This window comes from Paroedura picta, chromosome 1, assembly GCF_049243985.1.
Source record: "Paroedura picta isolate Pp20150507F chromosome 1, Ppicta_v3.0, whole genome shotgun sequence".
Lineage (NCBI taxonomy): Eukaryota > Metazoa > Chordata > Lepidosauria > Squamata > Gekkonidae > Paroedura > Paroedura picta.
The window spans coordinates 179,279,028-179,350,840 of NC_135369.1; the positions used below are offsets into that span (position 1 = coordinate 179,279,028).

General features: G+C 46.2%; 1 protein-coding gene and 1 long non-coding RNA gene across 2 annotated transcripts; both read left to right on the forward strand.

Annotated features, from left to right (window-relative positions):
* The first annotated feature begins 12,813 nt into the window (after positions 1-12,813).
* On the forward strand, positions 12,814-15,349 carry LOC143821315 (uncharacterized). Its single transcript, XR_013225768.1, has 3 exons — positions 12,814-13,489; positions 14,586-14,643; positions 15,219-15,349. It is a non-coding gene; the product is annotated as an uncharacterized LOC143821315 (long non-coding RNA).
* Positions 15,350-23,152: 7,803 nt separating this feature from the next.
* COPS8 (COP9 signalosome subunit 8) lies at positions 23,153-35,202 on the forward strand. Its single transcript, XM_077313670.1, has 8 exons — positions 23,153-23,320; positions 23,540-23,610; positions 24,938-24,986; positions 27,368-27,500; positions 30,198-30,305; positions 31,696-31,758; positions 33,553-33,594; positions 35,080-35,202. Exons 1-8 carry the CDS (start codon positions 23,237-23,239, stop codon positions 35,157-35,159), a joined length of 630 nt encoding a protein of 209 aa, XP_077169785.1. The 5' UTR covers positions 23,153-23,236; the 3' UTR covers positions 35,160-35,202.
* The last annotated feature ends 36,611 nt before the right edge of the window (positions 35,203-71,813 follow it).

The window sequence follows — 71,813 nt, forward strand, 5'->3', positions numbered from 1 at the left end:
TAAAGGTAAAGGTAAAGGTATCCCCTGTGCAAGCACCGAGTCATGTCTGACCCTTGGGGTGACGCCCTCCAGCGTTTTCATGGCAGACTCAATACGGGGTGGTTTGCCAGTGCCTTCCCCAGTCATTGTCGTTTACCCCCCCAGCAAGCTGGGTACTCATTTTACCGACCTCGGAAGGATGGAAGGCTGAGTCGACCTTGAGCCGGCTGCTGGGATTGAACTCCCAGCCTCATGGGCACAGCTTCAGACTGCATGTCTGCTGTCTTACCACTCTGCGCCATAAGAGGCTCTTGGAAGGGCACCTACAAGCCATCTATTCCAGCCTCCTGCTCAGCGCAGGATCGGCCTAAAGCAACCTTTCTCAACTTTTTTACTATTGAGAAACCCCTGAAGCGTTCTTCAGGGTTCGAGAAACCCCAGAAGTGGTTGAATCATGCGGAATATGGGTCCCTCCCCTCCCCACCGCTTCCGGGCCCATTATTGGCCATTTTGGAAGGGGTAGTGGTGATTCAACATGACTATATATGGTCATATCACCCAATAAATGTTTAACACACACACACACACATAAATATATAAAATTAACTCCCACCCATTTGGGAAACCCTTCCAGGGCCTTCAAGAAATGGCCACCCAGCCCACATGTGTGTGTGTGTGTTTAACTAGGGTGATAGCATCAGAAAGTGTGACTGTGTGCAGACATTCATGGGTGTGTTTAACTGTGGGGTAGCAAAAGAAAATCTGTATGCAGATGTAAGTACATGTGCTTAAAAAGCATTTGTGCTTAACTGCGGGGGGTGAAATGGGGTGTGCCCAAGTCCTTGTGCTTATGTGTGCATGCATGAGATGTGTGCACATGTATGTTTAACTTGGGAGTTACCTGGAGAGGGTCTGTGTGTGCATGGGTATGTGCACGTATGAATGCATGCATGTGTTTAACTGTAAGTCCACAGGAGAGGTTGGGTCTGTGTATGTGAGTTCATGTGTGTGTTTAACTGGGGTAAGGTGACCAGATTGGTAAAGCGGGACACCATTGACCAGGAGAGTTCTTGATTAAAAATTTGGTCTATATGGAGCAACAAAAATTTTCATAGAACGCAAAAATAGTATTGTAATATATATTTTTTTAATTTCAACATAAGTACAATTTGCCAGGTGCCCCCAGATGTCCCTCCAAAAGTGGGACAATCTGGTCACCTTAAACTGGGGGCTAGTGAGAGAAGGGTTGTGTGTGTGCATCTCTTTGTATGTGGGTAACTGCACCAATGTTTCTGGGCGCGTAGATGAGTGTGCACATGTAATTAAATGGGTGGCTAGTGGTAGAGGATATGTGCCCGTGTGTATTTGTGCACATATGAGCGCATGCAAGTATATTTGAAGATGGGAAGATGTCTTGGTGAGTTCGAATGTACTCTGGATAAAAGAAATATACGAAACAGAAAATATACCCAAGACTTCTGTTGGTCCTTATCTTGTGGCATGTTTCTTCCATCTGAAATTGGCATCAAGGCTCTATAGACATTTTCCACCAGAATCTGGGGAAGGCTTTTCCTGCAGAGAGTGCACTCATTTGGGAATCGATGGACTCTGGGGTTATTTCAACGACTGTTATTGTGCTTTCTCTTTGTGTTATACACACTATATATGAGAGTTTCCACTTATTGTTAGCCTTTCACAGCGGCCTGTTTATTTCTGGGCTGCATGTTCCTGTGACTGTGTGTCCTGTTAAATTGCGTTGATCACCCGAATGTTGGCAAAGCTCCACTGAAATAAATTATCCATGATGAGAATGGAGAGGTGAACTCCCCTTAGTTTATCCTGGCTTTTAAGCATCTAGGCCAGAGGTAGTCAAACTGCGGCCCTCCAGATGTCCATGGACTACAATTCCCAGGAGCCCCTGCCAGCATTCGCTGGCAGGGGCTCCTGGGAATTGTAGTCCATGGACATCTGGAGGGCCGCAGTTTGACTACCCCTGATCTAGAGGGTGTTCCAATCTCTGAAACATACAATTTTTAAGGCTAGTCTTACGCTGGGAGTTTTGGCTTGTGCAGGTGGCTTTAAGTGCTTTGAAAGAAGAAAAGTGGAATGAAAAACTCTTAAAAGTTATAAAATGAATTACTTTAAAATATACTGGGCAGAAGGGCAAATCCAGTCAATGTAGTAAACTCTCCAGGCCATGGGACTGCTTTTTGTAACTGGCAGCGAATACTGCAAACATCGTGAATTTTAAGGCTTCCATTTAGTAGAAGTTCAGAGAAAGGATTAACCCTGGCTATGTAGGGGCTCCAGAAGACTTTGGAGGCCAGAAAAGCATGAGGAAAAGGCCAGAAAATATATTTGTAGATGATCCATCTGTAGGTGGATCATCAAATTCACCTGAACATAACAGGCTGCAATGTCCTTTAAAAGAAAATAGCATGCATGCCAGATTATATACATCAAGTAGCCTTTCTCGACTTTTTTAATGTTGAGTAGGTCCTGAAACATTCTTCAGGCTTTGAGAAACCCCAGAAGTGGCGCAATCATGCAGAATACGGTTAGGAAGCAGAGCTGTGTACAGTAGTGATCCCCAACCTGTGGGCCGCAGACCACATGTGGTCTGTCGACTAATTGGAGGTGGGCCGGGAAGGACGCCTTCTCCCCCTCCCCCCCCGGCCCTTTACTTCATCCCCCCTGGCCCCTTACAACACACTTCGGGTGTCATTGTCTCCTATCACTCCCAGATGGGACTATCCCGTTGCAGAGAAACAAGCTCAGGGTTCCCATTGATTTGTCATTGTCATGAGTTAAAATTTCCATGGAAATAAAATGTTCCTTATGTTCATTGTTCTGGCGCGTCTGTATCTTATTTTGAAGGGATGTTTAAACATTACCATAGTGATCAGAGAGCGTTAGGGCAGTGGTTGAGAGTAGAGGAGTAAACTACCCCCCCACCGGGCCTCAGTAAAATTGTCAAGCGTTGAGTGGTCCCCGGTGATAAAAAGGTTGGGGACCACTGATGTCCAAGGCCCCTCCCCTTCCCAACTCCTCCAGGCCCATCATTGGCCAGTTTGGGGGGGGGGCAGGTTAAAATGACCATATATGGCCATAAAAAGGTAAAGGTAAAGGTATCCCCTGTGCAAGCACCGAGTCATGTCTGACCCTTGGGGTGACGCCCTCCAGCGTTTTCTTGGCAGACTCAATACGGGGTGGTTTGCCAGTGCCTTCCCCAGTCATTACCGTTTACTCCCCAGCAAGCTGGGTACTCATTTTACCGACCTCGGAAGGATGGAAGGCTGAGTCAACCTTGAGCCGGCTGCTGGGATCGAACTCCCAGCCTCATGGGCAAAGCTTTCAGACGGCTGCCTTACCACTCTGCACCACAAGAGGCTCTTTATATGGCCATATCACCCAATAAATGTTTAACAAGTTTGAAAAAATAGACAAAAAATTAACTCCCACCCATTCAAGAAACCCTTCCACTGAGTCAGAGCCGCTATGAAATGGCTATGGTGGAGGGGGGGGGGGGCTGAGACCAATCACGAAATATTGGAAGGTTCTTTGCTCTGGGCAATAGATGTCATGTCAAAAAAGTAAACTTTTGACAAGAAGCCCAGTGGAGTGTGCCGTGGTGCTTACAGGTGATGATGATGATGATGTCATCCATTCAGTCATGTCCGACCCTCGGCGATTCTATAAGAAAGTCTTTGCCACATGCCCCTGTCTCTGACCGCTTCTTTTAGTTGGTTCGTGGTCATCCCTGTGTCGGCTTTGATCGAGCCAGCGGATCCTTTGGTGACCACGTTTCCTTTTGCCGCTGACCATGCCGAGCCTTAATGCTTTTTCTAGCGTGTTTGATCACATGATGTGTCCAAAGTGAGTGAGCTTTACTCATAATATCTTCCCTTCTAATGGCATAGTTGTTTTGCTCCTCTCTAAAACCATCTTGTTGGTAACTTTGGCTGTCCATGGTATTCGCAGCATTCGTCTCCAACACCATAATTCAAAGGCATCTATTCTCCTCCTGTCTTCCTTCTTTAGGGTCCAGCTTTCGCATCCGTAGGTTGTTATAGAGACTACAACGGTGTGCTTATCACATTTTAATCACTACTGGAGATTTTGTACTGTGGTGTAGCTGTACCACACGGGCATATTTTTAGCTGCCACCAGCAAATTCTCACACTCCGCCTGCCCTTCGATAAGCCTCTGCTCCCCCGACACATGGGAAAGCAAAGCAGAACATGGCGAAACAAATCTGAACAACAACAAAAAAAAGGCAATAGCTGTTCAGGGGAGGAAGTGTAAAGGACAAAGTCCCTCGGATTCTAATTCGAGAAAGATGGAATAATACTGAAGCCACTTATAAAGAGTAATCCTCCTTCACGCCACTTCAGTGGATATTCATGTCCCTTTGTATTATTTCATCAGAATTTCATTATCACTTTTCAGAAAGAAAGGGTTGCCCCTCATGTAAATCCATGATGAGACGTAAGATGAGAGTTCAGCTGTATTCAGTGGGCGTTTCAGCCACTTTTGTACTGCCAAAGGGCCAGGAACCAATTTTTCTGTGAGTCAGTCTTATTTCCTAATTGCTTCTTCAGTTATGTGCTGTAGTTACCCCCCATCTTCTTCATTGCTGCTCTGCCTGCCAGCCCACCTGTTGCCCTCCATGCCAATCGGTTTCCTTGTCCATCTTCCCTCCATTTTTAACATTTTTAGGAATAGACCATCTTACTATCCCATACACTGCTCTGCAGAATGGTGTGGCAGAAAGAAAGAACCTCTCTCTCACTGAAATGTGCAAATGCATGCTCCTTGGAGCAATGCGACCCAAAAAGTATTGGGGAGAAGCAATCAATGCTGCTATCTACCTGCAAAACAGATTACCTACCAAAGGTGCTACTCGTACACCATAGGAACTATGGTATGAGCACAAGCCCAGTGTGAATCATCTAAAGCAGTGGTCCCCAACCTTTTTATCACAGGGGACCGGTCAATGCTTGACAATTTTACTGAGGCCCGGGGGGGGGGGGTAGTCTTTTGTCGAGGGACGTCGGAGCTGCCACCTGAGCCCCTGCTCTGCTTCCTTTCCTGCCGTCACCCCTGACTTTCCGCCACCCACTGGGGGGCATTGCCAGCAGCAGCCAAGGGAGAGCCCCAGCCATGGCGGCCGCTGGAGGGCACCAAAGGTGAGCCGGCGGCAGAGTGGCAGGGCAGCCCCTGAGGCAGCAGCAGGGGATGAGGATGAGGAGGAGCCACAGCCCGGTACCGACTGAATCATGGACCAGGACCGGTCTCCGGACCAGGGGTTGGGGACAGCTGATCTAAAGTCTGAAGAAAAGGGGCATTGGTAAACTGCGCCAAGAAAGAAGGATGAAACACAGCAACCAGAAACTGTGTTTCTAAGTATCATGGACAATACAGAAGACACAACTGTAGAACCTCAAGTGTCAGACGATCAACCAGATCAAACAAAGTACCAACAAAGAAATGTTCTGATCCAGGAAAGGCAGAAGATATACCTGAGCCTTCCACATGGGAAGACAGGAGACCCGCCAAAGAAGCAGAAAAATGGAGAAATGTTGCAGAAGAAGAGACTGAATCTCTGATCAAGAACCAAACTTGGACACTTACAGAACTACCTCCAGGGAAGAGGACAGTAGGATGCAAGTGTATCTTCAAACCCAAGCATGGTGCAGAAGGGGAAGTACAAAGATACAAAGCCAGATTGGTTGCTAAAGAATACTCTCAGAAGTACGGAGAAGACTACGATGAAACCTTTTCACCAGTGGTGAGGCATATTTCAATAAGAATGCTCTTAAGTGTAGCAGCAGCAAGGAAGATGCATGTGGAGCATCTGGACACAAAGACTGCTTTTCTTCATGGAGAAATGAAGTAAGATATCTACACGGAACAGCCACCAGTATTTGAACAATACCAAGACAAACACCTTGGGTGTAAACTGAAAAAGAGCATCTCTGGGCTCAAACAGGCTGCGAGAAGTTGGAATGAGAAACTTCATCAAATGCTAGCCAAGGAAGGGTTTGAGCAAGGCATAGCAGAACCATGCATCTACTCAAGGTATAGAGAAAACAAATGGACATATTCTGATTTATATAAATGATCTCCTTTTATATTATGAAGCCAAGAAGGACTGCGATGAAATAGTTCAACATCTGAATCAAGAAGTAGAAGTGAAAGAACTCGGAGACATCAAGTACTATCTTGGAATACAAATAGAACGAAAGGAAGACAGAAGCTATCTTCTCAATCGGAAACAGAAATTCCTAGAATTTCTGGACTACATGAATATGAAAGAACTTAAATCAGCACCAATTCCTATGAAAACAAACTACTCGGACCAGAGAGGAATTAGTGAACTTTTGCCTGATAACAAGCAGTACAGAGAAGCAATCGGAAGACTTCTGTACATAAGCACATTGACATGTCCAGATATTGCGGCAGCTGAGGGCTTATTATGCAGTATTGTGGAATCACTGAGCAAAAGAGACTGGAATGCAGTCAAACAACTTGCAAAGTACATGACTGGCACTGCTCATCTGAAACTGAAGTTACTGACAAGTGACAAGCCCAGATTGGTGGGATACATGGATGCAGACTGGGCAGGAAGACAGAAAGACAACAAGTGGATACTTAGGGGCTTTCCGCACTCTTTCAAAATCGCACAATGGTTGCCAATTGAAAACGCTACTGATTTGCCATTATGCACAACGTCGTTGACAATCTGCCACACACCTGAAACCGATCTGCAAAAAGCGCTTCATTGTAGCGCTTTCAGGGAAATCCCCAAAAGTGGATTCACCCTCCGGAAAGCGCTACACTCCTGCAACCAATCTGCAACACTAGCGGGAAAGTTCTGTGTGTTACCATTGTTGTGGTTTCTACAACGTCCCTCCCCCCTGGCTCTCTCCTCTGATCTTCCAGTGAAGCGATCGCCATTTTTTTTTCTCCGAGCGAGCGGAGATCAACACACCGGCGAGCCTCCGTTTAGAGGCTTCCCTGGCTGCAGTCCCTCCCCAGAGCTGTTTAGTCACTAAGCACAAACAACAGAGAAGCCCGTTTGCTGATGTATTTTCCCTTTATTTCTCACACTGTTTTCGGCTGATAATCGCGCCCGTGAGGGGGGGGGGTTCACTCGGGGGGAGCGTGGCAACGATGAAACGGCAGCTCAAACACACCTGCCAGCTGGATGGGTCTCTCAGTTGCAACGAATCAACGCAGATTCGTTGCAACGGCTTTTTTTTTTTTTTTTAAACCTTTCTTAAAGGGAAAGGGGCTGTTTGGGAGCATGATAACGGCCGCCCATTGGCTGCTTGACGGCCAGGGGCGGGACGAGCTTGGCAATAGCGCTTCCTTTCTAGTGATTTCTGCCGAGACCGGAAGCCTGTGGGAAACGATAGAAACGCAACTGGATTCCACTACAAAGGCAGGTATGCATAACGACGAATTCCACTATTTAAAATGGCGATTTTTTGTTCAGCAAACAATTTGCTACAAGGATCCCGATGCGGAAAGCCCCTTATTCTACTATGGCGGCAAAGTGATCACCTGGAGCAGCAGGAAGGAAGAAAGTGTAGCTATTTTCACAACTGAGGCTGAATATGTATCCGCAGCAGAAGCGTGCAGACAACTGAAATGATTACTGGAACTAATGCAAGACTTTGGATAGAGGATCCCAAACCAGTGCAACTGGTGCATGAAGCTTGCACTTTATGCAGGTCATATTCGAGAAGGTCAATTCGAGAACTGAACACACTGATAGATTTAAATGAGTAGCCGTGTTGGTCAGAAGTAGCACAATAAAATCAGAGTCCAGTAGCACCTTTAAGACCAACAAAGATTTATTCAAGGCGTGAGCTTTCGAGTGCAAGCTTAGTCTGACGAAGAGTACCATTGATGTACTCTTGATAGATAGCCTTCTTTAATGATAGATAGCCCTCTTTAAGTATTTGAAAGGTTGTCGGAGGAGGGCAGGATGCTGTTTCTGTTGGCTGCAGAGGAAAGGACATGCAGTAATGGGTTTAAACTACAAGTACAACGATCTAGGCTAGATATCAGGAAAATATTTTTCACAGTCAGAGTAGTTCAGCATTGGAATAGGCTGCCTAGGGAGGTGGTGGGCTCCCCCTCACTGGCAGTCTTCAAGCAAAGGTTGGATGCACACTTTTCTTGGATGCTTTAGGATGCTTTCGGCTGATCCTGTGTTGAACAGGGGGTTGGACTAGATGGCCTGTGTGGCCCCTTCCAACTCTATGATTCTATGATTCTATGATGTGACGCATCACCTAGTAAGAAACATGAAGGAAGATGGGCTTGTTGAGTTGGACTACTGTCCTACAGATAAAATGATTGCAGATACACTCACCAAGAGACTCCCTAGAGATAAGTTTCAAAGTCTACTTAAGAAAATGAACCTTGTGGACTTTTTACACTAGACCTTGAGAAGGGGTGTTGGAATAGGAAATGTCTGGTGTACAAAGAAGAAGAGAAGAAGACCCTCCAGGGGGCAGCAAGAAGAAGACTGTTAGAGAGGATAATGAGGCCACGACCTTCTCTTACTAAGGGGCAATTTCCTGCTTCTTCTCAGAAGCTACACATTCAGTCTCTCTCTGTCTCTCCTCTGCACTATCAAGTGTGTTAATTTCCTGATTAAACCTTTAAAGAGGTAAAGGAAAAGGTATCCCCTGTGCAAGCACTGGGTCATGTCTGACCCTTGGGGTGACGCCCTCTAGCATTTTCATGGCAGACTCAATACGGGGTGGTTTGCCAGTGCCTTCCCCAGTCATTACTGTTTACCCCCCAGCAAGCTGGGTACTCATTTTACTGACCTCGGAAGGATGGAAGGCTGAGTCAACCTTGAGCCGGCTGCTGGGATCGAACTCCCAGCCTCATGGGCAGACAGCTTCAGACAGCATGTCTGCTGCCTTACCACTCTGCGCCACAAGAGGCTCTTCGGGTAGAGAAAAGCGGCATATAAGAACCAACTCTTCTTCTTCTTCTTCTTCTTCTTCTTCTTCTTCTTCTTCTTCTTCTATATATATGTTCATATCGCCCAATAAATGATTAACAAATGTTTAAAAATATATTAAAAATTAATGAACTCCCACCCACTCAGGAAACCCTTCCAGGGCCATCAAGAAAACCCAGGGTTTCATTGGTTGAGAAAGCCTGCTTTAAAGAAATGAAACGCCTGGGGACTTCAATTGCCCTATAAGGAATGCACCCTGCTTTTAAAACTTTTTAAAATCTGGCATGCAGTTGTACAACCTCGGTGCCTTCCCTCCGCTAGCCTAGCAGCAGCCTCCCTCCTGGAACCTCCTTTCATCCGCCAATCGCCATTAGGCCCCAGTGTCATCTTGACTACTTAATTTCTGGAGCAAGCCTAGGGGTTTTCTTTAATGCTTCAGCCCATCCGGCACAGGGGAGCCCGTAACATTTCATCATAACTTATTTCTTGCACTGGAGGGGGGGAAATGTGAAGATAATTTATTTTTTTGGGATTCATACCAAATCCAATTAATTGTGCTCTATGGTGGACAAGGGATCCCAAAGCAATCAGGTCTGCTCAGCATTCCCCTCCCCTCCCCGATCCTCGGAGCATTTGCAGAAAACCTTGTGGCTCCAGTTAGAGCACAGGCAGCTTGCCTGGGAGAAGCTACAGCAGATCGGGCCGGCTTAGAGAAAATGAGCTTTGATTTTTCAGAAAGGAAATCATTTATAGGCCTTGCCTGAAAGGAGACAATTCGTGTAAAGCCTGATTCTCAGGAGTTATGAGCAGGGTGTGAGGAATCTTTTCCTTGGCTTCGTGTCAATCTGCTGTTTACTTTGCACATTGAATTACATCTCCCCGTTGTTGTCGGCGGTATTTAATGTTGATTTTCCAGCACGGTTTCTTTCCCTCAAGTAAGGGAAGCTTTCGAGGGGGTTGTGGGTCAGGAGAGATGTTTTTAATGTCCTGTGCCCCAAATCAGAGATCGTGGCCTGCAAGAGGAAGCCAAAATGAAGCTGTTATGATTTTTTAAAAATATGAAGGAGAAGGAGGAGGAGGAGGAGGAGAAGAAGGAGAAGGAGAAGGAGAAGGAGAAGGAGAAGGAGAAGGAGAAGGAGAAGAGGATGAAATGGAGGGAGAGGGAGAGGGAGAAAAAGTCATGCTGTTTTGTGTTGGCAGAGTTTGAACATGCAAAGAGGGGTGACGCACCAAGCTGCTTCAAGTGTTTTCGGTGCCTTATGAATTTGGAGCTCTACATTCAGGGCAGAGAAATGTGAGACGTTTACAGTGAAGCTATACCATGGTTCCAAATATGAACTGTATTTGCATACACAGCCATGGCCCACAATGTGGAAAATATATAACTCCGCAATGTTTGACTTTGGTTTAGGGCAGCCTTTCTCAACCTTCTTTCATTCTTGAGAAACCCCTGAAACATCCTTCAGGCTTCGAGAAACCCCAGAAGTGGCACGATCGTGCAGAATATGGTTGGGAAGCAGAGCTGTGGACACGCCCCTCCCCCAGGGTCCCTCCCCTTCCCACCCACCCCCCAGGCCTACCATTGGCCATTTTGGGAGGAGGTTTGGGTATAATTTGGCATAATTTGGATGTTGTGACACAGTTTGCTGCTCATTTACTTTCCCTTTATAGCTGGACTCATGATCCTTGTTCCATTGTCTGAGGAAGAGTGCCTGCACTTGAAAGCTCACGCCTTGAATAAATCTTCGTCGGTCACCTGAAAAATGTTTAGCCAATATAATATATATATAAAAATTAATTAACTTCCACCCATTCGGGAAACCCTTCCAGGACCGTCAAGAAACCCCAGGGCTTCAGGAAACCCTTGTTGAGAAAGCCCAGTATAGGATATCAATGTATACATAGCATAGGATATCAATGTATTTGTTGTTGTTTGTTAGGTGTGAAGTCGTGTCCGACCCATCACAACCCAATGGACAATGATCCTCCAGGCCTTCCTGTCCTCTACCATTCCCCAGAGTCCATTTAAGTTTGCACCAACTGCTTCAGTGACTCCATCCAGCCACCTCATTCTCTGTCGTCCCCTTCTTCTTTTGCCCTCGATCGCTCCCAGCATTAGGCTCTTCTCCAGGGAGTCCTTCCTTCTCATGAGGTGGCCAAAGTATATCAATATATACGTATTTTAAATGAAAAAGGGACATTCACTTTCCGCTGGTTTGGCTTCCATTGAAGCTTGGGACCCCAGTCAACCGCCTTGTATGCTTGAGCTGACCTAACCCTCCGTATCTCACAATCACACAGCAGTAGCGCTATTCTGTCACAGGCGCCCAACCTGCTCATGGCAAGCACAACCTTCCTTTCTCGCGCACCACCACTCTCTTACATTTGCACTCACAGTACACACCACTCCTCTCACAAACCTGTTCAATCACTGATTAGCTTTTAAAGCCAAGAATTATCACACTGCATCATTTGGATGTTATGACACAGTTTACTAATTTGCTACTAATTTACTTTCCCCTTCTATCTGTACTTTTACGATCCTTGTTCCATTTTGTCTGAGGAAGAGTGCCTGCACTCGAAAGCTCACGCCTTAAATAAATCTTTGTTGGTCTTAAAGGTGCCACTGGACTCAATTTTTGGACTCACAGACACACAAACCTACATCTCCCCCCCCACACACAGACACACCACCCTTCAGTTGTACATGCAGCTGAAGGCAACCATCGTCATCTCTTTGACAGTTAACCAGAGTTTTTCCTCGTCGCAAAATTCCTCACTGACAGAACAAATCGTCTCAATTTTGGGACAAACAGAATGTTCTGGATTAGGAAGACACCTTAACCAAGATTCCCCATCCCCAACTTGGTTGGGCCATAGTTGGCAGTTCAATACCACCATCTCCTGGAGGGAAGGGGGAAAGCACGCACAAGGAAGGTTTCTGGAAATTAGAAGAAATTTGTCAGGAATTCAGGGGTCCTTTTAGCTTTATTTGTTTATAATTTACATCCTGCCCCTCTTGGGCTCACTGTCTCAGGGCGGTTAACAGCAGAATTCAAAACTACATTATATTATATACTATAAATAAGGTAATAAAACAATATAATAAAGCAATACAAGCAATGAAATAACACAATGCAACAATGCGGTTACCCACTTGAAACAATAGAAGAATGTACAAAATTGTAAAATTGTAAATAAAATATGGATTCTCAGCGCTGATGATGGGGAAAAGTTTTGGCTGTCAAAATTTAAAAGATGAGGTGATGGGAGATTGGGGGGTGAAGAGAAGTTTGATTAGTTGTTTTGGAGTTTCCTGACTGGCCTCAACTCTAAGCCCAGGGGAAGGGCGCCATCTTGCAGGCCCTGTGGAATTTAGTAAGCTTAAGTCTAATATATATACTAGGTTTCAAAGCCCGCTCATAAGAACGGGCTTTGAAGGGGGGGGCGTGCTGGCAGCCCCTGTACCCCCCCAGGGACCTCCCTGCTGAGTCCCTGGCTTCCCTGCGGGCCTCGGAGCAGGGCCGCTGCATCCCTGACACGGCAGGCCTGCTCCGAGGCATGTAGGGAAGCCTCCCCCACCTGCCCCCTCCCTGCTAGGTCCCCACATGGGTCCCCCCTGCCCGTCTGCCCGCCCGGCTCCCTGCCGAGTCTCCGGCTTCCCTGCGGGCCTCGGAGCTGGCCTACTGCGTCCCCAAAGTTATGTCAGATGGCCACGCCTCCCTGCCACACCCCCAGAAGTTGCATGTCTTCATTGCCATGGCCTATTGTGACATCACAGTTCCAGCTCACCCAAGAAGACCTTGTTACCGTGGGGACGCTACTCAGTTCAGAGGATGGCAAGCTCAGGGACACTCAGTCAAGCTACTGGGAAGGCGGGGGGAGGAATGCTGTGAAGATGAGCTCCAGGACAAGAGATCCAAGATATTCACCCTGAGCTTCATCGGGGAAGAGTGGGATCTCAACCAATGGATCTGTGATGAACAATTTGATGTGCTGCCTGCATGGCTCATGGACCTTTTTGGCATCAAGAATCCGGCCCAGCGCAGTGCACATGTTGTTATGGGGCTAATTTCCACTTCTGGACCACATCAGCACTGGTTTGGGGCAGTCCTGGATAGGCACCAACATTGTCGGTTAGTGGAAATTAGCCCCACAACTGGACAAGCGCTGCACCGGGTCAGATTCCTGGTGCAGAAAAGTTCATGGTATGGTCTTCCTTCCAAGGAGCAGGGAAGGAAGCTAGAGAAGACCACCCTGCTGGCTGAAGTCCTGTTGTCCCTGAGTGCTCACTCTGTCCTGTTTCTCACTCTGCTTCTTTCCCAGGCATAGGCAAGCTCATGGATTCAGGTGGAAAGGGGATGCGGAGAAGAAGAGGCTAATCTTGTGGAGGGGAGAAGCACGGGAAGGCAAGTCCTCCTGCGAAAGTGGGGACTGGCGACTTGAAGCAAAGGGCCATGGCTGGAAGCTCCTGATGATGTTTGCAGATGGAAGCTAGCAGAACTCGGCTGGCGGAAGGAGGTAGATATGGTGGATGGAACCTGGGGGGTGTCTCTGTGTGCATGGGAATGTTGCATGGCTGCATGGTTTTTCACCATCAGCAAAGGGCGCCGGTGCGGGATGTGTGTGTGAATGGGGGTGTTCCATTGCAAAGTGGCCTTCCTCCATCAGCATAAGGCACCAGCGTGAATGGGGGTGTACATGGAGGTGTGTTGGAATAGGCAATGGACTGGTGTACGAAGAAGAAGAGAAGAAGACCCTGCAGGAGGCAGCAAGAAGACTATTAGATACGATAGTGAGGCCAGGGTGTAAACTGCACGGAGCTTTTATTCCAGCCCCAGATTGATTCAGTCCCTGCCCTCTACACAGAATGTGATTTCCGTTTGGATTTTGGGCGATTTTAATTTTCCTTCTGCAGCAAGAAGGATTGATCCAGAGTGACCCTACATTTATTGTGCAATATCTCAGAGTGTTGTTAATCCTCAATATCCAGATTGGGAAAGAAAGCTCCGTGGTAGAGAACCTCTGATAGGCTACACCTGGTCATGTGACACGCTTGCCTTAAAGGAGAAGCCCCTAATTTCTCTCAACTTCGGTCAGTCCTAGATTTTGTCTCCCTCCTCTGCCTTTTTCAATCCTCTCCCCCCCCCCCCTCCAAGAAAAGAAAGAGGCTCCCTGCTTGGCTCCTCTTTCCCCCCCCTTCAAGAAAAGAAAGAAAGAGACTTGACTCCCCCCCCCTTCTGAGCCTCCCTAACCACGTGCAGAACACTTTCCTGTTTCAATGGGGAAGGGGGGGGGGAGAGAGGAAGACCCGAGTTCAAAGTGATCTGAATTCAACAGGATTGACAATGGAATAAAGAAAGTAAGTGCAGACTCTGCCCAGGACCTTCTCTCCTGCTCATTGTCATTCCTTGTCTGTCTTGATTGTTACGCTTAGGGGCAATTTCCTGCTTCTTGGAAGCCACACATTCAGTCCCTATCTCTCAGCTAGACACGTAGTTAGCTGCTATCTCGATCTCTCCTCTGTACTATCAAGTATGTTAATTTCCTGAATAAACCATTACCTACTGTTTAATCAGGCTATGCAACCTCACTGCCTTGTTTACTCTGCTAACAGGGTGTTCCACTGCCGAGTGGCTTTCCGCCATCAGCATCGGGGACTGGCGTGAATGGAGGTATGACTGGGTCTTCCATGGTTTAGGGCAGGCTTTCTCACCCGGGGGTTCATGAAGCCCCGGGGTTTCTCAATGGCCCTGGAAGGGCTTTCCAAATGGATGGGAGTTAGTTAATTTTTTATAGATTAAAAAAAATGTAAAACATGTATTGGGTGATGGGACCACATATGGTCATGTCAATTGGTGCCCCCCAAAATGGCCAGTGATGGGTCTGGAGGGGATGGGATGGGGAGGGGTCCCGGGTAGGCATGTACACAGCTATGCTTCCCAACCATAATTTGTACTGTTGTGCAACTCCTGGGGTTTCTTGAAGCCTGAAGAATTTTTCAGGTGTTCCTCAGTGGCAAAAAGGTTGAGAAAGGCTGGTATAGAGGCTTTCTGCTGTCAGCAGGGCATGTATGGATGATGGATGAGTGATGATGGATGAATGGGAGCTAGCGGCCATTCACAAACAGATGCCCATGGATACTGCCAGATGGATGCTGGTTGGCAAACTGATGGGGCTGGAAGAATATGGAGGATGCTGCTGGAGGGGAGAGAGCACAATCCTTGCTTACCACGTGTTTGCCTTGCAGGGATGTGTCCGGCTGGTCTTTTGGAGAAGTTGGGCCATGAATAGGCTGCAGTGTTGCTGCTGGACTACCTTCTTCTTTTTCATCCTTCCTTCCTCTCTGGATCCCCTTTTGATTTCTTTGAAGAATGCAGTGGGGAGCGGGGGTGACAGACACACAGTAGCATTTTCTTGCCAGCTAAGATGGTCTCCAAAACGGGGCTTCCTAGACCCTCTTCCCTTTGAATGGCACTCCATCGAGGCTTGTGGGGATATGCCCCTCTGCCCCAAACGGGAACTTGTGTCTGGATGCCAGTTCTAAATTTGCCCAGCCGATATAATGACTTGGACTTTGGCGGTTTTGGTTTTCATGAAATTATACTACTGTATTTGCCGGCGTATAAGACGACTGGGCGTATAAGACGACCCCCCAACGTTTCCACTCAAAATACAGTACTATGGGCCACTATGGGCAACTATGTCTATCCCAACTGAAGTGCACCCGGCGTATAGGACGACCCCCCCACTTGGAGGCATGTTTTTCAGGGGGGGAAAGTAGTCTTATACGTCAGCAAATACTGTAATTATACTGTGGTAGTATATACGACTGAAAAGCAATTCCATGCAATAAACGTATAGTTTTGCACCTATTGACCATATTTCTGTTGATATATTTTTATTTTAAAGAACAGGATATAGAGAATAGGAAGAAAAGTTGAGAGAAGTTTCTGAACTTGTTCCAGGGGTCTTCTATTTACTAAACTTCTCAACTTTGGCATCATACTCAGGTCAACAGAAAAACAAGGAACCTATCCAAGGCAATATTCTTGCTCTGACAATATATATTCAATTTTAATACATTTTTATATACATAAAAGAATCAACCATAACAGTTTCTAGATAATTTCCGTTTTCAATATCTTCTGCGGTGGTTGTGTCCTGCATTATGAGATTACTAGGGGCAAAGCCCGTTGTCTCCAAGAATACAACGGGCGCTAGAGCTTGGCAGTGGGAAGAGGAAGGGGAGGAGCTGTCCAGTCTGTAAGGGCATGGGGTTGTCATGTGTGTTGTGTGGGAGGTTGTGGTGGCATGGTGGCAAATGAGGCCATGGGTGTGGAGATATGGGTGTCAAGAACCTGTGGTATGGAATGTTCGTTGATTGTGGGAGAGGACTGACCTTTGGGAATTTTGGCATAGTGGTTACAGATGAGCTTTCCAGAGCCATGTCCTCAGATATGTGAAGGGAAAATCAGACTGGAGACTCTTCTTAGGGGAAGATTACATGGCAACCAATTCCCCCCAGTTCTGCATCATTTCCCTTCTTGTGTGAATTAGGCCACATTCACCGAAATGCCCCTCTGCCCTAATACACACAGGTGTTCACCCTGTTCCTTCTGTCTCCCATATTTTCACTGTTGGTAAAATGTTATGTGCCCACATGCTTCTTTCATGGTTGTTCCTTAGAAGAACGGATTTTTGTACCCTATTGCTTAATACCCAAAGGAGTCTCAAAGCGGTTTACAAACACCTTTTCCATTTGTCTCTCCACAATAGTCAACCTGTGAGGTATGTAGGGTTGTGAGAGATCTGAGAGAACTGGGAATGGGCCGCAGTGACCCAGCAGGCCTCAGGTGTCTCAAAGCATTTTCTAATCGTCTTCCCCTTCTCTCCCCATAGCAGACTCCCCATGAGGGAGGTGGGCTAGCGAGCCTCACAGGGAAGCTGGCAACCCTAAGAGGAAGACTGTCTGTGCACAGCAGTCTTGACCTTAGTAAGGTTTTTAATACTGTTTTTTTATTTGCCAGGCCAAGGTTATTTGCCAGTTACTATTTCAGTGACGATGTGTCTCCAGACATTTACTTGTTCTCTATTTAGTTTCAGGCTGTAAATATTTATTTAGATCTTCCTGCACTTTCCAGACTCACAGGACTGATGCTGGTCTGCCTGTCTGTGCCCCAGAATACAAACAGTTGCTGATAAGGGCTGGCCATAACCCATAGGCCAGGAGGGACACTCCTGCACCACTCCCTACCAACTGCAGGCAAAAATGTCTCCTTTGAAGGCTGGACTCTGAGGCATTGTACGATTTTGAAGTCCCACCTCCAAACCTCCAGGAATATTTCCAACCCAGGGGTAGCCAACCTACAGGTGTGGCCTGCAGAGCTCCTGGAATTACAGCTCACCTGTAGAGTATAAAGATCAGCTCCCCAGGCAGAAAGGGCTACTTTGGACAGGGTTGTGGTAGAGAAGAAACATTTAAGGCTTCCCACACAGGTTGTTGTTGAATTGAAAGACTTGAGGCCTACTGCACAGGGTTGTTGTGCAGATGAAACAGGAGACAAAAGAGCCAGCTTCCTCTGCAGAATAACGCTGTGCAGTGGCCTCAAATCTGCAGAGAGTTGCAAAGAAGAAATACACATGGCTTGGCTGTGTCTAACCCCCGGCCAGAGCAGTATTTTAAGTGAGAAGGGGCTTTTCTGTAGCCTCCCTGTCAGGCAACTGTTTGGCAGAAGGGGAAAGTCCCCCCCCTCAAAAGGAAGGCCCTCAGTCTCCCCTGCATTGCTCTTGGAAAGGCCTCCTTCCCTCAGTCAGGACCTGTCAGAGGCTCCTTCGCAGCAGGCCTGAAGGGAGGGGGAGGGGGCGCACTCTGCAGCCTCCTGCCAGCTCTGTCAGGGTTCTGAGGCCATTTACAGTTGGACATGACAGTTAGGACAGCCTTGGGGTGAAAAGGGCTGGCGCAGCCTCTGTTCTCATCCCCCTTGGCAGCCCTACTGACCTCCTCTCCCTTTGGTGGTCAGGAGCAGATTGGCATCCAGACTGTGCTGGGTGAATGGAATTTTGGTCTGTCCTGGTGAGGGGCCAATAGGAAGGCACTTTGTGTGCCTCCCCATTGGCTGCTTGGCCCTGGATGGACACTTAGAGGGCCCAATCAGGAACCGCTTTGCGGCTCCTGATTGGGCCCTCTGAGTTTTTATCCTGGACAGGGCCCGCCCTAACTCCTCCCCAGGTGGCCTTACTCTTTTATTTAATAGGACCCTGTCCTATTTAAAGATTGTAACAATAGGGAAAGTTAGTGTGGAAAAATCCTACAGTATTGCCTTATATTAGTGTTTTAATGGTCACAGGATTGGAAAAGGTCAGTTTACATCCCAATCCCAAAGAAGGACAATGCCAAAGAATGTTCAAACTACTGCACCATTGCACTCATTTCTGATGCTAGCAAAGTTATGCTCAAAATCCTACAAGCTAGGCTCCAGCAATATGTGGACCGTGAACTTCCAGAAGTACAGGCAGGATTTCGAAGAGGCAGAGGAACTAGAGATCAAATTGCCAACATACGCTGGATCATGGAGAAACCTTTACTTCTGCTTCATTGACTATGCTAAAGCCTTTGATTGTGTGGAGCACAACAAATTGTGGCAAGTTCTTAAAGAGATGGGAATACCAGAGCATCTTATTTGTCTCTTGAGAAACCTATATGCAGGTCAAGAAGCAACAGTGAGAACAAGGCATGGAATCACTGATTGGTTCAAAATTGAGAAAGGAGTTTGGCAAGGCTGTATACTGTCGCCTTGCATATTTAACTTGTATGCGGAGCGGGAAATGCGGGATTAGAGGAGTCACAAATTGGGATCAAGATTGCAGGGAGAAATATCATATGCAGATGATACCACTCTAATGGCAGAAAGCGAAGAGGAACTAAAGAACCTGTTGATGCGGGTGAAGGAGGAGAGTGCAAAAGTTGGCTTGAAACTCAACATCAAGAAAACGAAGATCATGGCATCCAGCACTCTCAATTCCTGGCAAATAGATGAGGAAGAAATGGAGATAGTGACATTTTATTTTCCTGGGCTCAAAGATCACTGCAGATGGGGACTGCAGCAAAGAAATTAAAAGACGCTTGCTCCTGGGGAGGAAAGCTATGGCAAATCTAGACAGCATCCTAAAAAGCAGAGACATCACCCTGCCAGTGAAAGTGCATCTAGTCAAGGCTATGGTATTCCCAGTTGTCATGAATGGCTGTGAAAGTTGGACCATAAGGAAGGCCGAGCGTCAAAGAATTGAGGCTTTTGAACTCTGGTGCTGGAGAAGACTCTTGCGAGTCCCTTGGACTGCAAGGCGAACAAACTGGTCAGTCCTAGAGAAGATCAGCCCTGGCTGCTCCTTAGAAGGCCAGATCCTGAAGATGAAACTCAAATACTTTGGCTACCTCATGAGAAGGAAGGACTCCCTGGAAAAGAGCCTAATGCCGGGAGTGATTTAGGGCAAAAGAAGAAGGGGATGACAGAGAATGAGGTGGCTGGATGGAGTCACTGAAGCAGTAGGTGCAAACTTAAATGGACTCCGGGGAACGGTAGAGGACAGGAAGGCCTGGAGGATCATTGTCCATGGGGTCGCAATGGGTCAGACATGACTTTGCACCTAACAACAACAAGTGTTTTAATAACATCAATAGGCCATCAGCTCAAAGGTATCGGGGAATGTTAGTCAAAGACCGTCAATTTTTTCCAACCAGTCGGTTGTTTCAGGTGCATCTTCTTGCTTCCAGGTCTGGGCAATTCGAAGTCTTGCCACAGTCATGGATTAAAAAACAGTTCTTTGACTTCCACTGATAGATTAGCAGGGGGGGGGAGCTTAATAACACTGGAAACTTAATTTTCAACAACTTTTGTAACACAGTATATCCAAAACTCTCTGCCTTTTCCACAAATCTACCGCATATGATAAAATGAACCCATAGCTCCATGGCATCTCCTGCATTTCCCAACTTATTCACTTGACATGCGCCTAATCCTTTGGGGAGTTACATAACACCTGTAAAACATTTTATACCAGTTTTCCCACAGTGATTGACACTTTACAGGCTTAAGATGTTTACCCCAACATTATTCCCATTCTTCAAAAGATACAGTATGATTAAGTTTCTGAATCAACTTACCTGGACTTCTTTATCTGTTCCCCTTCAGGCTCAGATTTTAACTACGATTTATGTATTTGACCTTGACCCTATTTCTTTGATACATTTTGAGTGTGGTTTAAAAAAGGCGGGGAGGGAGAGAGCTTCTAGTGGAATCCTGAAATAATTGCTCACTCGGATTTTGCAAGGCAGACCATGTTTTAAAATTAATCCCTTCCAATCCACTGTTTTTCCCCCGGAGCATTAAGGATGGTAAGCCAAGGAAGTGTTTATGTTGGCACAGAGCAGGGATCGTCAAATTGAGGTTCTCCAGATATCCATAGATTGCAATTGCCATGCTAATTGTAGTCCATGGAGATCTGGAGAGCCACAGTTTGGTTGCCCGTGGCATAGAACCAGGGTAGGAAGTGACTTCCCTCTATGGAGTTTCTTCACACAACCAGACTCAAGACACGGTTCACAGGTTTTGCAGCAGACTGCACTTCAGGTTGTGCCACGAGACCTTAAAACCCAGTAATTGGAGAAGGGGGGGGGGAAGAGATGGTCTGAGCTGTGAGTAAAGAGAAGTCCCACCAGCTCAGACATCCCCTTTGTGAACATCCTTTAGAAGCAGAAGACGACTCATCCCAAAAGTGGAGGTTTCATTAAGTTATCACAGCTAATGGTTGATGGGCCAATGCTCCGTTCATGTATCTAATCTTTTAAATCCATCCATAACCACATCTTGAGTTTATCCACAGCTGATAAAACACAGGCAGCTTATAGAAATGGGGAAACAGCATGTAGTGCTCAGGACTGGCTGCTATGTAATCTGAACGAATATCTAATGAAGTGTATGGTGGGCTTGAGCCCCCAGCCCTGGCATCCAGATTGGGTGAAGCAAACATGGGGTGGAGGTTTGAAAAGGGAAGCTTGCTTGTTCAGTTTGGAGAGCTCTTTTGAAGCTCTTCTGAGAGTGCTTTTGGTGAGTGCATGAAGGATGCTGAAGGGGTTTGCATATGCTCCAGGGAGGGGGGCATCCTGCAACGGCCAGCGATCAGAGATATTTTTTGGATTTTAGATCCTTGTATTTATTTTGCTGAGGGCACCTCAATCCTATTGAGGCCCCAAGATATCCTTCACTGTGCAAGGAAGAATGCGACTTCAAATCTCCATTAATATTTCTGTCACCCTTACGGTTAGGCCAAGGACCCTTCTCAGAAACCTCTGCATAACAGAAATAGGTCAGCACTGGCTCTATGTGAGGCCAGTCTCATCCCAGAAAATTTCTGGCTATCACTGGAGTGATGCAATTGGTATACACAAAGGAAGGTCTGGGCCATTTACTCCTTCCCCTCCCTGGAGTAACAAGGACCAAGGAATCAACAATGACTGCAGGCAAATCTATCAGACCCATGAAACTTTGTATCAGGGAGCGTCATTCAAGGATCAGAAATCAGACCAAAGAAGCACCCTTGGTTGCCCACAATGCGGATGCTGGATGCGCGATGGAAGATTTTAAATTTGTAATTTAGGAGACAATTAATACTAGGGCTTATGAAAAAAACAACATCGAAGGGGTTTTATTTAATATAACTAAACTGGTGACTTGCCCCTTTGCTCCCAACCCTAATGGGTGAGGCAGCATTTATTCATTATTTAAATACATTATTTCCAACTGGCTTGAATAATGAGATGGACTTACGTTACGTATGGTTTGTCATGGGTTCCCTACTGAAAGAATATAATTCAACTAATCTGTTTGTGCAAAGGTATTTAGTATTGTCTCCTTAAAAGCATTTTCTATGTATAATTGAGTACATCAGTTGTGATACTCTATTAGATCATTTAAAATTGTTGTTTTCATATCATTTTTAGATATACATAAAGTCCTGGGAAAGACTATATAAATATAGTTAATGTCGGCTTTACCAGATGCCATTTGCCCTTGACTTTAATTTTGCTTTTGTATATCATCAAAAAGAGGATTTCCTATTAGAAGCTATTGATTACAGTAAAATAATTGAAGAGCCTATTTTTTTGGATTTTAATTGCTGCAAATGGTTTTTGACTGAACATTACCACCTGGAGGTTGGCAACCTCAGTAGTAAGTCAATAGACTAGATACAATAAACTGTACAATAGAGTTGGAAAGCAATCATATTCCTTCTTTAAAAGTGACCCCCTCGTTACGAGAGCTTTTAATCATTTTAAACATCATAACCTTTTATATTTAGATTTTGTTTAATTTGGCCATATAAATATGTTGTTTGTGTTGCTTTACATTTTATATAGGGAAGGGGGAGAAAGGGCAAGTGTGTGGGGGGGGGGAGGAGGGAGAACATCTCATATTGAAGATCCTGCCCTGGGCCCCAACTGCAGGGGGAGTGGCATCGAAAGACACCCCCTAAGGATGCAAGCCTCCAGATGGGACCAGGGAACCCCCTGGAATTACAGGTCACCTCCAGACTAAAGAGATCAGTTTCCCTGGAGAAAAGAGCTGCTTTAGAGGGTAGATATGTAGGGATGCCAACCTCCAGGTGGGACCTGGGGGGATCTCCTGGAATTACAGTTCATATCCAAGCACCAAAAGAGCTGCTTGGGAGGGTGGAGTAGGGATGCCATCCTCCAGGTGGGGCCTGGAGACCCCCTGGAATTACAGCTTATCTCCAGTCTAAGGAGATCATTTCCCCTGGAGAAAAGGGCTGCTTGGGAGGGTGGAGTAGGGATGCCAGCCTCCAGGTGGGGCCTGGAGATCCCCTCCAGTTTAAAGAGATCAGGTCCCCTGGACAAAAGGGCTGCTTGGGAGGGTGGGCTAAGGGTGCCAGCCTCCAGGTGGGGCCTGGAGATCCCCTCCAGTCTAAAGAGATCAGGCCCCCTGGACAAAAGGGCTGCTTGGGAGGGGGGGACTGCAAAGCATTAGACTCCATTGAGCTCCCTCCCCAAATCCCGCCCATTCCCAAGGTCTCCGGCCATTTCCCGACCCAGAGCTGGCAACTCCGCCCCCACTTCCTCCACCGGAGGCTTCCACAGCCTCTCTGGCAACCACCCTCTCTGTGCCCCTAAGCGCCGGAAGTGCGTCACTGGCGCGCCGGAAGCGGCGTCCGGGCCCCCTGCCTGTCCGGGGCGGCGAGAGCGCGGCGAAGATGCCGGTGGCGGTGATGGCGGCGGGGAGCAGCGCCCAGGCGCACCGGAAGCTGCTGGAGCAGTGCGAGACGCAGGAGCTGGAGGTGCCGGCAGGGGGAGGGCAGAAGGCGGAGGCGAGCAGACGCGTGATTTCCTCGTCTCGTGTGCACCGGCCCGACCCGCGTCTCTGCCGGCTCTCTCATGGGGGAGCCTGGCGCTGCACGCGAGGGTTGCGGGTGGGGGCCACGCGGGTGTCTGTCTGTCTGTCTGGGGGGGAATCGGGATCTCAAGCAGCCCCCCTCCCTTGTTCCCTTCTCCTCCAGGCTCCAGGAGGGATCGCCACGCCGCCCGTCTACGCCCAGCTCCTCGCCTTGTATCTTCTGCACAACGACATGTGAGTGAGTAAGGAGGGCTCTTTCGGAAGCACCTGAAAACAAGGCCCGCGGTTTGCCAGTTGAACTGGAGATGGCTCAAGTAATGGGTGTGACACGACATGACAAGATCGCCTTACAGCACTGTAAAGGTTGTCTGGGTGACTTGGTGGATGTGTAAAGGGGGTGAATTGGTGCCCTGAAGTATTTCACTGCGGAGTTGGTGTGCACCGACTACCATCCACCAAGTGTGCAATATTATCTAAGGCTCTCCCCCCCCCACGCCCCCCCCCCCAGCAATTCCATGTGAGACATCCTTATGCATGCACAAATTTCAGACATGCAATCTGTGAGATAGATTCTTAATGTTTTGGTTTGGCTTCTGGTTGCTGCATCCCACTTTTTTTTGGGGGGGGGGCCTGGGACATAATTTGAGGATCAGGCATTATATTCTCAGGACCTATCAAAGGTTAAAGCTACTATTCTTGTTTTTACTCATTGGCAGAAGCCAGTGCAAGGGTGGAGGGCTGTCTAAAATGTCCCCCTCTGCCTCCCAGAGTTATGAAGGCCCCTGAAGTTTTGTTGATTATCACATGGGTGTCTGTGTGGCATTGTCTCTTACATCTTTTTCTGTCCTGAGCCATCTCTATGGGATCTCTCAGTTCCATCCAAATCGACAATTTTTCCTTCCCTCATAGAATCTGGACTGCCTGTTGCTTAGCTACCTGAGCAAGTGAATATCCTGTGCTATCAGTCCTACTTACTAACCAGAACTGGAGGGGGAGCGGTTCACCACGATCTGTAATGCAACCTAGATTTCTTGAAGGGGTTGGCTCAGTTCACTGTCTGACAGCTTAAGTACACAAAGTCTGCCAACAATTGTGCTGGATTATGAAAATTACAGAATTATCTAATATTGGATAACAAATCGTTTTCTTATTTAGGCAGGACGTTTTCTTGATTCGGTTGTTGAACTGTACATCTATTGTAAAAGTATTGCACTTTTGTACGAATGAGTTTTGTTCCTCTTTAACCAGATGTGCTCCCACTGTATTTCTACCCTTCCAATAAGTACCGTATTTGCCAGCCTATAAGACGACTGGGCGTATAAGACGACCCCCCAACATTTCCACTCAAAATATAGAGTTTGTTACATTACATTACAGTACTATGGGCCACTATGGGCAGCTATGTCTATCCCAACTGAAGTGCACCCGGCGTATAGGACGACCCCCCCACTTGGAGGCATGTTTTTCAGGTAGTCTTATACACCAGCAAATACTGTAAGTGTTTGGTTTATAGGCTGTGCCTTTCTCAAAGCGTTTTACACGGCCATTTTCTTTTTATTAGGAATAATGCACGGTATCTCTGGAAAAGAATCCCTGCTGCTATTAAGTCTGTAAGTACAGTGTCGAAATGGGGGAGGGGGGGGGGATGCAGTCCTTGCATAAAGTTGATACCCAAAAGCTTCTTTCTTTTTAAAAGCTCTTGCTGGTGTCTGAGCAGGAATTCCCTTGCTATTGAGGTTATTTATGATATAATATTGGCTTGGACCTTACTGAAAATCATTGTCACTTGAAGGATCCAGAGCAGCTGTCTCCATTAATGGATTTTGTTTGGCAAGAAATTTCAAAGCATGTATTCAGAGTGTGACAAGCCAGAGTAGCAGATTAATGCAGGAGTCATACTAAATGTCCTTGATGTGGACTCGTTCAGTTGCTGATCCTCATGGAGGGTGTATCAATCATGAGGGTGGGTAAGGTGTAGGTCCATTGCTTGGCTTGGATTCTTGTGCGTCTGGTTAGCTGTATGTTTCTGGTGCCAGTTTAAGGTGTACTTCCCTTTAAAGCCCTGAACACCCTGGGCCCTGCATACCTTCAGGACTGCCTCTCCTGGCATAATCTTTTCTGTCTTGTCCAGTCACCATCTCAGAATTTATTGAGAGTCCCTGGACCATGAACAGCTCACCTTGTGTCCACAAGGACAAAAGCCTTCTTGGTAGAGGCCCCCATCCTGGGGAGCCAGCTGCCTGAAGAGGAGTGTGCCCTGCAAGACCTCCCTACTGGGCATGCCGGGCGACTCATTGCCAGGCAGTTGGTAAATTAGAAGAAGAAGAATTGGTTCTTATATGCTGCTTTTCTCTACCCGACGGAGTCTCAAAGTCACCTTCCCTTTCCTCTCCCCACAACAGACACCCTGTGAGGCTGAGAGAGCCCTGATATCACTGCTTGGTCAGAACAGCTTTATCAGTGCTGTGGTGAGCCCAAGGTCACCCTTCTGGTTGCATGTGGGGGAGTGCAGAATCGAACCCGGCTCTCCAGATTAGAAGTCCACACACCTAACCAGTACACCAAGCTGGCTCCAGTGGTGTTTGTACCATCCATGCATCCTGCTTTGCTTGATAGCAGATAGGTTTTAACTAGGATAGAGTATTAATTATTTTATATCTTTAGGTTTATTTATTGTATCTTCCGTACTGTTTCATTGGGTGTATTTTGTTAGCCACCTGGAGTCCCATATAGGGAACAGGGACAGGGTTATAAATTTGATAAAATGAATAGCAGTAGGAGAACACATCTCTAAAATCCACACATCTAGAAATTCATAATGGGTCACTTAGTGAACGCAGGAAGGACTCCTTGAAGTGATCCAGTAGGCCGAAGAGCCATGCATGATCTAAATCAATCAAACACTAGCAAAAAGGCTGGCAGCCTTGCAAACTGTAGCTGTCCAGATGCCAGCATGGCCAATTGGCAGGGGCTCATGGTAATTGTAGTCCCTTCAAGCCCCCCACCGAGTTTTTGCAATAAGAAGATCCAGGCTCAAAGTGTCAGGTTGCATTGGTTTATTGAAACACAATGAAAGAACAAAGTACCTAACCATTCTGATGCACAAAAGCCAAGTATATTTTGTGGATAAAGTCAATAAGCTTGATACATAAATCAAAGAGCCAGTTTGGTGTGGTGGTTAGGAGTGCAGACTTCTAATCTGGCGAGGCAGGTTTGAATCTGCGCTATCCCACATGCAGCCAGCTGGGTGACCTTGGGCTCGCCGCAGCACTGAGAAAACTACTCGGGTATTCAACCTTTGGTTCTCTGGATGTCTGTGGACTACAATTCCATGAGCCCCTGCCAGTGTTTGCTGGCAAGGGCTCATGGGAATTGTGGTCCATGAACATCTGGAGGACCACAGGTTGACTGCCCCTGCTGTAGATGATGCTGTATCAGTTTGTTTTTCAATTTTATCCTAAGTTTTAATATTGTTGCTAGATGTAAGCTGCCATGGGCCAGCTATGCTGGGAGTGATTGGATAAAAATTGAAAGAATAAATAAAACAATGAAATGAAATGAAATGGCATATGGTTATTTGCAGCACATATATTTAACTCTGAGAGAAAATGTTGATTGGTTTTTATTTCTGAAAGCTGTCCATTAAGTGAACTCTTCTAAAATTACATGAAAAGTACTGGTCCATCATGAATTCTGTAGGTGTATATTCTTGATTAAGCCTTGCGTTAGCGGATGAGAGAGCTCTCTAAAGCGGAGACTGGGAAGTCATTTGGGTTTGCAGAACACAAGGTGCATTCAGTAGTGATGGGGTTTCTGTGCAGTACCCCTCCTCTTTATGGGGAGCCATTTAGTATTGCCAAAAATAGCCCCTTTTCTGCCAGTTTGTAAGGCCCGGGATTTTATACCATCTTATCTGCCTTTCTAATTTCCCACAAAGGAACACATGGTTCTGCTTTGACTTTTCCCCTTCCTTCTTTATTTTTCTTTGTAGGCAAATCCCGAGCTCAGCGCAATTTGGTCCGTAGGGCAGAGAATCTGGCAAAGAGACTTCCCCGGGATCTACACCACAATCGCTGCTCACCAGTGGTCCGAGACGATTCAGCCAGTCATGGAGGCACTGAGAGGTACAGCTGTGTCCCCAGAACTTGGGTCACACGCGTTCTTTTCTGTGACTAGAAGAAGGCCTGAGCAGAGGTTGCCAACTACCACCCTTTAGTATGGTCAAGGTGAAGTTACTTTGATGTTGCAGGGGGGATATGCATCGCGGGGTGTCATGCCCGCAGTGTACATTTTGCCAGTGGAAGCCCAAAACTCAAAATGGGGGGCCTTGTAGCACATGTCCTGCACCTCCAGGGCCCTTGTGCTGCTGCATGGTTATTCTTAGGTGGTGTCCTTTTTATGCTAAGGAAGTTTAAGTTCAGGATAATACTAGGTAATGTGTTCAGCAAAGTGGAGCTGTCAGGTGATTCCTGACTCTGTCTGGTGCCCCATTGCTACTTGTGCAGCACAAGAAACAGCACATGCAAACGATTACCCTGAACCTGCTCCTCCATTCAAAAGCCTTGGCTGTGAGAAAGGGCTTTGTATGAACTGCAAAACTTTTGAGTGAATGGTTAGCCTGTTTGCATGGGCTGTAGATGCCTCACCTTTGTTTGTTTGTCTGTCAGACCTCATAAATGGTCTCCTATGAGAGTTTGATATGCTTGGATCACATTGCTAGGGCCAGGCTTGGACCCTCTTAGGGGCGGCCTTTGATTGAAGCTTTCGGTTGGATCTTGGGGCTGGCAAAGGAACTTTGGTGTATCCTCGTTGTACTAAATCAAAATACGCAACTCTCAGGCGATTGGGGTCCATAATGGCAGAGAGTGCTTGGAAGTTGCACATCTCTGCATTTTCCTGTGGGTGTTGGTTTGTGCGGGCCTTTGTTTGTAGAGTACCATTAGGTTGCAGCTGACTTATGGAGACCCTGGAGTGCAGCCTTTCTCAACCTTTTTCTCATTGAGGACCCCCTGAAACATTCCTCAGGCTTCAAGGAACCCCATCAGTGGCCCGATCATGCAGAATATTGTTGGGAAGCAGAGCTGTGTACACGCCCACCTGGAGCCCCTCTCCTTCCCTTTCCCTCCAGGCCTTTGTAGGCAAATCCTGAGCTCAGCGCAATTTGGTCCGTAGGGCAGAGAATCTGGCAAAGCAATGGATGGGTCGACATGACCATATATGGTCATATCGCCCAATAAATTTTAACACGTTCAAAAAATAAATTAAAACATCATTGGCATAGGGGTGCATGTGGAAGGAGTCAGTCCTTTGCATATTTGCCTCCAGGCTGGGAAGGGCTTTAACAATCGTAACCAGCACGCCTAATCGAACTCGGAACCAAATTATCATCCAGCATAGCTGTTTTTAAATGAACAAAATATGTTCTTGAGGTAAGAGATCCAGCATGATATAGTAAAGGTAAAGGTATCCCCTGTGCAAGCACTGGGTCATGTCTGACCCTTGGGGTGATGCCCTCTAGCGTTTTCATGGCAGACTCAATATGGGGTGGTTTGCCAGTGCCTTCCCCAGTCATTACCGTTTACCCCCAGCAAGCTGGATACTCATTTTACCGACCTCGGGAGGATGGAAGGCTGAGTCAACCTTGAGCCGGCTGCTGGGATTGAACTCCCAGCCTCATGGGCAAAGCTTTCAGACGGCTGCCTTACCACTCTGCGCCACAAGAGGCTCTTATGATATAGTAGTGGCGGCATTTAATCTGGGGACCCAGGTTTGATTCTCCACTCCTCCGCATGCAGCCAGCTAGGGGACCTTGGGCTAGTCATGGTTTTCTTAAAGCTGCTCTCACATAGCAGTTCTCTTCGAGTTCTCTCAGCCCACCTACCTCACGGGGTGTCTTTTGGGCATATGCAAAAGAGAAATTGTACAATCTCAGATACAGCCAGAACCAATTGTCCAAATCCAAAACACACAAATTTCATATTTGGCCAAATCTGAAAAGTTTAGGAGCTTTTTGTATGCATGCTTCTGTTTCCCACTTCTCAGGCCAAATAGAGGCATCCTGGCCTCTCCCTTTAAATCCCAATCCTGGCTGGCAAGCTGTCTGCAAAGATGGGGTGAGCATTTAAATTCTCTAGGGAGGGATTTAAAGGGACTGGGCAGGGCGCTTGTCATCATCAGCTGTTCAGCACGCTGGCTGCTCACATTAAATGCATTAAATGCTCACAGGTGATTATAGGGGCCCTATCTGCTCCCTTTAAATCCCTCCCCAACTGAGGCTCCTTCAGGTAGTAAGAAGCAGAGTATAAAAAACCAGCTCTTTTTTTATGGGGAGAAAGTTATTTCAGGATAATGCTTTTGCAGTTGTCATGTAGATTACTTTATATTACAGTATCAAGAAGCGCAGCTAATTTTTTTTTTTTTTTTTTGCACACAATATCATCTGTACTTCTATGTAGCCTTTAGCCCTTCCTGGTGGTGGGAGAACCCAGCAGGGTCCCATGCTGAGAAAGATGCTTAAGAGGTTTGGGGATACGCACCCCTATCCCAGTATTGTTTCTTTTTTGTGGCCTAGTTTTCCAACATTCAATTTGTGCTTCAAGGCTTACAGCAGGGGTAATCAAACTGCGGCCCTCCAGATGTCCATGGACTACAATTCCCAGAAGCCGCTGCCAGCGAATGCTCCATGGACATCTGGAGGGCTGCAGTTTGACTACCCCTGGCTTACAGGGTGGTGGGAATCTGACTCCTGCCACACGTCAGCAACGCCGAGTGTCTTCTCACCTGTGCTCTGCTGCTTTTCCCCATGGCTTTCCCTCTAACAGATGCAACCAGGCGGCGAGCGTTCGGACTGGTCTCTCAGGCGTACACGTCGATAAGCGCGGACGACTTTGCGGCCTTCGTCGGGCTTCCGGTGGAAGAAGCCGTGAAAGGTACTGGGAAAGACTATTGAAAGGGAGGCCAGCAGATTCTCACGTCACCTTCCGGTGCTCCTGTACAGACATTGGATAGGCCAGGCCTTCTAGCTGTCAGGACCTGTGCTTCCCAGCTGTTGTGCAGATGTGGCTGGAAAAGATCACGTTCCAGGAGCAGTACTGCAACAGCCTTAATATTACCAGCAACCTTCAGTAGGTGGACTGGTTTGAGGTGCTTCTGTTTCAAGGAGTTGCTTGGACTGTGCAGTGGGAAGCCAGCGTGGTGTAGTGATTGAAGAGTGTTGGACTCTAATTTGGGGAACCAGGTTTGATTCTTCACTCCTCCAGATGCAGCTGGCTGGGTGACCTTGAGCTAGTCACAGTTGTCTCTGAGCTGTTCTCGTAAAGCTCTCTCAGCCCCACTTACTTCACAGGGTGTCTGTTGTGGGGAGAAGAAGGAAAAGTTGTTTGTAAGCCACTTTGGGACTCCTTTGGATAGGGAAAAGTAGGGTATGATTAAAAAAAAAAGAGATTTCTCCTTCATCCAGAAATAGAAGCATAAAATGAAATCCGGTCCATTCCCTGTGCATAATTCTAATTGTGGTTCCCAGGTATTTTGCCCAGGTATGTGAGGACACAGCCTTGCTTGCTACTGTCGTTGTTGATGTTAAGTTGGCTTCTTTGGAGTTGTCCTTAACGGCCTCATAGGAATTCAGATTTTGGGAGGAGTTTTCACTGCAGAGGTTTAGAACCCAGTAGTCCTGTCTTTGGGCCTTTATACTGAATATATGAAGAGGGCCCCGGAAAGAGAAATTCAGACCACAATTATGACTTCTCTTGTGTGATGTGTGATGAAAAACGTTTGAATGAATGCCTAAAGAACTGCTGCTCTGCTTATCTCAAGCATATCCCTTCCTTCCTTCCTTCCCTCTCTCTCTCCCTTCCCAATAGAACCAGTAAGACAGTGAATTTACCCTTAAAAAAAACCCTCCCACACCAACCCCCCCATACCAGAACTACCTTATGAGCCTAGGAGATGTAATAGGCAGCTGGAAACCCCAACCAAGGGGGGTGCTGGAGGAGGGGCCCTCTTTACTTCTCTTCTTTAAAAAAACGAAATAAACATAAGGACAAACAAAGGCAGCGGCTTTATCCTTGGTCCAGCCTGCAGGTCATCAGCCCACGACGCATCTTTGGTCCCTGCCTTGCTCGTGGTTCATTTCATGGCAGGATGACTGTGGTGCCATAAAACCAGGAGAGCTTGATGTTAATCAGAAACATGCTAGAAGAAAACAAATGGCTTTTCTGTGGCTCACATTTTACTAGTAGACTGAGAGCAGGAATTTTTACTTAGCTGAGAATCTTCGTGGCACCGACCATCACAATCGACTCTGTTCAATTGTTTTAGGTGTCCTTGAACAGGGATGGCAAGCCGACTCCTCCACTCGCATGGTTATGCCGAAAAAGCCCGGTAGGTGGCGCTCTTGCTTTTCTTTTGCTGGCCTTTGTGGAGCGGTCTCATCGCCTCCGCCCTCTCTTTGCCATTTGCCAAGCCATACTTAATTCCAATTTTGGGGGGGGGGGACCAGTTGGGGGCGCTCGATGTACAGGCTGTGAGAACTGTGGGCTGCAGCGTCTCCACTGTGGGCACAGGCAGCTTTAATTAAGCAGGCCAGGCCGTTGAGAATGTCAACCTTTTAGGCAAAAGTAAACAGGATGTGCCTTAACCTCTCCCTCCTTGGCAGCGGAGGCGCCTCCGAATATTTTTTTCAGTGACCTTAAACGACATGCCTGAATCGAATAAAGTGTACTCAGAACTTATTGTGGTTGCCGTTTCTGAGATGCGTCCCTCCTCCCCAACTTGGTCTCAGCTCTCTGATGTTTTCACATGGGTTGAAATCATAGAATCATAGAGTTGGCAGGGGCCCTACAGACCATCTAGTCCTCTCTCTGCTGAATCCAGGATCAGCCTGAAACATTCAGGATAAGGATCTGTCCAGCACTGCTTGAAGATTGCCCGTGAGGGGGAGCTCACCACCTCCTTAGGCAGCCCATTCCTCTGCTGAACTACTCTGATTCTGACACTTTTCCCTCTGATATCTAGCCGATATTGTTCTCCGCCTAGTTTAAACCCATTACTGTGGGTCCTGTCCCTGTCTGCTGCTGACAGGAACCACTCCCTGCCTTCCTCCAAGAGGCAATCTTACAAATACTTCAAGAGAGCCATCATGACCCCTCTCAGCCTCCTCTTGTCCCAAGTCCCTCTACCTTTCCCCATAGGGCTTGGTCCCCAGACCCTGGATCATCCTTGTCCGTCCCCTCTGCACCCTCTCAATTTTGTCTACCTCCTTTTGAAAGTGAGGCCTCCAGAACTGCACACAGGACCCCAGGTGGGGTCTGACCAATGCAGTACGCAGTGTTCCCCCATCTCCTGGGGTTCGGAACAGGCCTTGGCTTGACTCTGTACTGCAGCCCACGTGCTGCCAGACCAATTCAGATACCCTGGGGAAGTTGGGTCACATCTTCTTCCAGCCAATACTTAGCCGTGGCAACATTACGGGGTGGCAGTCCGTTCTCTGGCGCCGGGACTGACCCTACACGAGAGACGGTTCTTGGCTGCCACGCTGCCCTTTTTGGCACATTCTCAGTGGGATTCTTTTTTTGTGAACTTGATTCCAGAACAAAGGAACCCACAACCATTCAGTGTGGAGTCTCAGGATAGTAGTTCTGCAGCACAAGTTGCAGTTTGGTGTCCTGAAAAGATGTCATTGAAGGAGGCAGAGGATGAAACACTTTGGATGTGGGCAAGTCCACATGCCTTATCATGGCTTTTGATCCAAAGGCATGTCTGCATTGATGTTCATTCCTGCTTTTCAAATTATCCAAAGAAGCACGGCAAACGCCTGTTCTTGATCCACACTTTTAAAAGAGTCCAAGGCACACGGCAAATAAGCCCTAACAGCTGGGGACCGACATAACAAATACCTTCTGTTCCTTTGGCTCTGCAGAGGACTAAATTAATACTTTAGACAGGTGGATGCAAGAGCACCTGAGTTTTCTCTGCTCTACAGAATTCCTCCCTTTGATTTGACTGCCTGCTGTTAGGGCTTTTGCGACGGATGTGATGTTGGCAGCACCTGAAATCACTCACTGAAAGAAAGCAAACTTTGGGGGGGCACAAGCACTCCTGGACAGCGATGGAACTGCGCAGCCGGGTACTTGGAATGGGTCACCAATGGCTTTTTTTTGTGTTTGTGCGTTTCAGGTCCGCAAGAGCCTGCGTTTAACCGATTTCACCCATTATCAGGTATGGCTTTTTCTCTCCAGCTTGTTTGTGTGTATTCTGGGTCCCAAACCCGATCAGCTTAAGAGAAAAGCTGAGGGCTAGAACATTTAGAAAATTGATTTGCGCAGCCGAAAGTGTGGGAGATGTAAGCAGAGATGCCTGCCTTAAAATGCCACGTGCTGTATAGACAGCAAACAGCTTTCCTTGTTGAGTCCCAAATGTAGCAGCCAGGCTGCTTTGCTTTGGGTTTTCTAGGCTGTGCGGCCATGTCTTGGTAGTTTTAGTCTCTTACGTTTCCCCAATAACTAGCTGGATCTGCAGGGGTTAGGACATGGCAAGATGGGAATCTCTCTAAGCCCAAGTGCGGGGTGTGTGGACAGTTGCCGAGCAGTTTATTTACTTTGGAGGAGGGGATTGTAATGCATCCCATTCCTGTCTTATCGGGGAGTCTCTCAGGGGATGGGCCCTGGTTCCAGTGGAAAATCTACAACAGGCAGTTGACTCCCACCATGAAAGCCTTCGAGAATTAACTTGACAACATCCTGGAAGAGGAGAGACATAATCCTACTGCATTGCTAGCTGAGAAACAGGGAGACTAAGAATGGGATTTCCAAGAAGAGATTGCCCCTAAGAGAATCTGGAGACAGACAAGCTCTCAGCCTGGGTACAGAGTAACACAACAAACCCTTGCCTTCAGTTGGAGACTCCACTGCACACCGTCCCTATGGAGATCCAGCAGCTTCTGTTCTCAGTACTCAGAATTACATGGGTGTATATCTCCCATTAGGTACTGTACTTTGTGGAATAGTTACAAAAAGCATAACAGCAATATAGATTCTAGGACGGATTCTGCATCCCTGAGAACCGGTGTGGTGTTGTAGTTAAGACGGCTGGACTAATCTGGAGAATGAGGTTTGATTCTCCACTCTTCCTCCACCTGAAGCCATCTGGGTGACCTTGGGCCAGTCACAGTTCTCTCAGAGCTCTCTCAGCCCCGGCTTCCTCCCGGGGTGTGTCCTGTGGGGAGAGGAAAGCAGGCCATTGTAAGTCACTTTGAGACTCCTTTGGGTAGTGAAAAGCAGGGCATAAACAACCCACCCCTCTTCTTCTATACCCCAGCTAAACGGTTGTGAGCTTCAAGTAATGAGCAATTACTGATCCTTTTCCCCCCCTGTTGAGCATTTACAAATATTCCAGGTTTCCCAGTATTCCAGGTTTCTCAGAGCTGTCTGCTGCCATAGATAGGTAGCTCCAATGAGTGTGTGCTTTGTGAACACCCACCAATGCTATTTGATGACCTAAATATGTCATGGGTTGGAGAACAGTGTCCAGAAATAGCCTTTAGATTAGGCCACCCAAAAGGCAGCCTCCACGTGTGTGTGTGTGTGTGTGTGTGTGTGAGAGAGAGAGAGAGAGAGAGAGAGAGGAAGTGCTGCTCAGATTCTTCTTTTCCCTTTCTTTGGCCCTTGCCTGATTCTCTCCCCGTGTTTTGTGCCTTCTTTTCAGAACCCGCCCCCGTGCCGCCAATCCCCAACGAGCAGCAGTTGGCCCGACTAACTGACTATGTGGCTTTCCTCGAGAACTGATAACTCCAGCCCTTCCCACGCGCATTAAAGTTCGTTTATGCTACCCCGGGAGTCGTCTTTCCTTCCAAGAGAACGGCGCGCTAAGCTTCGACGACTTTGAGAAGCCTCCGATATGTCCATTTAAGTGCTGAGCCCCACGTCCATGTTCTGTTGCAATGGCGGCACCCTCCGCACGGTGCTCAGAGCCGATTAAATGGCTTCTGCTTGTCGAGGCTGTCGCCTGGCTGTGATCCTTATCGGGTCAGTTATGGTGCTTCACCGAGTGTTTCCAAGGAAAGTTTTGGTAGTATCGCAGCTCAGGGGGCAGCAGTTTCTCCGGCTGCGTCTGTCTCCCAGTCGGAGATTGTTAGGCATAGGAAGGCTTTCCCCCTGGCTAGATGCCAAGTGTTCCCTTTAAGGTTTTGAAGGGGTGATACAAAAAGATCCCCAAGGCAAACTGTGAATCAGGGGAGATAGAAACTATAGAAAAGTTGTCAGACTGTGGTTCTCCGGATGTTCATAGACTCCAATTCCCATGAGCCCCTGCCAGCAAGCTGGCAGGGGCTCATGGGAATTGGAGTCTATGGACATCCAGAGAGCTACAGTTTGGCCAACCCTACAACAGAACATTCCCTCCTTCATTGCCCGTTATACCTAGAACCTCAATCCAAGTTCATTCCCCCCTCTATCAGTAAGTACTTTGGGCGATCAGTCCCAGTTTAGGCAAAATTGCTGCTTACAGATGGAAATTCACCAGTCATCACTACTTACTGCAAATTTTCCTGCAGCCGTTTTGAGAACTCCCCAATATCCAGTGACTTAAGTCGTCTTGTACATTGTTGTATTTGAATGTTCTTTTACTTATTGTTGAGATGCAGTCCTCCTGAACATGTACCTCCTGCTGAATTTCATCTTATGCGTGGGACTAATTTATATTATATTCTGATTCTGATGGACTGAACGGTTTCTGCTGGTCTGTGACCGTAATAATAAAGATGGAGATAGTGGGCAGCAGGGTAGGAGGCTGTGGAGGGAGGGTAACTGGTAGGATCCCTGACCTGGATAGCCCAAGCTAGCCTGATCTCATCACATCTCAGAAATTAAACCGGTTAGTACTTAGGTCCTGGTTAGTACTTGGATAGTGTGCTGCCCTGCTGGGTAGCACACCCGAGTACTGGTGTACCCTCTATCCAGGAAGCTGAGATCAAATCGGAAGGCAGGTTCAAAGTCCAGTCCAAGAGTCTAGAGCTGAGGGAGACAGTTCACCAAAGAGAGTAGGATGGGGAATGTAGTCAAAGCTGGGACGGGGTTGTTTGCTGGAGGAAATGCTGAAGCCATACCATGGTCGAGGAGCCGGGAGCGAAGTCAGAAGCCAAAGCCATTGTCCGGAACCAGGAATGAAGTCGGAAGTCATAACCAAAGTGAGGAACCAGGAACAAAGTCAGAAGCCAAAACCAAAGTCTGGAATGAAGTCAGAAGCCAAAGCAGAGCTTCACTGTAGCAAACCGGAACACCAAGTGTCTGGGAAGACGGGCAGGGAACGCACTCATTGGCCCCATGAGGAGGCTTGCCTCTTCTTAAGTACAATGTGGCTGGGTGGAGTATCCTTCTGCCAGAGGGCTGCAGCTGGGCCTAATCCTCTGTGGAATGAGCTGCAGCTGGCCCCATCTAGATTAACAGCAGCTGTCAGATCTGTATGCCGTTTCTACTGCGACGGCGAGTCCTCTGGGTTCAATGGGGTCCTGTCCCATGGTGTTACATAAGCCGGCTTGTAGGGCTGGTTGGGCACCTGAGACCAGGTTGCTTGTCCTCTGGGGCAGCAGGTTGGCTCCAATTCCTGATCCTCACTGGCCAGATCTCCAGGCAGTGCCTGGAGAGTGCTGGAACCGGGCAACAGATCTAAATTGGCTACAGTCTCTGGAGTACCCACTGGAGGGTCCGCCAGAAGTGCAGCAGGGGTGGACATGGCACCAGGAGACTGCGCATGAAAGTATAAAGTCGCTACATGGAGGCAGGGAATGGCAAATCACCCCCGATTTCTCTTTGGAAATAATGATAAACTTTCTTTTTGTACCTTGCCTTTCCTAGATAGCTCAGGGCAGGTAAGGACATAGCAATTTCGTAATGAAATCATGTATTAAGACATTTACTTATAGTAGCCCCCATCCCACTGAATTTGACCCAATGAGGATTCAAGACCCTCGGAGTGCCAGATCTTCCTCTGTTTCAGAGTGAGGTCAGCATTTCTGTTGAAGCGGCAACCATAGGCTTGGTGGGACTGCTGTGTCTTGCAGGCCCTGCAGACTTGATTTTTAATTAATAAATTTTTAATGTATTTAAAAATATTTAAAAATATAAGACCTTCTGTGGTGATAAGACCTTATATGGTTATGTCAACCGCCTACCTTTCCCAAAATGGCCAATGATGGGGCTGGAAAGGGGTGTGGCCCTAGTCATAACAAACCTTTCTGGCCAATGCTTGTCACATGTAGCCAGAGAGGTAAGTACTCTCATTTTAACCGCATTGTGGGGGCAGGGGCAATGGAGAACTGGATGCCAGCCCTGTCCCAATGGAATAGGCCCCTGGGCTGTTTCTGGTGTTGGAGAGCCGGGGCGACAGAGCGCGATGTGATGTTACGTCCTGTGGGAGTGTCCGGGCGACGTCACGTCTAGTGGCGTGACTTCCGAGGGCGTGGCAGGGAGGTGTGGCCTCCTGACATCACTTCCGGGAGTTCTCAAAGCCTGAAGAATGCTTCGGGGGGTTTCTCGACAGCAAAACGGTGGAGAGTGGCTGACATAGGTCTTTAAAGGTTAGTACCAAAACCGGGAACCTTATCCAGTCTCCAATCCAGACCCAATGCAGCTGGACAAGCACGGCTGTCATAGGTACCCTCCACTGAGTCCTCGTGAGGACCTGCACTGCCAGCTGGACTTTCTTGAGAGGAGCCCTACAAGGCTGCTGTAATTTGGATGTGACATGGGGATGCTTCCCACCACCAGGAAAAGGCACCTGTGTTAATGCTAACATGGAATTGTGTTCAAAAGGATGTGGAGGCAACCGCAGGAAGAATATAACTGAGTAAGCCAAGTAGCGAATGGAGAAAAGGGGCCGAGAAGGGGGAGATAATGTTTCCTAAGCCCTTGCTAATCTTTATTATTCATTTTATGAGTTGTTGAATTCTACTGCAGGATGTCCTGCCTCCTTTGCAGGGTTATTTATGTGTTCTCAAGAGATTGTCCATATACGGCATCTTGAGGAACGTTGCAGCTGTTTATGGTTATGGGTCTGTCCTACAGCAGGACTTGGGAGGGGAGAGCTGTGCTGTTGGAGGTAACCCACAATGTTTGACTGTTCTCTTGCTGCCAGGCCCTCTCTTTTGGTCATGAACGCACCGCTTTTGGACCAAGTCCTGAGACTTCAGGACCTCTTTGCTTCTTAGAGTAATGGTTCTCTCTTACAAATTGAGATTTTAATCCGTTGGCGCGCCTTTGACGTGAGTTATGCACATTCTCTCTTGGGAGCTGGTGGATCTAGTAACCACAGCTTCTATTGTATGCGACATTCTGTTCTGCAGTACTTTGGAAGACAAAAAGTGCAATCCTAAACGGAATTATGACCTTGAAAGCCCACTGAAGGCACTCTATTCATTCATTCATTCATTCATTCATTCATTCATTCATTCATTCATTCTGCTTATACACTACCCCTCACTGTGACACCTTGGGGCAGTTTATATCGAACCGAGAACAAGGAAAAATGCATTAAGCATTTGCAACCATTTGAAACAAAGATATAACAGTCATAGATAACTGGTATATAGCACATCACTATCACTAAAGTTGCATGCAGACAACTCGCTCCCTATCTAATTGGCCTTCTGGGGTGTGCCACCAATAGGGAGACAACACTGTCCCAATGAGGGCCAATCAGTTCAAATTTCTTCTGTGGAACTCAAAAGGTCATGGGACAGATCATATGTGGCTGGTGCTTTGCAGTCCTAAGTATCCCAGATGCAAAAATAAATGGGGTTCTGTTTGTTTCAGTCTATTGGACCCCGCCCCCGAAGTTCAGCATTCCTGAAAAGCTGAGTCTGAATATTCAGATCTGGGATTTTTCAGGAATTCCAAATTTTTTCGGGTCTGATAGACACAAGAAGAACCCCCCCACACACACACACACACAATAATTTTCCTTTTAAAGTCAGGATAAGCTGGGGCATGGGAGCTGAAAGCTATCAGCTCCTGTCTCCAGTCCTGTGCCCTCACCTTCCTACAGCTCAGTTTAAACTGGGATGCAAAGGGAGCCAATCTCTGCTCTGGCAGTTCGGAGCCAATCTTGGCCTGACCCTCCATTTAAAACCCTCCATTTTGCTTGCCTCCATTGGGAGGGGGGAGCAAAACAGTCTTTCATGGGCTACCAGCCATTTATGACTCACAGCCGACAGGTGGATCCTGTAAAGCGGTGAGGCTTAAATGGCCAGCAGCCATTTAAAACCTCCATTTCACTCCCCCCTCCATCCAGAGGGAAGCAAAAGGAACCCCTGACATGGCTTGCGGCCATTCCAACCATACAGCAGTATAGGCTCACCCATCCACAGTAAGTCCAGAGTGGCTATCAGCTATTTAAAAACCTCCATTTTGCTTCCCTCTGTTTGGAAGGTGGGAGTGAAATTGCGGTTTAAATGGCTAGCAGCCATTTAAATGGCACAGCCAACGGGCAGACAAGCTGTGAGGTTCAAGTGGCCGGCAGCCATTTCAATTTTCCGTTTTGCTTTTCCTGGCTTGGAGGGGTTGAGGGAGTGAAACCAGATTGGTATAGTTGAATATCCCCGAAATCATTCATTCATTTAATTTATATACCGCCCCTCACTGTGGTGTCTCAAGGTGGCTGAAACACATTCTCCATTCTGTATCTGGCTTGAAAATACCTGGGAAATAGGTACTTTTTTGCCCCCCCCCCCCATCCCGGCTCGGTCTGCATGTGTCCAAAAGCTTATACCCAGAATTCAACGTGGTTGGTCTTAAAGGTGCCTCAACACGGCTACCCACATGACTCTGTCTTATTGTAACTCCGATAGCTTTCAGCCCTACTCTCATGGAGTTTGCGTTCCACGGTCTGATAACTGCAGGAGCAATGGGGTGAAGTCACCCTGGCTGTTCTGCAAGCGAGGCTTGGACACAACGGCCTGGTCTCAGGCTATGCCTGTTCCAGATCTGATACGGTGTTAGCATCCCTTCCTCTGGCTTCTTCCTCATGGGTGGCTGGTGAGGAGCCAAGAGGAATTTTCTGATTACACTTCTGGGATTCTCGACCTCACCAGAGCTTGCAAAGGGCAGGAAGTCTTAGCCACCTGTTTTAGATTTAGGAATCGTGTTCGTGGAAACATCGAAAAACCACTAACTGCTTTTGCATTCCAGTGTACAAAGAAAGGCTCTTAACGGCTGCAAAGTTATATTACGAGGAGGCAGGGAATGTGGTGGCAGGGTGACTCACAATGCCAATTTCTCAGAAAGTGCTTTTCTGAATTCTTTTCAACATTTATTAGCCTCTTTTCTTACAGAGCTCAAGGCAGCTTACAATATAAAGAAACTGCAGAAAATAGAATGCCTAATGCCAAAATTTAAAACCAGTTTTGGACTGCTTTCATCTAAAGGAGTTCTCAATTCAATTGTCATCTGCTTCCTAAAAATTGATGGTGAGGGGGCTAGGCTAGGGGAGGTTGTCCCATATTTTGGGGGCTGCTACCAAAAAGGCCTTCTCTTGTGTATTCACCAAAAGAACATCTTTGATCGATGGGATCGTCAAGAGCGCCAGGTGGGCCTTTGGCCCAGCACATCTTCTGACTGGAATTTGGGGATTTGATTGATGGTGCAGATTTTTTAAAAGATTGCTTTAGCAGTGGCTACCACGACCACCCCAAGGATCTTTACTGTGTGACTGCACGTAATCTGTGGCAGCCATTTTGTGAATGGCCCTGCCTTTTGTGGCAGCCATTTTGTGGCAGCATCCACCACTCTGTATCAGAATTCCAAAGCTCCCTGGAGGCTCAAAATGTTTGAGACTTCTGTCCTCTAACTGGGGCAAAAGGTAATGGTTTGCTGTAACCTTCACGTGAAACTGAGCTTCTTTGGTGAAAAGTTAGGGTAGCTAGGGTACCGTAGGGGCTGAATACGAAATGCGATCAGATGTGACTTGACATCATTTTCCACCACCATGTTTTATTGACTAGTTAGGTTGTTGGTATTGTTTTAGTTGTGAGCCACCCTGAGCTGGTTCTGAGCAGGGAAAATTTCTGTGTAAATACATTTTGAAAAATCAAGGAGAGCATGTAAATTCAGCCACAGTATGGTCAAATGTCAGTTGGGTTCATCAAGACCAGGGGTGGCCAAACTGTGGTTCTCTGTCAGGCGCTTGTTGGAATTGTAGATCGTGGACATCTGGAGAGCCACAGTTTTGGTCACCCCATCATTGTTGTTTCTTCTAAATCTACTGACTTGGCAACTTCAAGCTCAAACGCTGTACAATGGGTGCATTTTCTAAATTGGGGGGGAAGGGGTAGCCATGTTGATCTGAAGCAACAGAACCAATTTAGAGCCCAGGGGCAACTTTAAGACCAACAAAGTTTTAAAACATAACCCTATATGGCCGTATCATCCAATAAATGTTTTAACAAATTTTAAAAATTAACTCCTACCCATTCAGGAAATCCTTCCAGGGCTGTCATTAAAGCCCAGGGCTTCACGAAATCCTGGTTGAGAAAGCACGATCTAATCAGTTGCTATCAGCAATTAGCTGAGACCTTGCCCTTATGCCCTCTTCCTCTCTCTCAAGCATGGGAGCAATGCTCTATGCTCCATCAAGACTTGTCTGCTTCAATGTGTTCTGCATGGGGCTGCCCTTGGAGACACATAAAAGAATTCCGCTTGCTGGAATACGGCAGCTCATCTCCTGGTTGGAGTTAGCCGATGCAGATAGTGATTCTGATGCAGCTTCATTTTCCGCAACAGATCTTGTTTGTGAAAACCTCTCTTCTGCACAGGTTATCATTTTGGTGCAGCTGACTGACCCTCTTAACCGGCTCCCGCCTGGGATGGCACTTGCAGAGAGCCAGATGTGACAAAGATATCTAGGATATGAAACTTTGAACATCTGTATGACACACGCCCTTAGCTCGCGGTTTATGAGGACAGAACACGATGGAATGGTTTTTCTTTTTAAGAGGCTTTGCAGCCTTTACTGTAAAGGACAATAAAAGTCAATTTGCTCAATAGTCACACTGGTCTATTTAAATTGGACAGGGCTGGTATTTCCCATGTTGTCGGAATTGTGTTTACAAGAGATTGTCTGATTCTAAACTTGTCGGATGATCCGGGGCACTTGCTCCACTCTGACCATCCTTGGAAACGAATTTTCACACAGTCCCAATGGAATTTTTTCTTATTCTTTAGCAATTTATTGTAACCCCCCTTTCTTCTGCTGCTAAGGCTTGAAGGACCACAATAGCTGAAAGCTAGCCCCACCCCTAAGGTAGGCAGAAGTCTAGTGCAGGGTTTCCTGAAGGCCTCGCGTTTCTTGATGGCCCTGGATGGGTGGGAGTTGATTAATTTTGTATATATATATATTTAAATGTTAAACATTTATGGGTAATATGACCATATATTGTCATGTTCACCTGCCCTTTCCCTCTCCAAATGGCCAATGATGGGCCTGGATGAGGTGAGAAGGGAAGGAGCCCCAGGTGGGCGTGTCCACAGCTCTGCTTCCCAACCATATTCTGTATGATGGTGCCGCTTCTGGGGTTTCTCAAAGGCTGAAGACTGTTTCAGTGGCTTCTCAATGGTAAAAAAGAAAGGTTGGCCTAGTGGGTACTCTGGTCACTGAGGATAATTTGAGAAAGAACCCTTTGTTTATGCATTTGGGGGGGGGGTAGGTGGGTTTGGAGAACAATAGGACTATGTTTCGTTTTTATAAAGCATAGTCTGCCTCCTCTTCCAGCCATTTGGGAGCTCTGCCTAGCTGCATCAGGTGAAAGAGAGGCCCCCATGACACGCTTTTCCAGAACTCCTCTGTCCCCACTCCCTGTGTGATGTGTCTCTGGATCTAAATCTCTCTATGCATGGGAATGTGTAGCCCAGTGAAGAGGGGAATGATCTTCTCCAAGTCTGCATCAAGGCGATAATATCATTTGGAGTAAGACAATTCCCCCCCCAGCCAATTTCTTCAGACTGGACATGGTGAAATCTTTTGTCCCCAAAGTGTTATTTCCAAATTCCATTGCAAAGCAATCACCCAGTTTCCATATTCCATGCCCAGTTTCCTAATTAATTTCATCTTTCCTTTTATTAGCTCACTGTCATTCTCCCCTTGCTCTTCTTCTTGTAGCTGAGTGAAGTGTACAGATCTAGTTGTAGGGAAGAAGTCAACGATTCACCCATGTACTATAAACCCAATGGGGATTTCATGCCAGTTGAAGTTGCCCAACATGGATGCTGCTCTTTTTCATTCTCAGGTTGGGGCATTTTTCATGATGAAAGCCATGCATTGCAAGGAATACCAGGGTCGTGAAGAGGAGCAGGCAATAGCAAACCATCTCTGAATGTCTCTTGCCTTGAAAGCAGTACAGCAGGGGAGGCCAAACTGTGGTTCTCCCAATGTTGATAGACATCTGGAGAGCTACAGGTTGGCCACCCCTGCCCTATAAATCATCTATGAAATGACAACCAGGAAAAAAGTGTGCATTTAGGAAGAATTTGCAAAACCTGCTAAATATGGGCCTTGATTGCTATGACTGATGAGTTTCACCAGGAGAGGGATGGAGGTAGGGGTGTGCGCTTGGGAGGGGAAACTTTTTTTTCAGATTCAGATTTGGGGGAGTACAAAATAATGGTAGACAATGATATCTAGGCCCCACAATATCCTTTCAGGATTTAGGCTTTTGGAATAAACAAGATCTGTAGTGTGCATGATACAAAATGATATGAAGGATATCCTGTAGGGAGCATTGGAGGAGGTGTGTAATTAGCCTAGTTAGAATGGAACTTCCTGATGTTTTTCAGTTAATCTCCTCTATTGTCCTGATTGGCTCAATCGGAAACTTCCTGTTCCTTTGAGCACACTTCCTCCCTGCTCATCTCCAGAACAGGACAGGACAACAGTAAGTCCAAACCAATGGAAGAAAAAAGAGCACAGATAAAACACTAGCAGGACCTCAAGAACCAGAAGGGGAGACTGAATCTGAAGTCAGAAAATGAACTAGGCCAAAATAAGGGAGTACCACCGAGAGGACTCTCGTATTTAACTAAATCAGAGATGGTGACAAAACATTCCACATGGTAAGATATAGAGAAGATGCCCAAGAAGAGGAATGGAGGAAAGCTGCAGAAGAGGAAACCAAACCTCTCATGGACATTTGCAGACCTGCTTCTAGGCAAAAGAGCAGCAGGATTCTCTTCGGAAAAAGATCTTGAGAAGGGGGTTTGGAATATACAAGATCTGTAGTGTGCATGATTCAAAAGGATATGATGAATATCCTACAGGGGATTGTCCTTACTGATTCTTCTAGACCTCTCAGTTGTTTTTGGTACCATGATAGCCATCCAGATAGGTTGACTGTGTTGTGGGGAAGCACCCTGCTTCAGTTGATTCTTTTATTTAACTCACTGATTCCCAAAGGTGGTGCTGGGGGGCTGTTGCTTGGTTGTTTGGCATTTATGTTATTCAGTAGCATAGAGGGGCATCTTGTCTTTCATGCTACTTAACATCTGTATGAAATCACTGGGAGATTTTGTTAGGGGATTTGGAGTAGACTCTCACCCATATGTGGATGACACTCAACTTTTATTTCTCCTTAACAGTTGAGTCAGGTGGGTCTGTGAAAGTCCAGGACAAGTGCCCAGAGAAGGTAATGGGTTGGATGAGAGCTGATATACTGAAGATGAGTTCAGACAACAGTAAGGGGCTGATGGTCAGTGATATCCAGTCCAGCTTAGCTTGGAGGGAACGGCACTTTCCCAGAAACAGGAGATTCATAGCTTGGGCAAGGTGGTAGTTCCAGGCCTGCAGCTGGAGAAGCAACTTTGTGGCATGCAGTGCTTTTTTACCAACTTATCTGATATCTCAGATTTGGGCCTTTCTTGGGGAAAAAAGTGGTTGGGACATGGTGATCCATGTTCTGATCACATCCAGGTTAATTACTGTAATGAGTCGGGTTGGCAGCTTTGCTCTGCGAGTGTTTGAGGGACTGAACCTGGAATTGGAGAGTCGCACTGGGACTGTGATATCAGGTTCCAGGTGAGCACCCAGAAGTGATCTCACAGATCCTGCGATGCTCTAGGGCAGCCTGTTTCAACCTTTTGACTGTGGAGGAGCCCCTGAAATATTCTTCAGGTTTTGAGCAGCCCTCAAATCAGGCAGGAAGTGTAGCCGAGTCCATTAAGGCAGGATATAGGGGAAATGCTGGAGAACTCCTGAGGAGCTCTCATGGAGCCCCAGGAGTTCAGGAAGCCCTAGTTGGGAATCCCTGCTCTAGGATGTCTTTCAACCTCTATGGTAAAGTCTCTGCCAGAGAGGGGCAGAGGAAATACACACTGAATGTTACAACAGAACAGCTGGCTGGCTACATTTCTCCCTGTGACTCCACAAAATTTCCCCTACTTCAGCTCAGCAAGTAAGCATGGCACTTTTTATACTAGCACAGTTCCGCAGGGCCATGTAAGGCACATATTCCACAAAGAATATGGTTGGGGCCAGTACATACAGAAGAACCAGAACATCATATGGGCCTCTCCTACTGACTGATTTGGACACCTCCTCCTTAATGTCCCTTTGTATAGAGAGATTAGACATCAACTCAACTTGTTGTGGTGCACAATTAGCTTTTAGTAGTTCTAAATGTATTTATGTGTTTTATGATTTTATTGTTCATATTGTTGTGATCCATCCTGAGTTGACTGGCTCAAGCAGGGGTGGTGGTATAAATGTAAGCATAAATACATACATAAAATGATTAGACTATTACAAAGATTGCTAAGGTCTTCTGTGTGAACTGGTTTGTGCACTTAGACTAAAACAAGGGAGTTATCCCAATAAAGTGTTTATACCAAGTTTTCTTAACCAGGGGTTTGTAAAAAACCTGAGGTTTCTTAATTCAAAAGAAATTCCATCTAAATATCCGGAAGAAGTTCCTGACAGTTAGAGCGGTTTCTCAGTGGAACAGGCTTTCTCGGGAGGTGGTGGGTTCTCCATCTTTGGAAATTTTTAAACAGAGGCTGGATAGCCATCTGACGGCGAGGCTGATTCTGTGAAGGCTCAAGGGGGTGGCAGGTGACAGTGGATGAGTGATTGGGATGTGAGTGTCCTGCATAGTGCAGGAGGTTGGACTAGATGACCCATGAGGTCCCTTCCAACTCTTTGATTCTATGATTCTAGCCCTGGAAGTATTTCACAGATAGGAGGGCGTTAATTAATTTTAATATATGTTTTAAATATGTTATAGGTGATATGACCATATATGGTCATGTAAAAAAAATGGCCACTAATGGGCTTGGAGGGGTTTAGAAGGGGGGATCCGGGGTGGGCTATGAGCGCAGCTATGATTCCTAACCATATTCAACATGATCATGCCATTTCAGGGTTTCTCAAAGCCTAAATGATGTTTTAGGGGTTTCTCAATGGTAAAAGTTGAAAAAGGCTGGTTTCTACATATGAATTACATACTGAAAGGGCATATAAAACCCCAGCAACCTGTTATTGCTCCAAAATGCCAGAAGAGGGCAGTAGCACCTGCAGCTGTAACCATGGTGGGTGCTGATCTCAGCCTCTTCTGTCTGAGGCCTTGCCTGGAAAATCCAGCTGTATTCCCTTTGGCTGGAACATCAGGCTATTTTGAGAGACTTTATAAACATCCAAGTGTACAAATGCTTCTCACTTGCCTCCATCCTCCACAGGCTAGGTCTTAATTTGCTCAGAAAACAAGCTTTACTTGGCTTAATTTGGCTACCGCTAACAAGCTAGCGTGGGAAGTTAAGCGGCTCTTTTGAACTAGTACTTGCTCCTCAGGTAGTGAGGTAGGCAGCGCACATGGGCATCACACACATCCCTGGTTAAAATAATTTATACATTTGAACAGACCCTTGGAAGAATGAATTATGGTGTGTGTCCATGCATCATTCCTGCAACTGGATTTTCTTGTGTGGATGGCCCAGTCCATTGGTAATGGACTTCTTGTCATGTGCCATGCCTGGCTCATGTCAATTTGGTTGTTTTCTCCTGGGCTTGAGTTGTACCCCTGGAGGCGCCCCTCCCTTTCTGCTGCATTCAGTTTTTCCTAGCTCTCTGAATTTCAGGAGCTCTTTGCAGTACAAATCCCTTATCAAAGTGGTATGTACAACAATCCCACTAGTTCCTCAGTACCTGCGTGTTAGCCAGACAAACGGCCTCTTGTTGTCATGCTGTAGCAGATCAAAAGAACATAATGTGGGAAAGAAACTTCCTGCTCAAAATCTTATTGTTGGGGGCGGGCACGGGGTCAGAAGGTATAACTAGCCTGGCTTCCTTTTGTAATGTTGTCTTCGACAATGACTACCTGCCTATGATCTTCCTTTGAATGCCACCTGTTTTCCTTCAATAAAGACTAACTTCAGTTTTATCCCAGTGCCTGGGATAATGTTTGGAGAGCACTCCTGGTTCGTGACACTGCTCCAATGCAAATCTTCATGGTGGCAGTCATGATGCACGCAAATGCATTTGCTGACTTTGGATTGCTTTGTTCAGTGTGCAGCAAATGCTGCCCTAAAATTCTAAGGACAACTGGTGTAAATCACGGTATAACTTACCTAGAGCTGCCAGCCCTGAACTAACCAAGCTAGGGAGATTGAATGTTGCTGACTCTGTGATGTCATTTGTAGGTCAACACCTGAAAGTGATGTCACAATTAATCTTGTCTATCAGTCCCCCACTCTAGGAATTTCCCTAATTTCTATGGTAAAGATCATAGTTATTACAGGAAATTCCTAGAGTATCATGGATGGTCATTCAGAAGAGACTTCATAGCATGCTCAGTGTCATTTCTCCCTCTCTTTTTTTCTCCCACTGCTCAGTTGAGCGAGTAAGAACAATGGAGATCAGGGGTGGGAGCTTTCCCACCACAGGCAGGCAACTGGCAAACTTACTTACAATATTCCAAGCTGGTGACCTCATGTAGGGCAAGAGACCTTAACACCAAGGTTGACAAGGGTTGTCAATCCCTAGTTGGGGCCAGGCCTCTCCCCACAGGCCTCTCCCCCCCATTAGGAGCCTCTCCCCCCCATTTTAAGACTCAGAAACTCACTGGGTATGGGAGGGAAAAACAGGAAATAGATGCAACACCCCTGCATCACCCACAAGCAATGTAGGGACATCGGGGCCGGCACGCTCATATGGAGGCCAAGCTCTATGGTAAGAAGTTAAATCTACCATAGAGGTTTAGCTCACAAACCAGAGTGTCGCCCCTGATGTTCGTGATGTGTGATGTCACTTCCGGGTGATGCAGGGACATCTTGTTTATATCTGTGTTCTTTCCTTCCCACTCCTGGTAAGTTCCCTCCCTCATCCCTCATCCCCTACTAGCTGGTCCTACAGTTATGGCAACTGTAAGGCTGTTTTGCATTGCATGGTACAGAGCATAGTTTCAGAGCATAGCCATATCGATCTGCAGTACAACAGCTCAATTGAAGTCCAGTTCGACCTTAAAAAGCAACCAGACTGGGGGTGGGGTAAGGAACATGCTTTTGAGAGCCAAAGCTTCCTTTAAGAGATACAAAAGTACAAAGGAGGGTGTTGTTCCACAAGTCCCATGTCCCATAAGTTGTGGGTGGCTTTCTACAGGAAGTTCTAGGGGTGCTTCCAGCCAGATCCCCATGGACTACAATTCTCAAGAGCCCTTGGCAACACATGCAATATATACATCTCCTCCAATAATAATAATAATAATAATAATAATAATATTAATAATAATAATATTTATATTTATATTTATATTTATATTTATATTTATATTTATATTTATATTTATATTTATATTTATATTTATATTTATATTTATATTTATATTTATAGTCCACATTCCTCCTCAGTGGGACTCAAGGCGGATTACATAAAAATCCCATAAAACCTCCAGATGGCAGAAAGAAAATCCTCCAACCCAATGCGCCTTGCAGGATGGTCTTTATATTCTGCTCAATTATGCACACTGCAGATCTTCCATATCCCAACAGAAATTGCTGGTCAAACCCTCAGACCAGCACCCTGATCTAAACCAGGCACTGGGGACCAGGAGCTTTCAGCTGGACTACTCTAATGTGCTTTACACGGGGTTTCCCTTGAAGAGTATTCTGTGCCAGAGGACTAAGCTGGGTATGTGATGTGAAGCATAGGCACAGAGATAGAAACGTTCAAGCAAGCAATCTCTCTGTTGGGGTTCTGCCACTTGTGGAAGCCCCTGGGGTGTGTTCAGTTAATTCGGTTTCACTTAACAAGTTGTCCCAGAGCTGGACAGCCCATAAACAGGAGTCTTGATTACTCAGTTAACAGTGAGGTCATCTGAAGTGAAGATGGACGTTCTGTGCAGATCGAAGCTTTCTTAGTCCTCGTGCCAGTACAGTTGGTGCAGAACATCTGAGTCACGGCCTTGGCGGGAGACAGCTCTGAACAGAAGCTGTGTGTTTATGTTGGGTGTGCAACGATATATCCCTCCGTAGTTACCACTGTAGTAGCACATTGTGACTAGTTCTGGCTTCCAGAGACATTGCAAGCCATGCGGGAAGAAGCTAAAGGAGTCCTCCGGGAAATGCATTCCTCTCCAGACGTGTGGGACTTCCTCAAATTTAAACCAGATGTTTCTTTAACTGGCTCTAAACTGGAAAAATTCGCTGTAATCTCCAGTTTAGAGATCCAGTCAATTTCTCACAGTGGGGGTGTGAGAAAGAACACACCAGCTTCTAGGGCTGGTTTCCTCAACTTCTTTTACTGTACAGAAACCCCTGAAATGTTCTTCAGCCTTCGGGAAAACCCAGAGGTGGTGCAGAATATGGTTGGGAAGCATAATTGTGTACATAACTACTCAGGGCCCCTCCTCTTCCCATCCTATGCAGGCCCATCATTGGCCATTTTGGGGGGGAGGGGGACAGGTCAATATGACCATTGATGGTCAATATCACCTGATAATGTTTAACATTACATAAAAGTATATAAAAAATTAACCCCCACCCATTTGGGAAACCCTTCCAGAGCTCTCCAGAAACCCCAAGGTTTCTCAAAATCCCAGCTAATAAAGCCTGTTCTAGAGAGTGACTGGAGATCTCCTATGGCCATTCCACACAAGGACCAATGTTGCCAATTGTTCACAGAATGCAGAAACGCTCTATTAAATACTGGAATTTCGTCATTCCGCATACCTTTTTTTAAACTGGAATATACAAGTCCCAGTAGCGTTTCATTCATTCCCCACATGTTTCCGGTCTCGCTGGAATCGCAACAAAGGAAGCAATTTTTTTCTGCGCTTCTTCCCACCCCTGGCTGTCAATCAAACAGAACAGCCAATGGGCTGTTGTGTTCATGCTCCTGAAACGCCCCTTTCCCTTTAAGAACTTTTTAAAAAAAAATCAAGCACACCCGTTGCAACGAATCTGTGTTCAATCGTTGCATCGGAAAGGCTTTTTTGCTGGCGTAGAAGCTGGCGATTAATCGTTTACACACTCCTCAAGCAGAACGCCCCCCCCCCCCAACGGGCGTGATTTGTGGCTGGAATGGCTCAAAACCACCCCGGTTAAGTGGGTTTTTTGATAAACTTCCTCAACAGCCAATATCTGCATTAAAATTTACAAAATAGATATGAAATAGATATGAAATACATATAAGACTAAGAAAGCCAAAATACCTAGTAGACTAGTTCCCCTATAAGATTACTGTGACATTTGTCTTTATTGCTACATTTTGGGTCTCTAATAACTGCAATTTATAATTTCTCTCTCTCTTTTTTGGACTGAAGAAGAAGAAGAAGAAGAAGAAGAAGAAGAAGAAGAGTTGGTTCTTATATGCCGCTTTTCCCTACCCGAAGGAGGCTCAAACCAGCTTACAGTCGCCTTCCCATTCCTCTCCCCACGAGATACACTGTGGGGTGGGTGAGGCTGAGAGAGTCCTGATATCACTGCTCAGTCAGAACAGTTTTATCAGTGCCATGGCGAGCCCAAGGTCACCCAGCTGGTTGCATGTGGGGAAGTGCAGAATCGAACCTGGCATACCAGATTAGAAGTCCGCACTCAAACTGACTCTCCTTCTGAATAGTGTAACTTCATTTTTTAAGCTATAGTTGAAGCCTAGTGTGTGTGTGTGTGTGTATATACACACACACACACACACACTGTATTTCATGTGTATGTGTGTGTATATATACTGTAAATTCTAATGCAGATGTTGGCTGCTGAGGAAGTTTATCGAAGTTTATCGAAAAACCCATTTAACCAGGGTGGTTTTCAGCCACTTTAGCCATTATTTTGAATAAACAAGTAACTCTTATCACCGCTGACTTGGAAGCCTACACTCAGTGTTTTTCGTTCTTGTTTTGCTTAACCTCCTGAGTGACAGCGATCAGTTCAGCTGGAGAAAATGGCCACTTCAGAAGGTGGATATGACATCACGCCACATTGAAGTCCCTCCTCTTTCCAACCTGCCATCAGAGTCTACCCCCCCTCCCCAAATCTCCAGGTATTTCCTAACCCAGAACTGGCAACCCTCTGGCAGACGCATATCCAGATCTCCTCTTCTTCTACAAAAACCATATTGTTACTTCCACATGCGTTCATCCAGATAGCTGGCCATTTGCGACAGGGATAAGGCTGTCAGTTCCGGGTTGTGAAAAACCTGGAGACTTTCGGGGTGGAGCCTGCCAAGGGCAGGGTTTGGGGAGGGGCGCAACCTCATTGGCCATACAATCCACCCTCCAAAGTAGTCATTTTCTCCAAGAGAAATCGATCTCTTTAGTCTGGAGAAGAGCTGCAAATCCAGGGCTCCCACCTAGTGATTAATATCTTTTTGACTGCAGCCTGAATGTGAATGCCATCTACCTGAATAAGTACAAGTGTTGCTTTTTGGCAATACAGTTCCGTAAAGTTTCTCCTACATGCAGCATTGTACTCCTATGCCTGGGCAAACTCTGCTATACTCAGTACATATCTCCCGTCCCGGGATCGCTCGGGCACTGGGCCCAGAGAGAAACCTGTTATATTCACTAGATGTCACTGTTATTCTCTGCTAAAGTTACGCTTCGGACTTTCCGTAGCCTCTGCGAAGTGGAGGGGGAGGGTAAATGCAGTGAAACATCCTGGTTTAAAGTTCCTGGAGAATTCGTTACCTAAACGAGAGTTATCAACCTCTGGGTGGGCCTGGGCCATCTCTTGGAACCGCAGCAGTTTTCCAGACAAGAGAGATCAGATCCCCTGTAGAAAATGGCTGTTTTAGAGCAGGGGTAGTCAAACTGCGGCCCTCCAGATGTCCATGGACTACAATTCCCAGGAGCCCCTGCCAGCGAACGCTGGCAGGGGGCTCCTGGGAATTGTAGTCCATGGACATCTGGAGGGCCGCAGTTTGACTACCCCTGTTTTAGAGGATGGCCTCATGACATCATAACCTGCTGAGGTTTCTCCCCTCCCCAAGTACTGCCCTCCTTAAATCTCCCAGAATTTCCCAACCTGGAGCTGTTCATCATGACCTAACCTAAGCCTCTTTCATCAGCTTAATTACAATCACTCCTAACCTGCAGACTTTCAACAATAAGGCATTTTTAGAAGAATTCTTTTTACATCCTTGGTTTTCTGGGTCCATCAGAGTGTTAAAACTGTTCGAGGCAAACCTTAGAACATCAACGATGCCCACTGCTTCCTAGAAATATTTTATTGAAGCCTCACTCACACCCCGTCATTTCTCCTACAAATGGCAAGCAGAGATTGCCAATGGACAGGGAGGGAAGGCAGACTACCTTGTAAGTGCATCGTTGCATTTTGGCAGAAGAACAGCTTTCGTTGTTGCCTTGAAACGGAATTTCGCTTGTGGGATGCCACACATACCATCTGATGACCCGCAGAAGGAAAACGTTTGCAAGCCCCGGGGCCTAACCTGCTATTATGGGCTCTGTTAATGAAGGCAAACAAGAGAGAAGAGGGACAGCCGTGAAGACGCAGGAATTTGTGGATCATTTCAATTTTTGCCAAAGGAAATAAAGAATGTAGGTCTCTAACCGACTTGGAGAAGCTAGTTCCCACTAATATCAGTCTAGAATGCACAATGAAAAGCTCTCGCTCTCTCTCTCTCTCTCTCTCTCTCTCTCTCTCTCTCTCTCTGTGCCTGTGCCTGTGTGTTTGTGTGTGTGTGAAAAAGGGAGATGAAGAATGTAACAAACAGAGGAAAGTCACATTTTGAAATATTGCCACAGGGAAGCAGCAATCAAAGTAAACAATACAAACAAATGTGTGGGCAACCAGGTGGTCCTATAGGACAGGGGTAGTCAACCTGTGGTCCTCCAGATGTCCGTGGACTACAATTCCCATGAGCCCCTGCCAGCATTTGCTGGCAGGGGCTCATGGGAATTGTAATCCATGGACATCTGGAGCACCACAGGTTGACTACCCCTGCTATCAGAGGTTTATGGGTTCTATTTAGAAGAAGAAGAGTTGGTTCTTATATTAAGGTGACCAGATTGTCCCACTTTTTGAGTGGGACAAATTGTACTTATGTTGAAATAAAAAATATATATATTACAATACTATTTTTGCGTTCTATGCGTCCTATGAAACTTTTTGTTGCTCCATAAAGACCAAATTTTTAATCAAGAACCCCCCCCCCCGGTCAATGGTATCCCGCTTTACCAATGTTAAAATCTGGTCACTGTATCTTATATGCCACTTTTCTCTACTTGAAGGAGTCTCAAAGCGGCTTACATTCAACTTCCCTTTCCTCTCCCCACAACAGGCACCCTGTGAGCGAGGTGAGGCTGAGAGAGCCCTGATATTCCTGCTTGGTCAGAACAGTTTTATCAGTGCTGTGAAGAGCCCAAGGTCACTCAGCTGGCAGCATGTGAGGGAGCCGGAAATCAAACCTAGCTCACCAGTTTAGAAATCAGTGCTTCTAACCCCTACCTCAAGCTGGCTCTTGTGAAAGTCTCTGCCTGTTCCTGGTATTACCTTTGGAAGTGCTAGAGTATAGTTAGACAAGCATTTTGTAATGCTAGATTCAAATCCCGACTTCGTGGGAGACCTTGGGCAAGTTACATATTCTCAGCCTGACCTACCTCAAAGGGTGGTTGTGAGGAGAAAACAGAGGTAAGGAGAACCATAATTTACTTTGGGGCCCCATTGGGGAGAAAAGCAGGATATATATGAAATAAATCAGTACATAAAGTCCTAATGCTTATTAGGTATAAAAAAGTTGAAACCAGCAGGCGTAACAATTCTTTTTTTTTTAACCGGATTCAAGTATGTCTGCTGAATATGTGAATTGTCATTTAGGATCCACTGAGGAAGATGGGGATAAAACTTTGTGTGGAAACCAGATTTTACATTGGCAAATAGACAGGAAAATCCTGTTCTCCACAGAAACCTGCATGGGAAATCCGATCGGTAGGGTTGGGTTGGCCTGTAAAGACACTTAGAATCATAGAATCATAGAATAATAGAGTTGGAAGGGACCTCTTGTGATCTAGTCCAACCCCCTGCACTATGCAGGACACTCACATCCCTATTTGCTCATCCACTGTCACCTGCCACCCCCTTGAGCCTTCACAGAATCAGCCTCTCTGTCAGATGGCTATCTAGCCTCTGTTTAAAAATTTCCAAAGATGGAGAACCCACCACCTCCCGAAGAAGCCTGTTCCACTGAGAAACCGCTCTAACTGTCAGGAGCTTCTTCCGGATGTTTAGATGGAATTTCTTTTGAATTAATTTCATCCCATTCGTTCTGGTCTGTCCCTCTGGGGGAAGAGAGAACAATTCTGCTCCATCCTCCGTATGGTAGCCTTTTAAATACTTGAAGATGGTTATCAGATCCCCTCTCAGTCGTCTCCTCTCCAGGCTAAACAGACCAGGTTCCCCCAACCTTTCTTCATATGTCTTGGTCTCCAAACCCCTCACCATCTTTGTTGCCCTCCTCTGGACACTTGTGGTTGTAGAAACTGTGACCGATTCCGCACAGGGCAAAAAGGCCAGGCCAGCACTCACATGAATCATCTTTCTACCTATAATATCACTTTAAACACAACAGTTTTTCCAATTTTGCCAGTTCTTGTGTCTTATATTTAATTTTATGCCCTTTATATTGGCAAAAACACATGTGCTATAAGAACTCACCTGAGCAAACATAAATTTTGAATTAAAAATTCTATTCTGCCTGCTCCAATTGTTAAACCCTGTTTAATTATTAAAAATCATAAATGGGAACAGTTGTGTTTCTATGTATTTAAAAAAATCTGAACAAGAAAGCTTTAGGAGACTGGATATAAATCAATTATTGGAACAGGAGGAAACTCATACTGTTTTTAAGATTGACACTATGCAACCCAACTGGTTGAACAACCTGTTGGATTTTCATCATTTTCTGTAACTGTTGACTTATTAGTGTATTGCACAGCTGTAGGTGATTACAAAGGGTATTTAACATTCAGGTGCATCTGGAACGCCTGAAGCTATGATTAGCAACTGCAATAATAATTCTGTAAGTCTCCATTGTGTCTTGAGTTTATAAGCTGATAAGAAATAATGCAATTTAGGACCTAGTGGCCCTTCTTTTTGACTTAACACTACAGTTGTAATTTTTGTATACTAGATAGTGATTCTCTATCTTTGTTGGTCTTAAAGGTGCTACTGGACTCTGATTTTATTGTGCTACTTCAGACCAACACGGCTACTCATTTGAATCTATAGATAGTGATTCTCATTACTGTAATAATTCTTATCTCTGGTTTATGTATTAGACTTTCTGTTAAGATATTCTTTCTCAGTATTGAAGCTCCTATTGACATAACGCGTATGTATTCATGACACTCGTCATTTGTATTTCTGTCTTGCATTCACTAATTATGTTTTGTACAACCACTAATTGTATTTTTGTATTTTCTAAGTTTGAATGTCCCTTGATAAAGCCTTACGGTGAAACGCGTTGGGACTTTTTGGACATTAAAGAACTTTTGAAGTCTGCAGACTCTAGAGAAGTCAACTTATTATATTGTTATAATTGTTAAGCCGTACTGGTATCTGTGTGATACTGGTATGGCTGTGAAAGTTGGACCATAAGAAAGGCCGAGCATCAAAGAATTGAGGCTTTTGAACTCTGGTGCTGGAGAAGACTCTTGCGAGTCCCTTGGACTGCAAGGCGAACAAACCGGTCAGTCCTAGAGGAGATCAGCCCTGACTGCTCTTTAGAAGGCCAGATCCTGAAGATGAAACTCAAATACTTTGGCCACCTCATGAGAAGGAAGAACTCCCTGGAGAAGAGCCTAATGCTGGGAGCGATCGAGGGCAAAAGAAGAAGGGGACGACAGAGAATGAGGTGGCTGGATGGAGTCACTGAAGCAGTAGGTGCAAACTTAAATGGACTCCGGGGAATGGTAGAGGACAGGAAGGCCTGGAGGATCATTGTCCATGGGGTCGCGATGGGTCGGACACGACTTCGCACATAACAACTGGTATCTCAGTGCCTTATTACTTGTCTTCCATTCAGCTGGGCAGCACTTAGCAGCAGGACAGAAACAAACAACCATTTATTTTTTTTACTTCCACGAAGGTGCGATTATGATGTGATGCAATCCCACCTTTGTGAAAGTATCTTTGCCCTGCCGCAGCGAAGCACGGCAGAACCTTTCTTCCCTGGCAGCGTGTGTGCACCCCGCAAGACCCGCCAGCGGCTTGGTGCTGCCGCCCCCATGCATGATAGGCCTGTGTTTGCTCTTGGGGATCTTGAGTTTATTGGAAATTGTTAAAGATATAGATCAGCGTCAGCGATTCTCAACCGCTCTGAGTTGGCGACCCCAACTGCAGCGGCGGTGGGGTCGGTGTTTGCATGTGCACGGGCAGTGTGCGCGCATGCACACAATGGTCAGGCAGCATGGAGGTGGCCCTTGCCATGGCTCCTCCACCTCCAGCCACTGCCAGCCGCTGCATCCTGCCACCTGCTGCCGCCCACTGCCACCTGCCACCACTTGCAGGTATAAGAAGGTATAATAATAATAATAATAATAATAATAATAATAATATTAATATTAATATTAATATTAATATTAATATTAATATTAATATTAATATTAATATTAATATTAATATTAATATTAATATTAATATTAATATTAATATTAATATTAATATTAATATTAATATTAATAATAATAATAATAATAATAATAAGAAGAAGAAGAAGAAGAAGAAGAAGAAGAAAAAGAAGAAGAAGAAGAAGAGTTGGTTCTTATATGCCCCTTTTCTCTAACCTGAAGGAGTCTCCTGAGTTTTATCAGTGCTGTGAAGAGCCCAAGGTCACCCAGCTGGCTGCATGTAGGGGAGTGCAGAATCGAACCCGGCATGCCAGATTAGAAGTCTGCACTCGTAACCACGACACCAAACTGTCTCTCTTACTTAAATATAGGCCAAGTCTAAAAAACTGGAACACTTGTACGTTTTCCATAGAGTAGAATCCTGTGAAATTAATCCACTAATGGCAGAACTTTCCTCTGGAACACAGGAACTTCTAGTGTCAAACGAGCTTCATCCCTTAGTAAAAGTTTCCTTACGTGACAGAAAAGGGCCACTTTTAGGGATGCCATCCTCCAGAATTACTTTTAGGGTTGCCATCCTCCAGAATTGCCAACTCCCAGAATTGCAACCAATCTGCAAAATACTCAGATCAGTTCTCCCGATGAAAATGATTGCTTTAGGGCAGTGATTCTCAACTTTCCTAATGCCGCGACCTTTAATCCAGTTCCTCATGTTGTGGTGACCCCCCAACCATAAAATTATGCAAGGATTCTTTCACAGAAATTAAACCGAAACTGACCAATGGTGTGAAGCTCCATTGTTCATGATTGTATATAAGTTGTTTTTTTCCAGGGTTTCTCAGTTCAGTTCTGCCTCTTGTCCCACCAAGCCAATCTCGCTCTTTTCTGTTGCTCCGGACAGACGAACGCTCTATCTCGATCTACCCCACAAGGCTGTTGTGTGGATGGCGCCCCCCCAGCCAAGCGGCTTGCTCTGCCGCGACCCCCGTGAAACGGACGTTCGACCCCCAAAGGGTCCCGACCCCCCCCAGGTTGAGAACCACTGCTTTAGAGTGTGGACTCTACACCTTATACCTTGCTGAGATCCCATCCCTCCTCAAAGCCTGACCCTCTCCACCCCCAAATCCCCAGGGATTCCACAACCCACAACTGAGAACCCTACTGATGATCTCTGAGATTCCCTTGCAGCATTTGGAAATAGTCACTTTGCTGTTCTTTCCAGGAGGATTCATCTCAGCCAAGGATATGCTTTATGAGTGGAAGATGGCTGAAGAGGAGAAGACGCCGTAGTCACAAAAATGCATGCATGCCACTGAGCTGGCTCTGCTGAAGGAAAACGAGGAGTTTTGATTTATTTCGCATTCAGCACTTGTTTGCCAGATGTCACAGCCGATTTCCTTTATCTTCTAATCCCAATAAAATGCCGTTTCGCAGTAAAAACTATACTCGTGATATTTAGATATATGGGGAGAAACGTCTTGGCCCCCATTGAACTGTGTAACGTGGATTAATTAGGACCTTGCACCAACCTTCCAAACAAAATCCATGTATTTATGGACTCCATTGTGAATCAGTCAGGCCTCTAAGGTTGCCAGCTTTGTCTTGGGAAATTCTTGGAAATCTGGGGACAGATCCTGGGCTGGTCAAGGTTTGGGGAGGGGAAGGAACTCAGCCAGGTATGTTGTCATGGAATATACCCTCTGAAAGGTAGACTGTTTTCTCTAAGGAATTTGATGTCTCTGATCAGTTGTAATGCTAGGAGATCTACTAGTGTGGTGTAGTGGCTTCTAATATGGCAAGCCAGGTTTGATTCCCTGCTCCTCCACCTGCAGCCAGCTGCGTGACCTTGGGCTCTGATAGTGCTGTTCCGATCAAGCAGGCCTGTCAAAGCTCTCTGAGCCCCACCTCCCTCACAGGGTGTCTGTTGTGTGGAGAGGAAGGGAAGGCAAAAGGAAGACACTTGGAGACTGCGTTGGGCAGTGAAAAGCAGGACATAAAGACCAACTCTTCTTCTAGTTTGGCGACTGTATGTGGGTTACAGCTGTCAATCAATTAATTTTTAATTTTTTTGTTTAATTTAAAAGAAAAGAAATAAACATATGATAGGAATATAAGAGAGGTAAAGGAAAAGGGGTTTGTACTTATAATTGTTCAAAATTTGCTTAGCGCTACGTATTTTACCAAACAAGTGTGGGGGACTCTCCCAAATCTCTTCCTCTTAATCTTTACAATAATCCTTACTTCCATTATTATAAACAATCTTGTTGTCACGCTATTATTGTTTACATGATTACTCTGTATCCTGTATGGCCCACCTCATCAGGTATTGACTATAAATGTTAATCTAGCAAAATGCGTTACGATAAAAATCCATTTGGTCCATGAAGTAATTCTGTGTGGTATTTTTTATCATAGCAGCTTTCCAGAATGGTAGCTCGTCAGGCCTGGATGTGCTAGCAGCCTTGATCGATGGAAAGAATCCTGCTTTTTATTTATTAAATTTATGAGAAGCCTCTCCAAGACCTAAAAGTGCTTTTCTGGACTCTTGATGGGGCTGGATGGAGCTGCACATGGAAAAATGGCTCAGGGCTTTGGCACACAGTGCTAATCCTGATCTAATTTAAAATTCTGGGTACTTTCCAGGCACTGCAGCTGTTATCAGAGCAAACATGCACGGGGAGGGGTGTGACTGACCAGGTCCAGACTGACAACTGTTGAACAATAGTTCTTAAACTGTTCTTAACAAGGCTTCTTGAAGGATGTGATGCCGGTACTTGGATTGCCAGCTTGTTGGGGTGGTTGGGGGCTGGACTTCTCCTGGAATTACAACTGTGCTCCAGACACATCCATTCACCCGGAGAAAATGGCAGGTTCAAAAGGCTGCACTCTATGGCAGCCTTTCTCAATTATTTTACTGTTGAGATATCCCTGAAACATCCCTCAGGCTTCAAGAAACCCCAGAAATGGCACAATCGTGCAGAATATGGTTGGGATGCAGAGCTGTGTACATGCCCACCATGGGCCCCTCCCCTTCCCGCCCCCTCCAGGCCCATCATTGGCTATTTTGAGGGACAGGCAGGTCAACATGTCACCTGATAAATGTTTAACACATTTTAAATATATATTAAAAATAATTAACTCCCACCCATTCAGGAAACACTTCCAGGGCCGTCGTGAAATCCCAGAGTTTCACAAAACCCTGGCTGAGAAAATGTGTTCTATGGTATGACATCCCCACTGAGCTTCCTTTCCTTCTCTCTCTAATCTCCATGTAACCATCTGATGGTGACATCAGAAGTATCATTTCCTGTCTTGGCTACAGTTATGGTTGCCAGGTCCACTGGTCCAAGCAGGGGTCCCCTGCTTTCCAGATGCACTTCGCCTCCCCAGCTTACCCCAAATTGGAAGAATGTTGTGGTTTAATGTACCGTGCTGATATCGTTGAGAAGTGACATTGGCATATTTGAGTTATTAGGGATGACGTTCTGATTTTGGGCCAAAACTCTATGGTTAGAAGCATATGCTGCCATAGAGTTTTGCTCAAAAGCCAGAGTGTCGCCTTTGGCGTCTCCAACATGCCAATGTCACTTCCAGGTGATGTCAGCACATTGTGCTACTCCTGGAAAACTCCCACGCCCTACTAGCAGCACCAATGGACACTATTCATAGGAGAGCCAGTTTGGTGTAGTGGTTAGGAGTGCGGACTTCTAATATGGCATGCCAGGTTCGATTCCACGCTCCCCCACATGCATCCAGCTGGGTGACCTTGGGCTCACCATGGTACTGATAAAACTGTACTGACCGGGCAGTGATATCAGGGCTCTCTCAGCCTCACCCACCCCACAGGGTGTCTGTTGTGTGGAGAGGAATGGGAAGGCGACTGTAAGCCACTTTGAGACTCCTTTGGGTAGGGAAAAGCGGCATATAAGAACCAACTCTTCTTCTTCTTCTTCTTCTTCTTCTTCTTCTTCTTCTTCTTCTTCTTTAATTTCTCTTTTAAAAAGCGAGGTTCATCCTCAATTACCGTATGGCAGGGTTTTCTGTGGATGGATAGGCTCAATGGCCCCTCCACTCCACTCGTGGCTATAACCTGTGCTGACTTGTAGCCATTGTGCAGGCCAGGAGAACTTTCAGATAACATTAGGACATAATTTGTAATGTTATGTCTCGGGAGTGAGGGTTAAAGCTGTCAAAATGAACAAAGAATCCAGCCACATAGTTTGTGGTATCTGGCATATTTCGGACTACCATTCCTGTTTGCAAGACAGCATGTCATGACCTGCTGGTTTGCTGACATTTTAAAAGTGCATTTATCTTACAAAATTACTTGCCATCAAACAACAACAGCTCTCTGTTGCTTTGTGAAGTAGCCAGATGAGGGTGTTTTGCTCATGCAAGTAGTTTTCTTTCCAGCAGTCAGGTTATGGTGTTAGAGTTGGTGGAGAGGGAGGAGGGGGAAGTGAAGCACAACCATGGGATATCCTTGCCCCACATCTTGGGAAAAGAGATGACTAAGGGGGGCATGATAAAGCTTAATAAAAGTATGCATGGAATGGAGAAAGTTGAAAAGAGAAATTTTTCTCCCTCCTGTTAAGCAGCAATTCTGCTGACATTTTGAAGAGTTACTATTAGAGTTATGCATAACCACTTCCTGACATTATGTGGTTGGCTCTGCATCCTGGGGCAACCATTTTGGAGTTGGCTCCTCCTGCAGTAGCTGCCATTTTGGAGTTGGCTCCACCTCCTGTGGCAGCCATTTTGGAGTTTCGCCTACCACTCTGTCAGAATACCACAGGAGCTTACTGGAGACCCTGAACAATATTATAGGATACCTCATTGATCCTTTCCCTTGACTTTTAACAGAATGTAGTACCAGAGACTATTATTTTACAAGGATATAAGTAAAACAGTGAGAAGGTGAATCCTTTTTCCACCACTTCCAAGCTGCTTTATGCCTTAATGGGAAACTGATTTCTTTCTTGATTTCTTTCTGATTTCTCTCTTGGTTTTAGTTTTTCCACCACTGGGAAACATGGCCGCAACTCACTTAAGGCCACAAGATTATGGCCCCTGAGGCCTGGAGGCCAAACTTGAAGTGGGAGCCAACAGGAGAAGACAGGAATGCTGGGTGATTTGGAATATACAGCATGCCTGGCATGGCCTGTGAACTGCGCAGGAGGTAGAGGCCTGGCCTGGTCTCTATCCCCTTCCTGGATTGGAATGGGTTCCACCCACCCTAATTTTGGGGCTGAACAAGTATGAGTGAATGTTCTTCCACAGCTCACAGCATGTCTTCTATTGAAGTTCACAGATTTGAGGCTTTTGCTTGTTATTTAATGACTATGACAAGTTTTACTTTGCTTTCATGGTGGTAGTTGGGCATGGGGGGGCAGAGTCTGTGTACCACACACCTACAACACAGGGGTCCCATCAGAGACTATGTGGACAATGAGCTCCCCAGGTGGGGAAGGCGTGGCTGGCTCACATTTCTGGGTGGCAGGAGGAACCATGTAGAAGCCTGTCCCTGCAAGGTTTCAAAAATTGCCTGGGTTCCAGCAGGTGGGGAGGAGCAGGACTTCAAGCAAAATCAAGTGGCTCAATAGCTACAGATGATGCCCCTGGAAGTGGGCAGGACCTGCCCATGCTGTGGCCAAATTAACTGGCAAAAGAATGCTGATATGAGCATCCTTTTTGAAGGCCTCTGAATATGTCCTCCTGGCATGCAGTCATTAGCAGAAACCCAGTCGAATAACACAAGAGCAGAGGATATAGACAAGAGGTTTAGATGGTGACAAAGGTTTTGTTTCAGAGCTCAGACAATGGCTGGTCGTGGGATCTCAGAGATCACCTGTCTAGATATGTCCCCTGGAGAATGTTGTAGTTAGCTACAGACAACTGATTGGTTGTCCCCAGTCCCAAAGAAATGCGACTGACCTTGACCATGGCAGGGCCTTCTCAGCCCTTGCCTCCACCTGGTGGAATAAGCTTCTGGAGAACATCAGGGCCCTGATGGAGCTAGCACAGTTCTACAGAGCCTGTACAATGAAGCTCTTCCGCCAGGCATATTGTTGAGGTAAGTACGCCTGGAAGTTCAGAACATCATGTGGGCCTCCCTTATCAGCTCCTACATCTTCCCTTTTATGGGGAATCAATATGCACCAACTCAGCATAGAATAGCTTTAGTAGTTCTTGGTGTATTTATGTGTGTTATTGGTTTTATCTATCATCCTGCCCCAAAGTGACTGGTTCAAAAGGGGTGGCCTATAAATCTAATAAATAAACAAACAATAAATAACACAACAAGAAGAGAATGTGAGCCATGAAGGAGGCATCCAAGATCTCACTGTCCTTTCTACAAAAAGACAAGTTGGAGACCTGGATGCCGTACAGCCTCATTTAATCAGCACAACAGACCAAAGCTTGGAGGACTAAAAGTTTTGCTTACATGGAATTGCATATCTAATTCAATAAAGGTACACAACCCTAACCCCAACCCTAACCCAAACAATGAGAGAAGTCTGTCCCCAAAGAACATCTGTTTGTAGAAAAAATAGCAGATGCTAAATGGCCATCTGGCGTGGACACAGTGCCTTGAGTGCTGTAGTTCTTGGAAAGATGAATATGCAACACAGAAGACCTAAACAATAGACGTGACCAGAGGAATGGGTAGGATCTTGAGGGGCTACCAGAAATCAGGAACATTTTAAAAATCAGCCAAGGTATACCAGATTTATTGCACCATATTAAAAACAAGAGCCTCTCTTGAGATATACTACTTTCACATCAGGGAGAATACGTTGGTTGTGCTTTTTTTTTTTTTTTTTTTTGCAAAGGGAAAAAAAGCATACAAAAGCATACAAAAATGTTGTCTCTGAACCTCAGCCCAGAGTGATACCGTATGCTGTAACACTCTACCGCTTCATTCCCAGTTGATAATGCACAGACCAGGCCTAGTAATGTAAGATAATGAAAGAGAGTGTTTTTATTGCGTTATTCATTTGGTTATTTGGTTATTTGGTTATTCATCTTGCGTTATTGTAATAGTCAACAGGTTTCAAGTGCAAAAGTTATTTGGTGAGTAGTTATTAGAAAGCAGCAATGAACAGACAGAGATTTCAAAAACGGGTGTCACGCAATGCTGTGACATCACTTCTGATTTCCAACCAAAAATTGAAATCCCAGTGCTGACAATATTTTAGGGATTTCCTTAATCTCAATGGTTTTTACTAGAGAGATCTGGGAGATTCCTAGAGTGCCATAGGGTGACATGACGTCACTTCCAGGTCAGAAATCAGAAACATTATGTGATTATGGCTCCCCCTCCTATTTTACTTCCATCAAGTGGTAACCAGAACACAGATGCTGATGGCACTCCATAGCAAGCATGCTGCTTTTAGGACAATTAGCCACCTTTTCCTTTTGCCAGATAATATATCTAAGTATGGGCCTCTTGTGGTGCAGAGTGGTAAGGCAGCAGACATGCAGTGTGAAGCTCTGCTCATGAGGCTGGGAGTTCAATCCCAGAAGCCGGCTCAAGGTTGACTCAGCCCTCTATCCTTCCGAGGTCGGTAAAATGAGTACCCAGCTTGCTGGGGGGTAAACGGTAATGACTGGGGAAGGCACTGGCAAACCACCCCATATTGAGTCTGCCATGAAAATGCTGGAGGGCGTCACCCCAAGGGTCAGACATGACCCAGTGCTTGCACAGGGGATACCTTTACCTTTTTACCTATATCTAAGTATACCATAAGTTTGTAGCCTCCTTGCGCAGGGGCTAGTCATGACATTGATCTATTATCAAAAATAGACTTATCTCCTGAATGGTAGAATTAGTGATTCTAGCAGAATTCTGAGCAAGAGAGATCTCCATCTAGATGTATATGGAGGGATATCCCTGTCAGAAACCTCAGGCAGAGGCCAGATTTGAAACAAAATAAAAGAACCTTTACTGAAAAACAAAAATAAAGTCCTAACACAATTTCACACAATTTAAAATAACACACACATACAAGAAGAAGAAAGTAAAGGATTGAGATTGCGCAATAGAGGGTATAAAAGTCTGGGTCAGGAAAAGATTAATAGGTACCTTCAGCAACTTGAAGAAGTCCAAAAAGAGACAGGCAAGACATTCCTGTGTGCGCAGGGCTGAGTGCGCAGTTTGGATCCAGAAATGATACACACATGGCTGTGACCAAATGTTCTTTTTGAATACCCAATTTCATGACTGGAGGCTAAGGCTGGGCAGCTAGCCCCTAAAACAATGTGCTTACCAGGGTGAAGCAAAAAGATGCAGACCAGGGAATGTCACTGCCATTGAGACAAAAGCCTTTGATTGAGATATTGGTTTTTCCCAGGTCAGGACAACAATAATTGCTATAGGATGGACATTAATGAGTTTCCTAAGTGTAGACAAAACAGTGACTCATAAGGATGTCCCGGTGTTTGACTCTCTGGTCATTAAAGAAGGGAGATGGCTGAGGTAGGGGTGAATTAACCAAAAGCAAGAATGACCACAGATGTGAGACGAGTATCAAAGAACATACGTAAGACTTTTATTGGCATTATACAAAAGAAAACCAATTGACAGTAGTACACAAAACAGATAACTTTCCAATTATAATTTTGATGAGTGAAATGAATACTCTTTACAAAATTACCTGCATTCTCAGGTCTCTCAGGCACCATATCAATGACAAGACTATGGAGTTTAATTAAATCAGACATATTAGTATTCTCAGCTAAAAAAAAAACTCTTTGGGCCATTTCGCACGGCTTCAAAATAGCACAATGGTTGCTAATTGGAAACGCTACTAATTTGCCATAACCCACGACGTCGTAGACAATCTGCAACAATACTGAAACCGACCCGCAAAAAGCGCTTCGTTGTAGCGCTTTCAGGGGAATCCAGAAAAGTGGATTCACCCTCCGGATAGCGATACACTCCTGCAACCAATCTGCAACAGTAGCGCTAAAGACCTGTGCGTTACCATTGTTGCTGGTTCTTCAAAGTCCCTCCCCCTGGCTCTCTCCTCCAAACTTCCGGCGAAGCGATCGCCATTTTTTTTTCTCCGAGCGAGCGGGGATAAACGCACCAGCGAGCCTCTTTCTGTTTAGAGGCTTCCCTGGCTTCAGTCCTTCACCTTTAGTCACTAAGCACAAACCACAGAAAAGCCCGTTTGCTGAAATAAAGTCCCTTTATTTTTTACACATAAATTCAGCCGAAAATCGGGCCCGTGAGAGGGGGGGGGATTTTTTTTTTATCACTCGAGGCAGCGTGCCAACGATCATACAATCAAACGACAGCTCACATTAGGCAGCTGGATGGGTCTCTCCGTAGCAACGAATCTACCTAGATTCGTTGCTATGGGTCTGTTTTTTTTTTTTTAAACCTTTCTTAAAGGGAAAGGGGCTGTTTGGGAGCATGCTAACGGCTGCCCATTGGCTGCTTGACGGCCAGGGGCGGGACGAGCTTGGCAATAGCGCTTCCTTTCTAGCGATTTCTGCCGAGACCGGAAGCCTGTGGGAAACGCTAAAAAACGCAACTGATTCCACTACAAAGGCAGGTATGCATAACGACGAATTCCACTATTTTAAATGGCGATTTTTCATTCCGCAAACAATTTGCAACAAAGATCCCCGTGCGAAAAGGCCCTTTGTGTAAAATTTACGTTGAGGGTCTTAAAAGGTGCAGTCAAACCCTGGAGACCCCTTTCAGCATCATGATTCTATGATTCTGTAACTGTAGCCAATACTCAGCTGCTTTCAGCGTCTCAAGCCCATCAGTCCTTGCCTTTCAAGCAAAGCCTCCATTGTTGCCATAGGGATGGCTAGGCTATGATGCTGAGTATCCTGCTAAATGATGTCACAATCATCTTCAGACATACATAAAGCTTGCCCACAGTGGTTGCTGTGCAGTCTGCAAAGACCTGCTCGGTGGCATACAGCATGCTGATATGGCTTATGCTAACCTCTTCCTTTGGATGTTACTGGTGCCTCTTATGGGGCTGCGAGCAGCCCTGAAAGAACAAATTGTTGAACTCAACAAGGTCAGTACAGAGGCAACTGTCCAAAATGAGCAGTCTGACCATGTTTTAGGAAATCCAACAAATGAGGACAGGAAAAGGTCTGCAGATAGCATGAGGAAACTAGTGGAAGGCCCAGAAGCTCAGCGCACCCTTCCGTTTAATCATAGAATCATAGAATCATAGAATCATAGAATCATAGAATCATAGAATCATAGAGTTGGAAGGGGCCATACAGGCCATCTAGTCCAACCCCCTGTTCAACACAGGGGGTTTCTTCAATCCCACCAAGCAGCTCTTCCATCCTCTAGGAAACACTCCATTCCAGACTCTCAGACTAATGTTCTAGATCCCAAAGGCTCCATGGTAGTAGACAGTGAAGACAGTGACTTGACTAACCTCCCTAATGGTGAAAACTCTGTGGTAGTACTGAAGAAGGTACTTGGGTCACAGATATTGACTAAAGAAGAGCTGCTGAAACCGCTTCTACGGGGAACTAAACATGCTGAAGGGGAAATCTCGACAAGTGACTTGGAATCCTCCTTGAATGAGCCCTCACCTCAGGGGACTTCTGTTTCTCCCCCTTGGGGCTTCTTGCCACATCAAGATGACAACATTCAGGGTGAGGGTGAAGTCTTTGAAAATGAGCTGAACGAGAAGTTGACCGACCTCATCCCAAACACACCGGTGAGGAAACTCATCTCTCACATGATCCGCATCCTGAAAATAGATTGCACATCACCCACACTACAGGTGGCTTGTACGAAACTCATCACTGAAACAGACCTCCTCATGAGACTCTTCAGTGAACACGTCAATGAAACCTCCTCCCTATGGAATATTTGGCCCTCCTTGGATACAGCTGATATAGCCACAGCAAGCACAACAAAACTGGAGAAGCCTTCAGGCAGGCTAGCAAATGAGGGGATTCCAGCATATGGATATAGAAACAAGCTGCTCTTGGTTATTACAGTGACCACCGTTATTCTGATTATCATTGCTGTTATCTGTCTAATTAAGGTCTGGTCTCAGCGTTCTGCAGCCAAGGAGAGGAGCTTTCTGGGCAAAGAAAAGAAACCCCTACCAGATGAAGAGCTTCCCAGAACACCCTCTCCATTGAGGGATAAGCCTCTTTGGCTCAAATATATGTATTATAATATGGATGAACTAGAGACACACTGGACAACCTGCATGAAGAAGAATCTTTGGAAAAAGTGCATCTGATCAGTTCGAGCACGGGAAACCCACTGTTACGAGAGCCCAGTGTTGAAAAAATATTATCTGAACCAATGCTGGAACAACAGATTCCCCCTGATATTCCACCTCCATCACCAGCAGAACTTGTTCCTCTTCCTACTCCTCCTTCTCCTCCTGCTCCTCCTGCTCCTCCTCCTCCACCACCACCACCACCTGCTCCCGAACCACCACCACACCACCACCACCAACAACAACACCTTCTACTCCTGATAAGTCCATTGAGAAAAAGAGTTCAGAAACAACAGAGGCCATCAGTCCAAAAGCAGCATCTTCAGCAGCAGATGAAGACAGATAGAGCGCTGCTGAGAAATTGGAGAGCCAGCCTTCAACAGAAGTTATGAGTGAAGGACCAGAAAGTAGAGTGGGGGATGGTGAAGGTGAAGCTGAAGCTGAAGCTGAAGCTGAAGCTGAAGGTGAAGAAGAGAGTGACTGATCTCTCTCAAGTTATGAATATTTACATAATCTTTAAACAGCCCCGTGGCGCAGAGCGCCACGGACTGAATAAAGCAGTAAGGGGTCTGTGGGAGGAGTTAGGGCAGGCCTGTCCGGGATAAAAACTCAGAGGGGCCAATCAGGAGCCGCGAAGCGGCTCCTGATTGGCCCCTCCATGTGTCCATCCCGCCCTGCTTCACCCGCACAGCCACAGGTGTCCTGATTGGCCCCTCCATGTGTCCATCCCGCCCTGCTTCACCCGCACAGCCACAGGTGAGCAGCTGGCCGCGCCGCCTTCTCCCGGCCGCCGGAGTGGCCTTGTGGCGTCGTAGACGCCGCGAGGCCACTCCACCGGCCGAGAGAAGGCTTGGGAGAGCCGCGGGGCGTGGGTGGGCCTGGCCGCCTTCTCTCGGCCGGCGGAGCGGCTTCGCAGTGTCGTAGACGCCGCAAGGCCACTCCGCCGGGCGAGCGAAGGCTTCGAAGAGCCGCGGGGCGCGGGTGGGCCTGGCTGCCTTCTCTCGGGCGGCGGAGCGGCTTCGCGGCTTCTATGACTCCCTTGCCTAGGGCCCGCTGTATTCAGAACACAGCGGGCTTGAATACTAGTCTGTAATAAAGTTTTAGTGTTGCTTCTATTAAACATGTGATTAAAAATACACCTCTGACATAAAGTGGGTTTGATCGAAAAACATGCAGTCATGTTTCCATCTCTAGAAAGAGCAGTCATTCATTATTTATAGATTTGTTTATTAATATTAAACTTTATATTGCCCTTCCCTGTGGACTCTTACCTAATAAGAATGCTCCTGACTTCTGAGCATCCTGTGATTGTGAAGTGTGAAGTGAAAAAATATATGAGCTTTTGGGGAGGGCTGAATATAAATATAATAAATATAAATAAATGGAGTGAAGAGCTTCTTGCTGCCTATTCTCTTAATCGATTTCTTTTAATCGAGTAAGTTTTAGCTGTTTAGTTACCTAGAAAAGCCATGAACTTTACTGTGGAACTGAGTGATCAGAACTAGCTATTTATACAGTCCAATCCCTTGCAGACTACCCTAAATGCATTGGATTGGAATCCAGCCAGTTCATCCCCTCCACCTGCCAGAGAAGGGCTGCTGATCATAGGCCCAGTTTTTTGTCCAGACAGGTCCCATGATCACCACAACCTGGGCTGATTCTGCACTTACTTTGTTTTTTCCATTGTGGATCCTGCTGATTTCAGATCGATTTGAACTCGGTTCTTCCTCTCTCCCCCCCCTCTCTGAAACAGAAAGTGTTCTGAACTCGATTGTAGAAGCTCAGAATGGGGTGGGGGGGGAGAGAGAGAGAGAGAAACGCAGCAGGAGTCTCCTTTTCTTGAATGGAGGAGGGTTGGAGACAGCAAAGGATGGGGAAAAAAACAAAAGGTTAATCTCTGCTCAGAAAAGTTAGGGCTTTTGGAGTGCAGTCACTTTAAGGGAATCCTTGCAACCGGGAACCAGGAAGACTTTGAACTGACACCCTGGCCAATCAGGGAAGACATTTTTGCTACAGCATTGGAGGGATGAGGCAGAATTATTTCGCAAAGAGCAGAGATCTGCACTCATCCTGATGCCAGTTTTTCAAATATTGAGGCTTTTATCCACTCCAGGATAATGTGGGGGAAAGGTAGGGTCACCACAAATTAATCATGCTTGTTGCAGAGGGGAAATATAAAGCGCCCAAAATCAAAATGCAAATTGAATTCAGTGTAGATGGGAGGGATTCATTCACACTGGGACTGGGTAAAAAGCCCCGTGCAGACTACACCCTGATGTTTTGGGTGGGCAAAGGGATTACCACTCTTATCCAGCAGAAAAAAATGGTTGGATCTACTGAGTAACTCTGCTTAAGAATCTACCATTAACAATTCCACTGTAATATTTTTAAGTGCCCTAACCTCCATAAGAGCCTCTTGTGGCGCAGAGTGGTAAGGCAGCCATCTGAAAGCTTTGCCCATGAGGCTGGGAGTTCAATCCCAGCAGCTGGCTCAAGGTTGACTCAGCCTTCCATCCTTCCGAGGTCGGTAAAATGAGTACCCAGCTTGCTGGGAGGTAAATGGTAATGACTGGGGAAGGCACTGACAAACCACCCTGTATTGAGTCTGCCATGAAAACGCTAGAGGGCGTCACCCCAAGGGTCAGACATGACTCGGTGCCTGCACAGGGGATACCTTTACCTTTAACCTCCATAGCCCAGGTTACTTGATTTTGTCAGATTTTGTGAAGCTTACAATTTAAGGATGAGAATATAAAAAGATCATGGTCAATGGGTAGGAAGAACAGGAACAAAGGATATGAAAAACACCCAAGTAATACCATCAGTTATCAAGACTTCATAAAATTCATAGAGTGGTTTGGTGATTCTGAGGAGATGGGCAATGAACAGACTTCCTTGAAGCTGATGAAGACTGTGGGCAGACATTAAGAATGTTTTTTGTTTGTTTGTTTGTGACATCTGAGGGAAGAGACATGAAAGAATGAGGTGACAATGAGGTAGAACCCTGAGGTGGTGGAATGGACTGTGCCACTTCAAACTGCAAATGGTGGGTTCCAGGTTTGAATGTTTCTTTGCTGTGAGACCTCCGTGCAAATAGAAAATTTGGCCCACAAGGAGAAGGGTTCTATGGTTGGGCTGGTTTTCTGAATGCAGGAAGTTTT

What these genes read in the sequence shown, in the direction of transcription:
- COPS8 (XM_077313670.1), top strand. Translation starts at nt 23,237, where the DNA reads ATGCCGGTGGCGGTGATGGCGGCGGGGAGCAGCGCCCAGGCGCACCGG. An exon ending in TCCCTGCTGCTATTAAGTCT is followed by an intron (nt 24,987 to 27,367) that starts GTAAGTACAGTG and finishes TTTTCTTTGTAG; the next exon opens with GCAAATCCCGAGCTCAGCGC. An exon ending in CCGATTTCACCCATTATCAG is followed by an intron (nt 33,595 to 35,079) that starts GTATGGCTTTTT and finishes CCTTCTTTTCAG; the next exon opens with AACCCGCCCCCGTGCCGCCA.